General features: G+C 35.2%; 3 protein-coding genes across 7 annotated transcripts; 1 reads left to right on the plus strand and 2 right to left on the minus strand.

The window, feature by feature from the left end:
* Window positions 1–4,860: 4,860 nt before the first annotated feature.
* Window positions 4,861–53,063, minus strand: LOC106095223 (arginyl-tRNA--protein transferase 1). Of its 4 annotated transcripts, none has more exons than XM_013262494.2 (10): window positions 52,929–53,063; window positions 10,816–10,942; window positions 10,385–10,749; window positions 10,129–10,310; window positions 9,569–9,718; window positions 9,299–9,480; window positions 9,066–9,229; window positions 8,848–8,999; window positions 5,711–5,746; window positions 4,861–5,065 (listed from the first exon to the last, which is right to left on the minus strand). In XM_013262494.2, the coding sequence occupies exons 1-10, from the start codon at window positions 52,933–52,935 to the stop codon at window positions 4,973–4,975; spliced, it is 1,458 nt and encodes a 485-aa protein (XP_013117948.2). In that variant the 5' UTR covers window positions 52,936–53,063; the 3' UTR covers window positions 4,861–4,972. The 4 variants fall into 4 exon arrangements, with proteins under 4 accessions (XP_013117948.2, XP_013117928.2, XP_013117921.2 ...); XM_013262474.2 differs by lacking the exons at window positions 9,569–9,718; window positions 52,929–53,063 and adding exons at window positions 9,757–9,903; window positions 14,483–14,662; XM_013262467.2 differs by lacking the exon at window positions 52,929–53,063 and adding an exon at window positions 14,483–14,661.
* On the plus strand, window positions 16,362–30,736 carry LOC106095206 (putative sodium-dependent multivitamin transporter). 2 transcript variants are annotated; one of them, XM_013262451.2, is made up of 3 exons: window positions 16,362–16,496; window positions 23,851–25,062; window positions 29,265–30,736. In XM_013262451.2, exons 2-3 carry the CDS (start codon window positions 24,087–24,089, stop codon window positions 30,077–30,079), a joined length of 1,791 nt encoding a protein of 596 aa, XP_013117905.1. In that variant the 5' UTR covers window positions 16,362–16,496; window positions 23,851–24,086; the 3' UTR covers window positions 30,080–30,736. The 2 variants fall into 2 exon arrangements, with proteins under 2 accessions (XP_013117905.1, XP_013117911.1); XM_013262457.2 differs by lacking the exon at window positions 16,362–16,496 and adding an exon at window positions 16,600–17,463.
* A 1,857-nt stretch (window positions 53,064–54,920) lies between the features above and the next one.
* On the minus strand, window positions 54,921–56,009 carry LOC106094606 (small ribosomal subunit protein uS13). The gene is made up of 3 exons (XM_013261837.2): window positions 55,927–56,009; window positions 55,471–55,656; window positions 54,921–55,389 (listed from the first exon to the last, which is right to left on the minus strand). Exons 1-3 carry the CDS (start codon window positions 55,927–55,929, stop codon window positions 55,120–55,122), a joined length of 459 nt encoding a protein of 152 aa, XP_013117291.1. The 5' UTR covers window positions 55,930–56,009; the 3' UTR covers window positions 54,921–55,119.
* Window positions 56,010–72,089: the final 16,080 nt, after the last annotated feature.

The raw sequence follows: 72,089 nt of genomic DNA on the forward strand, positions 1-72,089 counted from the left end.
GATATTTTTTTTGAGGACGTTGAGATTTGATTTTTCACTGATAGCTCTAAGGTGGATAAGGGATTAGGGGTCTTTCTAACTACTTGATAGGGGTATGTAGTTGGACAAGTGTATGATGTTTCAGGTAGACATGTGTTCCTTTACGACAGGCGTAGTCGAAATCCTAAAAAGTAATCTGTCACCCCCAGAACTAGCCATTTATATGGCAGTAGGACTTGAGACTTCAAGAACGGTGTGATGTGTGATTTTTGTGCGGTTTATGGGCTGGTACCGTCCGTCTGTCCGTCCGTCTATCTGTTGAAAGCACGCTAACTATCTAAGGAGTAAGGCTAGGCGCTTGAAATTTTGCACAAATGCTTTTTATTAGTGTAGGTCGGTTGGAATTGTAAATGGGCCAAATCGGTCCAAGATTTGGTATAGCTGCCATCAAACCCGATCTTGGGTCTTGATTTCTTTAGCCTCTAGAGAGCGCAATTCTTGTCTGATTTGACTGAAAATTTCCCCGTGGTGTTTAGGTATCCATTTCCAACAACTGTGCTAAGTATGGTTCAAATCGGTTCATAACCTGATATAGCTGCCATATAAACCTACCTTGGGTCTTAACTTCTTCAGTTTTAGAGGACGCAATTCTTATCCGATTTGGCTGTAATTTTGCACGTGGTGTTTTGGTGTCACTTCCAACCAGTATGCTAAGTACGATTTAAATCGGTACATAACTTGATATAGCTGCTATATAAACCGATCTGGAATCTTGACTTCTTAAGCCTCTAGAGATCCGGATCGGACTACAACTTGATATAGATCCAATAGATAACAGTTCTTATTCATTATTCTTTGTTTGCCTAAAAAGAGATGCCGCGCAAAGAACTCAACAAATGCTAACCATGGTGGAGGGTATATAAGATTCGGCCCGGTCGAACTTGGCACGCTCTTACTTGTTTATAGTTGCTCTGTTGCTTCTATTTTTGGTTTTTTGCTCAAATTGTTAATTTTTTTGTTTATTACAAATGTGTTGATACTTGTAGGGCTCACCATGGTTAAAATCCCCACAAAATCAAACATATTGTTGATTTAAAAAAAAGGAGGCAAACCCAGATGCAGAAAGGGGTTGTGCGAGTGCAAAAAAAAAACAACTCCGAGTACTTCCGAAGAATAGTTGGTAGTGTGAAAAGATTTAAGAGCAAAGAAAAAATTAAACTGGCGGATAATAAAAGAAAAAAAGGAATCACAGGCCACCGGCCACTGCCAGGAGTGTCTACGTTTTTCCATTGTATGGACGGCAGCTGGTTTAATGCAAATTAACTTGGATATAAGTGCAGTAGGCGAGCTCTTAATTGTTGAAAAAATATTGAATTTGGGGCAGCTAAAGAAAACCATTGAGAAGAGCAGCAAATGGCGACATAAAATGATCTTTTACAAGTTAAAATAAATAATAAGGGCAACAGTCCTTTAAATTTAAAATAAAATTTTTATTCATGGTATTTCACAACGTCTTTGTGGTGGTTTAATTATAAGTTTACACATTTTCTTGCTGCGGGACTGCCATCCAGGCATCCAGGGTTGCCAGTATTTTTCCGTCCCTTATCCCCAAATTTCGAATCCTTTGTCCCAATCCCCAATTTCAAGTGCATATATCTTCAATAAAAATCCTCAACCAATTTTGAAAAAAAATTAATTCTTCTTTGGACAAAAAAACACATGCATTGGGAAAATTACAGCTACTAGACAGGGTTGTCGAGTGTGGTTAGTGTGATATTTGTATCATATAGGCTTTTTCGCAATAAATTGATATTTGTATCATATAGGCTTTTTCGCAATAAATTCGGTACAACATCCCAAGTACGGCCCTTAAAGCCTTCACGTCTAATATGTCTGATGAGTAATTGTAACCAAATTCATCAACAAATTACAAATTACCCATTGTAGTTGGTGTGTGAACCAAACAAGAATTGAAAAATTTAATGATCTTCGCCCTAATATGCAAAAAACTTGAAAATCAAAAAATGAAAAATTTTTTTTACTGACGGCCAAACCGACTAAAGATGTGTGTCATGGATATACAATTTTTAAATTATGAAATATGGATGTAAGATTTTAGCACTATACTTTCAATTCAAGTCAAGTGTACTGGAGAGATAACCATTGCCAAGTGGGACATGTCGATAACAAGTGCTTCGTACTTTATTGTATAAAAACAGCGACATTGGTGCAATTGCTGAGTTTTCTTTTTATGTTTAGCAGGGTACTCTGGTTTTAGTGGTGAAAAACTTAACATATTTACTGCAAATTTTCTGCATCAACACATTCCTGTCATCATTTTACACCAGGATTAAGATTATTTACGCACTCCACTTTTAAGTCATTAGCCTTTTTTTCAAACATTTTTCACTTACAATTTACAAACCAAATATTGAACAGAAAACTTCTTCTATCAAATCCCCAAGTCAAAAATTTAGTCTCGATTTTCGAAAATAAATCCCCAATTCGGGGAGAAATCCCCAATACTGGCAACACTGTCGACATTCGAAGAGGATTGAAATAACAGAGAAATTTTTGTGCTCTCAAAATATAACAGCAAATATCATGCTTATAGGTGCCGCTAATTATTTTATGTTTCTTCAAAGCAAGTAGCTCTGCCAAAAAAATTAAAAAAAAATAAAATTTACAGCTGCGAGCTACCGGGCGAGTTCACAGGTTGCGGATAGTGGAATGCTCCATACAGAGTAGATGCAACGGCAGTCGCGGACAATCAGCGGTATCGAGCAGAGTCTTGGTAAAAGGCCGGGTGGCACCGGCTCTTGTACAAATACCGGTTATTGGAGCCTTTAAATAACCAATGGCCACCCTGCTCTCGCGGCGATCGCTCGTTTAGACCGGAACGAGCTCGCTAACCTACAGGAGCTTAACGAGGATCGCCTCATCTACATGAAATGTAGCTACAACAACAACAACCAATCAGTCTATGTGCGGAGTTCAAATTCTTTATCTAGTTTATATAATTTATCTATGTCAATTGACAAAAGCTGTCATACATAATACAAATTTTTATTTTGGTTGCGTTGTCAGACAACCACTCAACTGAACGTTGGTTGCCATCCATGAGAGAAATTATTGTAAAAAATTTTAGTCCAATCGAATGAAAATTGCCGCCCTTTATAGACGCAATGTTTCTTAAAGGAGACATTCAGTGTCGAATCGGATATTTTTGTTCAATTTTGCAAAATAAATTAACTTTGCCGATAGTATCGATAGGAAAAATATCAATCAATATTCAGAAAGAATAAAATATCCATAGTGCGATTGATAATTTACCATCTCTACCAAATATAAGGTTGATTAATTGATTTTTCGAGACCTTTCAAATAATCGAACAATTGAAAATGAGATATTTTCTAATAAAGAAATAATCGAATAATTTAGATCGGTTACTCGATTAAACGATTTTATGTTAAAAAACATATGAATTGTTTCATTTGTCTGAATTTTCGATAATTTGTTCCCTACTTGTGGCACTGAGTTCTATGAGCAAAATAATAGCGACATGTCGTTTCATCAGGACAAATTTCTCACAATTTTAAATGCAAATGTAACTAAATCTTCACGAAATGGGCCAAATCAACTCTGCTTCAACACTGCTGTCTTTGTTGTGTGTTGTTTTTTGACTTTTATTTTAGTTCTGACAAAGAAAAAGAGTCCGTCGGATTTCGCAATAATTTAATAGGCATTTTCGCTGTGAATGAAGTCAGTTGTTGTTGTTGTAACCACATTTTCATGTGGAGGTGGCGATCCTTGTCAAGCTCCAAAGGACCGATCACCTCGGGAACAGGTTGGCCATTGGACTCGCCGGGTAGCTCGCAGCTAAGCTTCTCCTGACGGCAATGAGCACCACGTAGAACCGAACTCAATGTTCCAGCTTGTGTGGTGCTCACAGCTATCCCGTGCCGAGATATGATTAAAGTCAGTACAAGGGATTATGAAGTCAGTACTAGGCTTAAGTTCAAGAAGATCAAATAAACCGGATCCGTGTGCCCTATTTACAAATTAATTAATTAATTAATTATTATATTATAATTAATTGAAAAATAACATTTCAAAAATATCCCATTTTATTAGACATAATATAAATCGATTAATCGGTTAATCGACAACCCCTTTTGCTCTTGTTCGATTAATCGTTGAACTTAAACTTTCAAATAAACGTTTAACCGAATAGTCCAAAAATACAAATATATGTACAATCCCATGACAGCCGATTATATTTACCGGATTGACCCCATAAAGTCCTTCCCTAATCGTCAAGGGCTGCCGCCTCAGTGTACAACACACTGCTAGAACAATAACAACAAATAAATGCACACCCTACCAAATATTTAGCAAACATTAAAAAAATATATTTCATCCTTGATCAACTACAGAAAATACCACGGTGTATTAAATTGATTAGAAATGATGTAAGAAAGTTTTGTTACAGACTGCTCTTCTATCTTACTTATCTAATTGAGTGTTTACTTGAAACAGGACAAATTTATCCAAACGATGTGAAATGCCTTTTGGTGTTTATTTCTCTTTCGAGATGAGCTAAATGATGGAAGATTTTTGTTGCAATCGAAAAAGAAGATATAACACACTAAACACTGTGAGATCCTATGATACTAAACAAATTCGACAACTTGTCACACTAGCTGTTCTTTACCAATGCAGTGCTTGCGTTGTAGCGATGGTTGTTTTATCCATACAACTACAATGATACCATACATCTAATGGCACGAATACATACTTTGTTTCATTTATTATATTAACAATATATTTATATTTAAATTAAATTTATTTTGAAGCAAACTATTAATTATATGTTTTAACAATAAATAAACAATGTCTTATTTTCAAAACAATAATAAGTGTTATTATATCCAGTGTATGCTTAATATTTGCAAAGATATTTCGACATTTTGACTTTTTTTCTATTTAAAAATTACATTTTTAAATAGAGCATACGATGTGCTAAAGGTTTGCCAACCAATTTTCCATATTCTACAATTGCAGCATGATCATCAGACCCAGCAATCTGTAAAAAGTGATAAATGGTAATATTTAAGCAGATGTTGTTGGGTGTGACACCAAACAATACAATTAACAACCATATATTTTACATATATTACAATTATTATAAATAGAACCAACTATTTGAGGAAAGCTTGACAGCTAAATGCCCCACATTCCAATTAAAATAATGTTTATAATTTATTATAAGCCGTATGTATATTAGCTATAGTGGTTAACAGTTAAAAGTTCTTGACTTTCTTTTCGCCTAAAATTAGGCTACATTTTTACATTTTCCAAACCAAAAGAGTTTAATGAAAAATTGTTGTGGGTGTACGAAAATTAGTACAGTAAAATGAATTTTAAATAAAGGATACGAGTTAAGCAGATGGATTTCAAAGAGTCTGTTATAGGTTTGATGATCAAAAAGGTTAATACAAATTTTTGTGGGAGTATGAAAATTAGTAGAACGAAATGATTTTTAAGTAAGAAAAACTTTGAAATAATTAAGCAAAGTGTGCATAGAATTTTTTAATATCCTTAAAAATGGCCTCTCATTTACTACTCCATTGCCTTTACCATACAAATTAATTCAATATGAGGGGGTTTTCACTTTTTAATTGGTTCTTTATATAACATATTTACAGTCTATATACTTCTACTACATTACCTTGTTCCTTATAGCAGCCACCAAGTTCATAGACCTCTGTGTATTATTTTGTTATTTTTGTGCAAGGTAATTAAGGGTGAATTGAATGAAAAATAAGTGTTGTGTGGAGTTAATTTGCCAAACAGTGCATTATTTTCTTTTTTGTAACACATAACCATTTAAATTTAAATCAAGCAATAACTATGAGAAAAATTTGGAAGCTGCTTTGGAGCCGTGAGCACGCATTTGGGTCGTAGACCATGGATGTACCAACAAGAATCGGTACCGTCACATTACACGTGTAAAGACAAGACAAGAGGAAATTGATGTCGGCCTTATAATCTAGGTCACAACTACCAACCGGCGCCATCTAACGTTGCACAGTGGGATGGAATCGAAAAAAAAACAGTAACAAATTTAAAGTTTAGTTACGGTGCAACTTAAGATCGATTCCTTTCCACTGTGCTTTGTTTGACGCCATCTAAATGTTGTTTACATCAGAAGTTCCAATCTTGACTGTTGTCCCATACGCCGATAACGCGAGTCGCTAATGTCACTCATATTGCAAAGCACACCCCTGCACGGGATAACTATGAGCACTAGGGAGGGTCTATTTTTTGTTCATTGTTATCACGAGAAGCTTAGCTGCGATGACATACGATAGATTTTTGCTTCGCGTGCAATCCTTAAATGTTACATGTTTAGCGTGCATTTACTGGGCAAGTTGTGGCTGTTGGGTCGCAGTAGAAATGGCCGGGCGCGTCCACGGGTTGCGGATAGTGGAATGATCCATACGTAGTTGCTGCAATTGCAGTCGCGGACAATCAGCGGTATGGGGCGGAGTGTCTCAGTGAGAGGCCGGGTGGCGCCGGCTCTTGCATAAATACTGAGTGCCTATGATGCTCGATATGACAAGGGGAGTTGTTGGCGCCTTTAAATAACCAATGGCCATGATGTTCGCACGGCGATCGGTCCTTTGGACCGGAACGATGTTGCTCATCTATAGGAGCTAGATGAGGATCGCCACCTCCACATATAGACATGTGGCTACAACAACACACACAGGAAAATCTCAGATATGAAACCATGGGTCTAAAATCGAAATCGATATTCCGGTTTTTTAACGACAAAGTCCATTTATCGAAGAGTATCTTTATTTCGGAGCTATGTATATCGAAATCTTAACGGATTTTAACGAAATTTGGTAGGGTGCAAGAGGTAAGCATGTCCGCCTATGACGCTGAACGCTTGGGTTCGAATCCTGGCGGGATCATCACAAAAAAATTTCAACGGTGGTTATCTCCTCCTAATGCTGGCGACATTTGTGAGGTACTATGCCATGTAAAAACATCTCCCCAAAGAGGTGTCGCACTGCGGCACGCCCTTCGGACTCGGCTATAAAAAGGAGGCTCCATATCATTAAGCATAAAAGTTGAATTGGACAGCACTCATTGATATGTGAGAAGTTTGCCCCTGTTCCTTAATGGACAAGTTTGTTTGTGATGTTTTTTTGTTATGGTACAAAACTTTATCGTAACAAATTTCGTGCAAATCGGTAAAAAAAAATTTGTTCACTACATTCTTATATATGTAAAAATGCCAATATGGCAATATATCTTAATCTGAAAGAATTTTTAAGAAATCCCTAGTTTTCCCTTAGACTAAAAAAATGATTTATTTGAAAGAAATAAAAATTTCAATCGCATTTTACATTTAAAATTTTTTTAGATTGTATGAAAATAATGATTAAACCAATTAATTTTAATTGAATCGTAATAAAAAAAAAATCGGATTCAAATAAAACAAGTAAAATCTTTGTACGTTCGGCCGGCTGGAATCTTATATACCCTCAACCATGGATCGCATTTGTCAAGTTCTGTGATATGGATCGTGCTTGACATGCCGTACAAGTCATAGAAAAATACCACCTCCAAAATTTCAGCCAAATCGAGTAAAAATTGCGCCCTCCCGTAGCTCAGAGTGTCCAATTGGGAGATCGGTTTATATGGTAGTTATATCAGGATATCAACCGATTTAGATAATATTGGGCACAGTTGTTGGAAGTGATACCAACACGACATTTGCAAAATTTCAGCCAAATTGGGTAAGAATTTCGCCGTCTAGTACTCAAGAAGTCATATCAGGAGATCGATTAATATGGTGGCTATATCGTTATAGACTGATTTGGACCATCTTTGGCACAGTTATTGTATTTTTTGCAAAATTTCAAGCGCCTAGCTTTACTCCTTCGAACAGACGTACGGACGGACAGGGCTAGATCGACTTAAAACATCATGAAGTTCAAGAATATATATACTTTATGGGGTCTTAGACGCATTTTTCTAGGTGTTACCAATGGAATGTCGAAATCAGTATGCCCCTATCCTATGGTGGAGGTGACATAAAAATTATTGAACCAATTAATTTTTCAATTGAAAATGAAAAAAAAATTTCAATCACGATTGTTATTGAAAAAAATACGGATTCAACTAAAAAAATGTTTGATTCAATCAATTTTTTAATTGAAAAAGATTTTATTCCAATTACATTTTTAATTGAAAAAAAGTTTCGTAATATTTTAGTTTTGTACAACTCACTCATGGCGAAAATAACAAAACGGCTACGGAGCTCTTCTTAACTCCGGCAAAGAACATGCACTGCGACTTGAACCAATCTCCCCAAGCGAATAAAACTTCAAATAATTCAACCGCGTCAAGTCGGTACATAGACACAGATGACATAGGATAGATCTTTGCTTCGCGTGCGATCCTTGCGTATTACATGTTTAGCGTGCAGTTACTGAGCAAGTTGTGGCTGTTGGATCGGAGGAGAAACGGTCGTTTTTCTGATATTTCGATTTACTAAAAATTTACTCTATTGGAATATATTAGCCAACAACATTAAATTGCATTAGTTCATAACTTTAAAAAACTAATCGCCAATAATAAAAAAATGTTACACATTTTTGTGTAATGAACTAAAAGGACTACTAAAAAGCATTGTTAAGGTGTGTATGATAAGATTAATTTACAATATATTCTATATATATGATTTTATGGAATATTTTAATGTTTTAATGGTGGTATAAAGTCGTGCACATACACTCCCAGGCTAGCAACATATGAATGGCACTAAAAAAAATCAGCAATGCAACATACCTGTCTATATTGACGATACTTGACATAAGAACTTTGGTCTATCATCAGCAAAACCAAATCCATATCGCTTTCCTCAAACTCATTTTCATCTCTGGCAAGAGGATCATCATTGAAACGTTGATATTTATTCGCATCGAGTTTCAATCGAATTTCTACAAACAAATAATTCCGGTTATAATAAAAGATATTAAATTATTTCATAAAGTTATTAACAATACCATCTGATAGTGGATGCCAGGTATAGGCTTCGGGACATAATAAATACGATGCAGATAATTTGCCTTTATAACGCATTTTGGGACAGGAATGTATATAGAATCCCATGTAGTAATACTTAAGAGCAGGCACTTTGCTGGCAAGATCTTGGACCAATTCAATTTCTCTGAAAGAAAAACCAAAAATTATCTCATAATTTTTATACAAAATAATTGAATGCGTATAAGCAACTCACCTTAAAGAGCTATAAGTGCCCAATGAGAGGAAACTATAGTCTGGATCATAAAAGAAATAAACCGAACTAACGCAATAGGGTAAAATATCAATGACCGCCACAGCAATCAACTGATCGTCTAAATAGTATTGTTGATGAAATGAGCCATAACCCAAAGGAGGGCCATCCGAAGGTTTCGTAAGCTATAAGAAAAATTTGTTATTATCCAAAATGAATGGGAATGCCTTAAGGGAATTTATGGAAAAATAAAAAAAAAACCAATTATTCCACCTTCAAGGGTGATCTTTGCAAGAAATCCAAATATTCCTGTTCTGCATTGGGGGGATCCTTGTGTATCAGCGTTTGATATTTCTTATATAGAGCATATGTCATAGGTAGAGTTTTGAAAAACTCTTTACTTTTCACATGTATAAGTTCAAACTGTAAGTAGAGATAAGAAGGGGAAATGTAAAAATTACCTTCAAAGGAGAATTGTAACAAAAGCGTTGCAACTTTTTTGGTTCTAAGCGTTCTGGGTTATCATTGTGAATTGTTAGTTGATATTTACGGTATAAAGCAAAGGCCGTATCCGTGTACATGTTTTTATTGGAAGGTACTAGAACAATCTGCAAAAAGTTGGAAATGGGGCATTTTAAAAGCTAATAATCAAAATAAATATTTTTGAATTATTATAAATAGCCGTACTACAGCCCTCCATAACTGTACTCTGTATATAGGCTTTTAAATATTAATATAAAATATGTATTACAAATTTAAACAGTTCACTGTAGTACTTTGCTCAAAATAGTTGCAAGCCAATGCTTTTTTTATGTGTAATTAACTAGACTTACATTTAACTTATGCTTATCATCGGGCTTCGCGTCATTGAGAAATTCTTTTAAAGATTTCTCCTGACTCTTTGAAGGTTTATTCTCAATAACAGCAGGTAAACCCTTGGCTGCCTGTTTGGCAAGTCGGCGTTCCAAACGCATTTGTTTGGCTTTCTTGCAGGGAGGATTAGCACCATCGGTGGCTGAAAGGAAGGAAATAACATAAGTTTACTTTCAAATTTGATCTATAATGTGGGGCCATCAAAGAAGTACTTACAATTTTTGCTGTTATCAGGGGTTTCATTATTTTGTGTGCTGTTTTTGTCAATCTCCATAGCATTAGTCTTTGGCTTTTGGACACCTGGTTGTTTTTCGTTCGATTTGCCTTTTTCATTAGCTTTGGCAAAAGCTTCCAGATTAATGTTTTTTAAAGGTACATTGGGTGCCTCTACTACATCCCTTATACCACAGCCTTCGTTGTTCATTTCAACCTCCATATTTTCACCATCAGGCTTTTCACTTGTCATTGATGAGTTAAGTTCTTCATCATTTTTGCCTCGCTTGCCATCACGTAAAAATCGGTTCATGCGTTTGATTATTTTTTTATGTGATTTGGATAATTTGAAATTTAATGCATCACATCTGAAAACATAAAAATGCAACATTTTTAATGGTTTAATTTATTAAAATTTAAAATTTTTTACTCACTTTATGGTGTAGTGTGGGCAACAAGTTTTAGTATTGTCCTGTTTGTAGCAATAATGACCACTGCGCCGCCAGCCACGATCTATCAGGTCTTGATAATCTTTCGGAGTCATGGTGTAGGCATGCATACCTTAAATCGGAAAACAGAGGTGGCAAAATAAATTTAAATTATAAAATACGAACGAAGCTTAAGTCACTCTAGTCCCATAGAGAAGGCAGTACTCTATAGTTATCTATAATTCTCAGCATTGGCCGACAATCCCACATTGGAACGCCGTCTTACTGGGAAGAAATTCCGCGATATATGTCAAAAAATGCATCAGTCGCTCGTTTTATACACGCCGGTTGAAAATTCCATGTGAGAATGCCCAATTTCGTGGCGTAGCCCGCGGAACTCGTGATTTTTTGACTTAAAGGTCAACTAACATAAGCGGAGTTTATCGCTAAGCACTAGAGCTGGTGAACTATCGATAATCGTAACATTCGATATTTTCGATAGTTGTAATAATAAATACCGATAGCATCGATACAATCGTTAATTTCCCATCACCTATATTTCAAAGTAAAATGAGAAGTAAAAATGCGCAAATAAAACCAAGGTTTATAAAGTCAGTTGGAAGTCATGAGAGAAATCATTGTACAATATGTTAGCCTAATCGAATGAAAATTGAGTCCTCTATAGGTGCAATGTATCTTAAAATATACAATCAGTGTCGGATTGCTTCCTTTGGAAAAAAATCGGAAAAATATCAATCGGTATTTAGTAAAAAAATTTAATTATGGATAGTGCCATCGATATTTTGCCAGCACTACTAAGCACTTGGAAGTACTGTAACTTAGGTGCTGATTGTTTTTGTAGCCACATATTGCATGTAAAGGTAGCGATCCTCGTCAAGCTTCATAGGTGAGCAAGATTCTTTCGCGACTGCAGTTGCAGCTACTACACATACTTACGAAGTATTCCAATATACGCAAACTGTGGATGCGCCTGCTAGCACTCATCTGAGTTTCCCATGATAATGGTGGGCATTAGGAACATTCCCATAAGTAAGCTTTTTGAAAATCTGCCCAGGAACATTCCATTAAGTAACCTCTTTGGTAACCACTGCTGAAATTTTTTTCTGATGTTCTTGCCACCCAGGCGTTCAGCGTCATAGGCGAAAATACTAACCTCTGCACTACGGTGGCCTCCATGTGGTGCTCAGAGTTAACCCGTACCTGTCAAGTCACTCTCGAAGCCCGTTAGAAGGGATTGTAGGAGCTCATTAACTTTTTTTTTTGTAAAATTTCAGTCACCAGCCTCATAGGAGCCCTATATAGTTATAATACTAATTAATAGAATCAGCAATACAGACTTTAAATGCTAAAAAAATAGATCATGAAACAAAAAACAAGTAAAAAGGCATTAAGTTCGGCCGGACCAAACTTTGGATACCCACCACCAAGGATAAATTAATCATCCTCTTTTATAACAACTCCACTGCCGTATCCATAGTTATACGCAAATGGGGGCTGGTCTGGGTCATATTTGATTCAGAACACAAGAACTCTTATACAAGTCACAGTTTAAGCAAAATCGGGCAACCAATCCGTTTTTAATGGGATAAAGACTAAATTGGAAGATCGGTCTACATGGCGGCTATATTTAATTATATGTTAGTCGGATAACGGGAGGCTTAATACAAACCTCTGTATCAAATTCCAGCGAAATCGGGTAATAAATGCAGCTATTATCGGTTTAAGATCCTTAATCGGCAGATTGGTCTATAGGGCATATAAAGGGTGATTTTTTTGAGGTTAGGATTTTCATGCATTAGTATTTGACAGATCACGTGGGATTTCAGACATGGTGTCAAAGAGAAAGATGCTCAGTATGCTTTGACATTTCATCATGAATAGACTTACTAACGAGCAACGCTTGCAAATCATTGAATTTTATTACCAAAATCAGTGTTCGGTTCGAAATGTGTTCAAATTTTGACAAATTTTGTTCAGCGATGAGGCTCATTTCTGGTTGAATGGCTACGTAAATAAGCAAAATTGCCGCATTTGGAGTGAAGAGCAACCAGAAGCCGTTCAAGAACTGCCAATGCATCCCGAAAAATGCACTGTTTGGTGTGGTTTGTACGCTGGTGGAATCATTGGACCGTATTTTTTCAAAGATGCTGTTGGACGCAACGTTACGGTGAATGAACACATTTCGAACCAAACACTGATTTTGGTAATAAAATTCAATGATTTGCAAGCGTTGCTCGTTAGTAAGTCTATTCATGATGAAATGTCAAAGCATACTGAGCATCTTTCTCTTTGACACCATGTCTGAAATCCCACGTGATCTGTCAAATACTAATGCATGAAAATCCTAACCTCAAAAAAATCACCCTTTATATCTGAATAAAGACCGATCTGAACCTCATTTGAGTCGGATATCGGGCAGATTTAATCAACTCACTATTTCAAATTGCAGCGAAATCGGAAAACGCAAATGCGGCGTTAATGGGCTTAAGACCCTAAATCGGCAGATCGGTCTATATGGCAGCTATATCTAAATATTGTCCGACCTAAGCCATATTTGGTTAAGATATCGGGAGGCTTCAAGCAATTCACTGTTTCATATCTTAGCGAAATTGGATAATAATTGCTGCTTTTATGGGCTTAATAACCTCAATCGGGAGATTGGTCTATATGGCAGATATATCTAAATATTATCGGATCTGGACCATATGACGGAAAGCTTAAAACTACTGCAATGCTTCAATTTTCATCGAAATAGACTAATAAAAGCAGCTTTTATGGGCTCAAGACCCTTAATCGCAGGTCGCTCCATATGGCAGCTATATCTGAATAAAGACCGATTTGAATCATATTTATGTCGAATATCAGGAGGCTTTAATCAACTCACTATTTCAAATTTCAGCGATATCGGATAAAAACGAACGGTGAAAAACGAACATAGTGCCAGTCCTAAGGCAGAATAAGTCTCCCAAAAGAAGTACTACACAGTACTTGTTCTGAATACTTATCGTTTTATTTATTTTAAAATTTGTTTAATGGGAATTTGTGGCAGTTTTTCTCATAAAATTTAAGATTTTGCAATAAAAGACCAACTTTACACACAAACGCAAATAAAGAAATAATTGCATGAATTGAACTAAAAAAAGACATTGGCTGCTGGGGCATCGCTTAAGCACAAAGAATCCCAAGCTTTAATTTTGTAAAAAAAAAGTTGAAACAAAAATTGAAGGCCAGTCATTAACATCAATTTTTTCCCCGTAAACAAATGCAATGCCTGTCCGTCCATCTGGATCCGTGAAAGGTTGGCGCACCTGTTTGTTGAACTACAAAAATATAAAACTCCAACAACAACAATGAATATATAATTTCTCAAAAAACTCATTCTAAGTTTTGCATAAATAATTGTGTATTTGTTGTTGAGTCTTTATTGCAATGGAAGCGATGAAAAAAAAAAACAATTAACTAGTGAATCACTTTCATTACATGCCATAACTTTTGGAATTTCGCTGTGAAATAGAAAATGGCATTTTTCTCTGCCATCTTTCCATGTCGCTTTGGATTGCCCCTTTCTAAACTACAGCAGGTTATCCTGCTTTTCATTCAGCTATCACATTTCTTTTGTTTGGCTAAAGCCGATTTGTTGAAAAATACTTACCACAGCCCATGGAACACTGCACTCCCTTGCAATAGCCGCATTTTGATTTCTGTGGCCCATAATAATCCACAATGGTGAAGTCCATTTTTTTCCGGTGGCGTCTATTCCTTGATGTATATTCTACCTCCTGCTATTTGTCGAGACTGAAGTTCTTGATATCTGCCAAATTCAATGAACATCACCACTATGTAGTGAACATAGCCACAGCAAGAAAAACAGCTGTTAAGTCAAGAACAAACACAATGCAAAGAAGATTGAAATAACAGAGACATTTTTGTGCTCTCAAAATTAGACCGCAAATGTCATGCTTATAGGTGGCAGTAATTGTTTTTTCTCTCAAGCAAGCAGCTATGCCCAAAAAATTAAACATACCAAATTTCCATAAAAAAGAAAAGAAAGAAAGATGCACATATTGGAAGCTGGGACTGCTAAAATCCTATATACGTGCATTACGCCATATCATTTACAGGTAGTGGCAGTTGCCCAACAAAAAATATTGAGTGAACTGCACGTCTTTGAAAGCAGAATTCTGCTTGCGGCATGTTCTTAGATTTGATTTAAATTTACTCCAAGTGTAAAAATGTTAACCTTCTATTACAGAATCCTGATGTAGACCTAAGGTGGAGTTACATACCTCACGCAGCACTTATGCGTACTTACGCGTGCATGTCAGGAAAAAAAAGTTTAAATGGTTGGTTTGTATTGTGTGAGTTACACAACAAGTGCACGCACACATCTGACAGTATAAGTTAACCAACTCTCAACTTTGAACGCGTTTCAGTGTGCAAAACATATGTTTACTGTTAAAAAATTGTTTTGCAGTCCGCAAATTAGAGAAATTATTTTATTAAATTCTTTTTAAACCACATCATTGCCAATTTCCAATGACATTAACTTTAGAAATGACATAAATAAGCTGATTTTTAGAAATTCGTGCGCAGCAAAAGGCGCATGGTATCTAACTCAATCGAAAGAACGCTTGTGGGCGCATTAGATTGCTCTAGTGCGCATGAGTGCTGCGCGTGGTATGTAACTCCAGCTTTAAACCGCATACAATAGGTTAGGTTAGGTTTTTATTTGTTCTTATTTTGGGTTTTAATACCACTGGGAGCACCCCCAAATGGACATGTAGGCCGATAGGGACAATATGGGATTCAAATAAAAGTTACTTGAAAAACTATGCCCCAAACGGTGAGCTAAATACGCATATAAATATTTTTCAAATTTGGACCATGTCAGAAGGGAGCCGCAAATATTTGAGAGTGTAGCAAAGCACGCCGGGTCAGCTAGTTATATATTAAATAAAAATACTGGTATCCAATAAGAAAGTTCTATATTATCACGAACCATGACTTAATGCAACATAAACTTCGCGCTTGCATTCTGGTTCAACTTCCTCGACTCCATTTCTTCTTGTTATATACTTTTTCTCTTGTCATTGAACATGTCGAGATCTTCATGGGTTGTATGATCTTCACCTACGTTTTATCTTCGCGGTAGTATTGAACGATGTCACCATCACCTTCATTGTCCTCTTTTTGCTTCTTCCAGTAACTATTTTTCATGAAGTTGGTCCAACTGTTCGAATTTCATGTCCAACTTGCGGATAAGACATCTTATCCATTCTTCATACAATGCCTTTATTACTCATCGTATTCTACATTTTTTATTTCTTTCCTTCAGTGTAGTCTTAATCAAACCCCTTCGAACCTCAGTTATTTGAAAAAGTCAAATTGAAAAGCTTTAATACTACAAAACAGCCTTTTGTTGTTGTGTGTGTGAGACTGATTTCGTTTCCCGCTCTTATTCATTAATGGGTGAGCGTTGAGTTGATAAGGCAAAAGCTTGTTTCTTATTCTAAATCGCCAAGCAGGCAAGCAAGTAAAACATATTTTTTGGTCAATAGGTTTCGTTCGTTGGTCGTTGCGGTCACAAAACTCAGTCACAAGCACGCGAGGAAAATATTTTTTTTTGTTTTATTCTTTAGCCGAACGGCAGAACGCAAAAATTTAATGTAAGGGCTGCAAAAATAATAACAGTGTTAAAGTGTCTCTTTTTGACAGAAAAAAAATTTTAAATCAAAAATAGAGAGAGAAACAAAATAAAAAAAGGCCATCATGTGGCAGCATGTGCAAAGAGAAAATATCGAACCATACATTTATTTCTTAGTTGTCATTGAGAGTTATGTATTAATTTTGCGTGCTGCAATATTAAATCGAAAATAATTACTGGAATATAAAAATCGAATGATTGAGTAGATTAATGATGGAAACTTTCCGTTCGTGAGAACTTTTTACTTGAAAAATAATATGCAATTTTGTTAACTCGTACTTTTGTTTATAAATACATATCTACTCGGTTAATGTTCTATAGGTACGCGGCGTTGAAAAAATTCAAAAGCGCCTGCGCCGTATTTTTCGTTTCGGTAGAGCCAAAGTGAACAAACATTCTAAACAAATGCAATTGTGTAATGACAACAAAACAAAAACTAAACCACCATTGACAGTTAACACGTGATAACAGCGCGAAAACAGAGATACCCCTTGTAACGGCTTTACAACTACAACAAAGATCCTCGAAATGTTTTCCCGAAAGTTAAACGTGTGGCCATCGTTAACATCACAATGCAGGGGAAATTCAATTAATAAAGCAATGCAATAATCTAACGATAATCAATTAAAAAGTGTAGAAATTGCGCAGATTATAATCATGTAGTAATTTATTCAAGTCATTGGAAAATATTTAAAATTCAAGTGTTCAGTGATAGCACAAAGCAATATTTCAAACCCAATATGGGTTATTAAAAGTTGAAGCTCTATAAAGCGCAGTGAAATAGTTTAGATTTTAACATGTGCTGTTTTAAAACATTTAAACTTTTTATAGTTACTTTCATAATCTTTTTTTTTTGCAAACAATTTTTAACACGGAAGCTCTTTTTGCTTCAATTCTGTTTACAAGCTAAGATGAATCTAAATAAACCGGTATACATTTGAAATTGCTTATCATGCATCAATCACCACAAACACAAATATTAATTTCGGAAAAATACATTTCTAACACACACATATGTCTCCCTAAACACACACAGCAACCGAAAAATAAACAAAAATATAACAAAACATCATAAACCTTTCCACATGTGGGAAAAGAGAAAGTAGACGAAGCCGGTGGTATGGTGCTTTCAAACTATGAATTTAACTATAGTTTTGTTATAGCCAAAGTGAAAAATATTAATCAATATCTATTTCTATCTATATTTAATGTATTATTTATGTAAAACAGTGAGAATTGATGATGCTTTCTTCATACAATTAAAAAGTTGTGTGGAAAAATTGCTTACTAAAAGCAAAACAAAATCTAATAAAACAAATTAAAACAACAAATAATAATAATGTGACAAATTATTTTAAAAACTAATAAAAAAAAATATCATCATATACAGAAAAACTTCCATAAAAACATTAACAGTGTTTAAATAAATAACGTTAAAATTTGATATGAAGATATTAGATCTGTTCGTGTACTATTCCAGTAAAAATTTGCAGTAGAGTAATAGCCATTTTACTCTCGTTAAACAATGTGCAAGCATAAGAACGTGAACGACTTCTAGTGAAAATTTGCACAAACACAGCTGATTTTTATTTTGGTTGGTTTTTTATTTGCTTGCTTGGAAAGCATATTTTTTAAATAAAAAATCCTGGCGATTCTTTTGATAAGGACTTTTGATCCTTAGATAAACGTCAATTTGCGTGATCGTGATTGAATTAAAATTCCTCGTGCGTGAGCTTGAATCACGACTCACATTGCTAATCACAATTCATGAGAAAATCACGAAACACGATATATCAACAATATAAACAGGGTATTACTGTTATTTTCCCCCAAATTATCACCGACGTTTGCAAAACAAAAAATTATCATAAAAAAGTCATGCGTGAGCGATCCGGAATAATTTGTTTGTCTCGTGTTTTGCGTGAGCGAAAAATCACTCACGGGCACATTTCTAATCTACAACTAAACATAGCCCAGTTTGCGCCCAAAATGGCATGCGTTAATAATAAGTGTATCTGCGAAAGTTGGAATAGTTTTATTCCTTCGAAAGATCATAAATCCTACCATGTATGCTAATTTCGCCATCCTTGAAATAATGGTCTAAGATCCCATAAAATACATACTCATATGTAAATTATTAATCGTCATGACATTTTAAGAAGTTTTAGCCAACTATTGGCAACAAGATGACGCACAAAATAGAGTAATTTTCAACATATTTGTTGTTGTAAATATAAAGTGTTTTAAAGTTAAGCGTTTTGTGTTGTAATTTTACACAACAATTAATTATTATTTTTCGCACTTTTGACCCTAAATTTGTAATTTACCAATACAAATGCATGGTTGTTTTGTAAATTACCCATTTAGGGACAAAAGTGCATAAAACAAAAATTAATTGTTCTGTAAAACTGCAACACAAAATGTTTAACTTCAAAACACTTTCTGTATTAAAAATTTACAACAACAAACATCTCTTTTTCGTGCGATATCTTGTTGCAAATAGTTTAGAGTGTACCTTAAGTGTGCTTACGATGACCTATCTTCAAAACTATCTCGCGAAACCTATTGCTCAATATCTCTAAAAGGGCAAAACAATCGTTTTGTTTGTTTGCAATACCAAATATAGGCCATATTTCGGTATATTGGCATTACTGTTTGTGCACGTTCTTTGAAAATACCTCACACTCAATGACGTTGCGGCTTTTTACCACTTGTGTCAAACTCACACGTAACTTTTCTCCGACTTTGCCTCGCTCTCTTTCTCTCCCTGGCGCTCATCATCTTTCTCTATTATTTTGAACATTGAACTTGAACTTTTTTACGTATGTTCTGTTAAACATTTGCTTTTTCATTAGAGATATGGAAACAAAAATTTCTACATTTCTTTTATGATTAAGTAACGATGTAAAAGAGGACAAAAAAAAAAATAAAATAGATTATTGAAGGGTTATTTGCTTTCAGAGTATCTTTCTTTTTCTGGGGGCAATTAAAAGAACAGAATTCCAAGTTTAATTGAAAAACAGGTTTGAAATAATTACATTTGCGTAATTAAAAATTTTTTAAGCTTTTGGGATAGCTGTTTTTTGGCTTGGGATTAGTCATTTCATTGTTTACAAGACAATTTTATTATTTTGGGTAGAAAATCAAAATAACAAATTTAAAAATAATTTTGTTTTATTGTAGAAATTTTAATTAGTATGTAAGAAAAGGGAGTACAAATTAGACCAACTTTAGTTTTTCGCATAAACATCAGGAAATCACATGAAAATAAAAGCCCAAGCAGTGGTTCCTATGCTAATTATTAAAATTGAAGTTCTATGTAAAAAATCTAAAGTATAGTACATTTATGTATACTTTCACTTCACGTATTTATAATATTTATCAACCAAAATTTACTAAGAAATGTTAAGGATCTGTAAAATATCAACCAAAATTTTGCTAAGAAATGATAAGGGTCTGCAAAATGTTGCACCCAAATTTTTGTATCCACTTTCCTTTAAAATTGCCATTTTTGTGTAATTTTGTTTTTTTATTTGGAAGAGTAGGTGTAGGAGTATTAAAACAAATGTAGTTTTGCCCGCGTTCTCTAAAATTTGCACAAATTTAATTACCAGCAATCGAGTGCCAGAGATAGACAGGGAGAGAGATAGCAATTTTAACAGTTTAATCAGCTGTAGGTTTAATTTAAGATTTTCTTTTTAGTTAAACATTCGCAAAAATTTTATGTGACAACACTGCTATTTGAAAGCTAGATTTCCTTAAAGAGTTATTTGCAAAAATGCAAACATTCTTCTGTCTACCAATCTTATTTTATAAACAACAAACATTTGTTATTCGTTTATGCCTATTTGTATTAGAACTCATTGAAATGCTCGCAAAGTCATTGAAATTGTTGTTACTCTCCTTTATATGCCACCATAACCGCCAACAAGACTAAACCGCCTAAACAGAATGAGCGCGTTGAAAAATGGAACTTTGCGGAGTTGCAGCAAAATTGCATTTTTCAAAAAAATGAACACGCAAAAGTTAAACAATTTTTAACTTTGACGACCTACTACACTACTTCACGTGTGGCAACACAAAATGACGCTCGCTGTCAGGCGTCAAAGTTGAAAGTTTTTTAACTTTTCCGTGTTGAAAATTTGTACAGAGTTGTAGTTTTGCAACGCGACTCTCAAAACTAAACTTCAACGTGCTCGTCATGTTTTGGACATAAGCTAAGTATTCTGTTCAGCTGTTCTGTAAAGAATTTTGTGTGCGTGTGTGTATACGTGTGCGTACATGAGCAGAGAATATGCGAGAAAGAAGCTGACAACAAACCTGGCCGGCTGCTAACAGCTGTTCGCGTGAGACCACCTTTTTAAATCCGCCTTGGTTCCAATGGTTCGTTTTTCTTTATTAATTTGAGAAAAATAATAGAGAAAACAATAAGTGCAGATAGTAGAGCTTGCAAAATATCGATGGCACTATCGATATTTATTTTTTTGACTGAATATCAATTGATATTTTCCCGATGGATACTATCGAAAAAGTTATTTTTTGCAAAGTTAAACAAAAATAAGCGATTCGACATTAAATGTATCCTTTTAGATACATTGCATTTACAGAGTACGCATGTTTCATATGATTAGGCTAACATTTTTTACTACGATTTCTCTCATGACTTGCAACCGAGTTTATTAATCTTGGTTTTATTTGGTATTGATATTGCTTCTATATAAATCATCTCCTGATTTTACTTCTTATTTTCGTTTGAAATATAGGTGATGGGAAATTAACGATAGTATCGATACTATCGATATTTATTAGTAAAAATATCGATAATATCGAATGTTGCAATTATCGATATTTCGAAAGCAGAAAATAATGCCAACCCTTAATTGGCAAGGTGGTGGAGTTCCTGTGCTTAACAGAAATCGACATACATATGACAAATTTTACAAAAATTTTGCAAATTGTTATGATTTCATACTGCGTGCAAATGTTTCATTTCCATTGTCTTTAGGTCGAGTTGAAGTCATTTAAAAACTTCTAAAGTAAAATTAAATTTTTAAAATTTTAAATTAAAATTTAATCTTTCTAAGACGTTACATTTAAAAATATTAAAAAATTACAAAATATTCCATTACAGTACATTTACAAATCGATAAATACGAGAAAATTGCCAAAAATCAAGACCTTTAAATGTTAATTTTTGCCTATTTGAATTAATAGCGTACTAACTGGATACCCTATTCCTCATGGCTTTTTGTATAATCTATCAAGGGACAATAACAACATAAAGTTCAGGGCATATGTGCCGTCGAACTTTTGTTTCGTTAGTGATCTTTGTTGGAATCAATGTTTTCTCTGTGAAGTAGCAACTTATCTCTACTATAGACTCTATTATGCTTTTATTACAATATGCACAAGGCAAACTGTTGACCATAGTTTTGTATCGCCACTTTAAATGCAAAACAATGCTATCCACAAACAATATTGCCGTTGTGCGACCAAAGGGGCAATAAATAGAAAATTAAAATATATTTTTTATAAAATTTTTTCCAAAATTTTAGTACAATTTCTATTGAAAAAATTTTAACAAATTTAATTCCATAGAAAGTTTTGTTTTTTGTTATTGTTTTTGTCTTATTTCACTTCGATTTTCACAGTGAAATTCCATATAAAACAAGTAAGAGCGTGCTAAGTTCGACCGGGCCGAATCCTATATACCCGCCACCTTGGTCGCATCCGTCGTGTTCTTTTCTCAGTATCTCTTTTTAGGCAAACAAAGAATAATGAATAAGGACGGAGGAGGAGCTATATAAAGTCATAGTCCGATTCGGGGCTCAAGAAGTAAAATCGGGAGATCGGTTTATACAAAATTTGTGTCAAATCGGATGAGAATTGCGCTCCCTAGAGGCTCAAGATCCCAGATCGGTTTATATGGCAGCTATATCAGTTTATGGACTGCTTTGGATCACACTTAGCACAGTTGTTGGAAATGATATCAAAACACTATGTGCAAAATTTCAGTCAAATCGGATACGAGTTGCGCCTTCTTAAAGCTCAAGAAGTCAAGACCCAAGATCGGTTTATATGGCAGCTACGTCAGGTTATGAACCGATTTGAACCATACTTAGCACAGTTGTTGGAAGTGATATCAAAACACTATGTGCAAAATTTTAGTCACATCGGACGAGAATTGCGCCCTCTAGAGGCTCAAGAAGTCAAGACCCAATATCGGTGTATATGGCAGCTTTAGCAAAACATGGACCGATTTGACAATCCCAACCGATCTACAATAATAAGAGGTATTTGTGCAAAATTTCAAGCGGCTAGCTTTACTCCTTAAAAAATTTGCGTGCTTTCGACAGACAGACGAACGGACCGACGGACACACATGGCTATTTCGACTTAAAATGTCACGACGATCAAGAATATATACTTTTGTTTCGTTAGTGGGGGTCTTAGACGCATATTTCGAGATGTTACAAACAAAATGATAAAATTAGAATGCCCCCGCCCTATGGTGGAGGGTATAAAAAGTGTGAAAACAATTTCATTTGTAGTATTAAGTTCTTTATTGAGTGGAAATTTGGCATTCATTAAAAGCGTGGTCGAAACGTTTTTCAACTTGGGCTAACATGATAAAAAAAAGGAATTTTCGTCGCATTCGCATAGCATTTTCTTTTAAATAAATAACAATTGTTAGCAAAAATAGCTCTTTCATTTTTATTTTCATGATATCGCTACGCAAACAAAACAATTTACCAAATTAGTGCTGGTGGGAAAACATATTTTTCAATTTTCTTTTACAAAAAAATTCTAAAATTTTTTTGTTTAAGAAAATTTATTTTTTTAAGTATTTTTTAATTTTCTTTTACAGAAAAATTTCTAAATTTTTTTCTTTTATAAAATTTATTCAAAAATATGTTGCCAAAATTTCTATAGAAAATTTTAAAATTTTTATTTGTTCAAAAATTGTTGTCGACTTTTTATTTATATAGAACACTAGCTGGCCCGGTGTGCTGCGCTACACCCTTAAGTGTTTGCGGCCCACTTTTGACATGGTGCAAAATTGAAAAAAAATTATATTCACATTTAACTCTCAAATATCATTCATTAGAATAGCATATTGTCCCGTTTGATATACATGATCATTTGGCGCATAATTTTGAGTTGGGGCGACCCCCCGGGAAGAGACTCAAATTTTTATATAAGATTCGTATTCTACTCTCAAATACCTTTCGTTTGAGTTCTGTGATCGCTCTTAATAAGGACTATAGAAATCTTGCCAGTAACTTCAATGTATGTTTTGACTTTTTTCTTTCCAGCCCTCAAAATCCATGACGACATCATTTTTAAATGCACACCAATGACCAAATGTTCCTGTATCAATAATGCCGTCGTATATAGAGTGACCATGAAACGATTTTAATTTAAGATTTTCCTCATTGCCTTTATCTTCACCATCATATCCATCTCCACTACAGTACAACTGTAAAGGCGGAAACGCCATAATTTCTATAACTTTAGACACTTGAATTATTCCTCTCACCCACCCAACACCATGAGTAATTTTGATGCCTGGGATTATGCGGTGCTAATCACCATATTGATAATATCGGCCATGATTGGCATATACTATCGCTTGTCCGGAGGCAAACAAAGAACCACCAAAGAATATCTGATGGCGGATCAAAGTATGTCGGCGCTGCCGGTGTCATTCAGTCTAATGGCCAGTTTTATGTCGGCCGTAACGCTTTTGGGTGTCTCAAACGAGAGCTATGTATACGGCTGCATGTTTGCAGTGATTAATATTTCCTACGTCATAAGTACACCCATAGCTGCTTATCTTTTTCTACCGGTTTTCTATCGCATGAGGACCACCAGTGTCTATGAATATCTGGAGAGGCGTTTTGGTCACAGCATGCGTATGGCTGCCTCAGTGGCCTATTCCATACAGATGATTTTATATATGGGTATTGTGCTGTATGCCCCAGCCCTAGCATTGGAAGCAGTTACTGGTATAAGCAAGGTTGCAGCTATTCTGGCTATAGGTGTTGTATGCACCTTTTATTCTACGGTGGGTGGTATGAAAGCCGTACTCATTACAGATGTCTTTCAATCCATACTAATGTTTGCTGCCATTTATGCGGTGATTATTGTATCGGCCATTAAGGCAGGTGGTCTTAAGGAGATATGGTCTGTGGCTGCTGAAAATGAGCGTTTAAATTTTGATGATTTCTCAGTGGATCCCACAGTACGTCACACATGGTGGAGTCTGATAATAGGAGGCATGGTTACTTATCTCTCTCTGTATGGAGTAAATCAAACTCAAGTGCAGCGTTTACTTAGTGTAAAGGATTTAAAAAGTGCCCAGACGGCATTATGGTGGAATCTACCTATATTGTGCTGTTTAAGTTTTAGTACCTTGTTTAGTGGTTTGGCCTTGTATTACTACTATCTGAAATGTGATCCACTTTTGGGAGGACGTATCAAGTCCAGAGATCAGCTGATGCCTTTATTTGCTGTTGATACAATGGGTGAGTACAAGATAGGGAAATGGAGTAAAGGGATGTCAAATAATACACTCAAAAAATAGGCTAGTAAATAAGATTTTGAAAAGCAAAATATGTATGTATAATGATTGGTTGTTTTGTGTTTTCTTTTTTAAACAAAAATGAATGGAAAAGTGTTAAAAATAGTTCTAACTATTATAAGATTTGTTAAGTCAAAAATGCTACATGAGGCAATTAACTCACAAATATGTCGTTCCTGTTTTTGATTAAAACCCCCATTTACAATGCTCATTAAATCCGGATTTAAGGCTCTCGTCAGCTAAATTTTGTAAAGGGAAAACAGAGGATCGAGTCATTAAATTCGGATTTAAAGTGCAGTGTAAACGGTGTTTAATGGTTTTGCCATTGTCATTATGTGGAGTGGAATTAATTCATCATGAGGCTTCTCCGGTTAAGTTTGACTTACATCTAAAGCTTACGGCCTAAAGCTTGACGTGTTTGTCCAAGTAAATGCTGCGACTAATTTTTATGATTCTCCCACTCTTTACCTATTCTACCCATGCTCTGCTTTTTAAAATATGAGAGCAATGCGAATATCGAGTGATGAGTTTTACACTCACAAAGGCTTATTTGAATTCTGGAACAAGTGGTGAATTTCCAAACAGCTGATTACGTCGACAATTATAAAGAATAGTATAATATTTTTTATGCAGGATGCACTAATAAGGGGAGGTCATGCGAATAGCTGAGTACCATTTTTTTTTATTTTTGTTTTGATTTTGCAATATATCTAAATATCAAATGCTTGTGATTGCTTGTTATTGTTTTCTAAGATCTTAAAACGATGTTTTATTTGATCCGATATTGCACACATAAGCTACAAAACAGTGTTATAAAGAGGAAAATAGAACTTTAAAACACATTTGAAGAAGATAAGTTGGTAAACAACGTTTATTCCTTAAATCATTTTGACATTTGCAATTCCGGCATTTGCCAATCAAGGTAGATTCGTTGGGAGTATATTTTTGTTGTCGTCCTTATGACGCTACCTCTTAATTCTATCATTGGTTTAATGCCATGGTATAATTAAGAGATAGCGTCATTAGCACGACAACAAAAATCTACCCCCTACGATACTACCTTGAGTGGCAAATGCCGAGAATTGAAATCTCAAAGTCGAACATGGTAAACACGCTTTCACGATATATTCGATATAAGTACGTCCTACCAATGTAGGGCTCTTGAAGTCTCCATGCTGATATCCCGGCACGGGATAACTTATGAGCATCATGCAGGCCGGAACTTTGAGCCCCAATCTGTGTGATGTTTTTCGTTATCACGAAAAGCTTAGCTGGGAGCTACCGTCCACAGGTTGCGAATAGTGAAATGCTCCATTCGGAGTAGCTGCAATTGCGGTATCGAGCGGACAGTCTCAATGAGAGGCCGGGAGGCACCGGCTCTTGCAGAAATACTCAGTATCTACAATATGATGCTCGATACGACAAGGCGAGTTATTGGCGCCTTTAAATAACCAATGGCCACTATGTTCCAGCGGCAATCGGTCGTATAGACCGGAACGAGCTTGCTCGCCCATAAGAGCTTGACGAGGATCGCCACCTCCACATGCATATGATTGAATAATGACGCAACGTCATTAGCAATTCGTGAGCACCACAGTTGTTGGTGTGTTCCTTTTCCGTTGCAAGAAATATTCGATCATTAAGCTCGTATCGAAAGAGAAATAAACAAAAATTATAACGTTTTGCATAATTGGTGTTAAATTTGGAGTTTTTTCAGTCCAAATCAGCAATTTAAGCACATTATCAATTAAACCTTTTTAGCGGTTAATGATCAATGTAATATCTTATATTTTTTTAAGTTTATTGGTGCTTGTTTGGAAAAAATATTTACTCATATTTTATTATTTTTAATAAATATAACAGCTCCAAGTTATTTTCAAAATAATATTCTAATTTAAATACTTTTATGCCTTGTAGTTGTTTTGTTATTTTTTTTTTTTCTATTATTATTATGTGTGAAAAATGTTTATTCTCAACACATCTATTGCAATGAAGGTGACGATAAGAAATAAATATGTAGTCTATTTTTTTGCACCTTGATGGTGGGAAGGTAGCGCATTTTAGTCTGTGGGCTGCATTTCTGGTGTATGTAAAATAGTGTAATTAGTTCGGTTTTTGAAAAATGGGATTTCGGGTTTTGAGCTCAATACACTAATCGGTTTCTTGAAAATGTCTAATTTTCGGGTTTTTGATAAATGGTTTCAATGCTATATTTCTTACCATATTTTGTGATAATTATCACTTATTTCATTGAAATTTTGTCTTTTGAAAGTATTTCTTTGAGGTTTGACGTCCATAGGAAAAGTCTTAAAAAAATTTATCGAAATTCTATTTTTAGGGTAAATTCTATCAACATTTTGTTTATAAAGAAATATTTATCGAATTTTTATCTTTATAGAAAATCTAACTAAAATTTGTTCTTTGGAAAATTTTTATCTTAATTTTGCCTTAAAAAATTGTATCAATTATTTTTTTGATTGAGAAGTTGTGAAAAATATTTTGTATCTGAAAAAATTGGAATTATCAAATTTTTATCTTTATAAAATATAGATTGAAATTTGTTCTTTGGAAAATTTTTACTTTTTTTTGTTTATATTATCATCATCTTAATTTTGTTGTTTTTAATAAAACTCTCTTTTTAATGCGACCTTTACTTTTTGCCGCCGGTGGGGTTTGAACATTGAACTCGTTCGCTAGTCAGATGCGCTACCAACTCAGCCAAACACATGTTTATAATGTGCGCGGCTAAAGGTAAACAAATACAATTGATCTATCTTTAGAACAAACAGCATCGTCTGTAGCTCCCGTCGGTACTCCTTATTTTTTAGCTTGCTCTTGGAAAGTAATTATGAATTTGAATCTCCTTTTACTCTCTGTGTTTGACTTGCACACACGCCCAACATATTGTTCATGTGTTCAGTATTGAGCCCATAAAAGGAGCATTTTTTATCCGATTTGGATGAAATTTGGAACAGTGACTTTTGGTAGACTCCCATACCTTTTTGTTGAATATGCATATAGTTGCCATATACACCGATCTCCCGAATTGTATTGAGCCAATAAAAGGAGCATTTTTCATCCAATTTCGATGAAATTTGAAACAGTGAGTGAAACGTTAGGCGCCAGGGTCCTTTATGGGCAACATTTGCTTTTCCTTTTGAATCTCATAATGAATTTTTAGCAAAAAGAGTTTAGCAAAAAAAAAAAAAAAACTTTGGACGAGAAACAATGAAAAACCTTAAATTGGCGAAATGTGAAAATGTAAATAATAATATTTTTAAATTTTACATTCTGTAACCATATTACATTTAGAAAAAAAACCTCCCATATATCACATATTACCAATTGTTGACATCAACAATCACGTATTGATCAAATTTAAAAAAATTACAACATATCTCACGTTTTCAGTTATTTGTACCGCAAGATATACATATACATATATAGCCCAAGATATAATTATATTGGATTGCCCAAAAAGTAATTGCGGATTTTTCATATAGTCGGCGTTGACAAATTTTTTCACAGCTTGTGACTCTGTAATTGCATTCTTTCTTCTGTCAGTTATCAGCTGTTACTTTTAGCTTGCTTTAGAAAAAAAAAGAGTAAAAAAAGTATATTTGATTAAAGTTCATTCTAAGTTTTATTAAAAATGCATTTATTCTTTTAAAAAATCCGCAATTACTTTTTGGGCAACCTAATATATCTTATCCGAGATATATTTAGATCTGACCATATACATTTTTTTACTCGACTCAAGTTTTGTGAATATGGCCGTTGATATTTGATAATTTGACTTTATTTCTAAATCAAATATAGGTTTAAATTTTAATATTGGTTCCATTAGAGCGATCAACTTAATCTTCAATATGAGAGAAATATGTTGCTCTGTTCGTATAGGTATAGCTGTTTGTTATGCAGCAAGTACTCCTTAGAGACTAAAAAGAACTCTTTATGTAAATTCTCTTTTTAAAATTAGAGGTATGGATACTATGTTGAACTGTCATAATTTTATTAAATATAATTTAAAGAATATATGTTTTAAGGAATGTATTAGTGCTACTGTTTTTGTGAGTGTTTCATTGAAGATACGTAGCTTCTGTTTTTCTCCTTCTAAGTTAGCATTTTTATTCCCTCTTTTTTCAGGTGAATATCCAGGATTATGCGGCCTATTCGTTTCCGGCATTTTTTCGGCCAGTCTCTCTACTGTTTCATCATCGGTTAGTTCTTTATCGGCGGTAACCCTGGAGGATTATCTGAAACCACTCTACAAGAAAATTTTCAACAAAACAATGACTGATTCCAGTACAACACTACCATCTAAAATTATAGCCTGCATTTATGGCGTTGTGTGCATAGCTCTGGCATTTAGTGTGGGTTCCATGGGTAGCGGTGTTTTACAAGCATCCCTCACCATATTCGGTGTGGTTGGGGGTCCCTTGTTGGCTGTCTTCACACTGGGTGTGGGCACCACCAAGGCCAACCAACGAGGGGTTCTAATAGGCCTGCTGCTGGGCTTGATGTTTTCATTTTGGATAGGTTTTGGAGGTCCTAAGCCCCCTCCAAAACCTTTGCCCTTGGCCAATGAAGGCTGCAACTCCACCCTAGTGGCACCATCTTTAAGTCTAATGCAGGAAATGTTTAATGAAACATTAGCTGCCACCACACCAGTCAATAGTCCAGCGGAACAGGAATATTTCTGGCTGTATCGTCTTTCCTATCTGTGGTTCTCAGTTTTGGGCTTCATCATAACTTTAACCGTAGGCTATGCCAGCAGTTGGCTGCTGGAACATTTCCAATTGGCTGATAATTCTCAAATATATTTAGACACCTCACTGAAACAGATCGACTATGATCTGTTTGCTCCACCCTTGTCACGTAGACTGCGCGAGCGTGATGCCAACGATGAGCTCAGCAAATTAAACTATTGTGAAAACACCATGGTCATGGTACTGGGATAACCAAACACCCGGCTGCCATTTGCCATAATTATGTACATAATGTTGTATGTTAGTTGTTAGTGTTGGGCGGGAAACTAGAAACTATTTGTAATATTGTTTATTATTATAGTTACTATTATTAATATTTTATAGAAAAAATCTTAAGGACCATAACTAAAACAATAAGAACCACCTTTTCCCATTTATGTACAATTTAAGAATTTATTTATGAAACGCTTTTTTATTTAAATTTAATTTTTAAGTTCAAATCAAAGGTTATCATCCTAATTATCATCGAGTAATTTAGCTGCGCATATATTCACGTATGTACATACATAAGTATAACAAATATTTTCTTTTTTTATTGTGTTTTTTGTTTTGATTTTTTTAAAGTATTCATTGTTTTTTATTTAGATGAGCTTTAAAAGCTTGAATTCTGCCTTAAATCGAAATACAAAAGATATGAAGTCTTTATTTTGGAAAAAAATATATATAAACATATATACACACACATTTTTTTTTTGCATTTTTATTTAATGGTGTTTTCTTTTTAATTGTATTTAAAATCTTTATTTTTTTAATTTTTTATTAATGAGAGTTGCTAACGTTGAGGTTTCTGAGCTTTAAAACGATGCTAAATTTGAATTGTAATTTAAGAATTTGGAAAAAATTTAAAAAAAAAATCGGCCGGGCCGAATCTTATATACCCTCCGCCATGGATCAAATTTGTAGAGTTCTTTTCCCGGAATCTCTCTTTTGCTGTTTCAGGCTATAGACCGATTCAGACCATATTTGACACGTATGTTGAAGGCCATAAGTGAAACCGTTGTACAAACCGTTCAGCCAAATCGAATAATAACTGCACCCTCTAGAAGCTCAAGAAGTCAAGATCCCAGATCTGTTTATGTTACAGCTATATCAGGTTATGGACCGATTTGAACCATACTTAGTACAGTTGTTGGAAGTCATAACAAAACATGCCAAATTTTAGCCAAATCGGATAGGAATTGCGCCTTCTAGAGGCTCAAGAAGTAAAATAGGGAGATCGGTTTAGATGGGAGCTGTATCAGGCTATAGACCGATTTGGACTGCATTTGACACGTACGTTGGAGGTTATGGGAGAAGCCGTTGTTCAAAATTTCAGCCAAATTGGATAATAATTACTGTTCAAGAAGTCAATATCCCAGATCGGGTTATATGACAACTATATCAGTTTATGAACCGATTTAAACCATACTTTGCACAGTTGTTGGAACTGTGCAAAGTATGGTTTAAACATGGTTTATGGAACATAACAAAACACGTCATGCTACATTTCAGTCAAATCGGATAGTAATTGCGCCCTCTAGAGGCTCAAGAAGTCATGATCCAAGATCGGTTTATATGGCAGCTATATCAAAACATGGACCGATATAGCCCATTTACAATCCCAACCGACCTACAATAATAAGAAGTATTTGTGCAAAATTTCAAGCGGCTAGCTTTACTCCTTCGAAATTTAGCATGCTTTCGACAAACAGACGGACATGGCTAAGTCGACATAAAATGTCATGTCGATCAAGAATATATATATTGGGTTGCCTAAAAAGTAATTGCGGATTTTTCGTAATTGACAAATTTGACAAATTTGTTCACAGCTTGTGACTCTGTAATTGCATTCTTTCTTCTGTCAGTTATCAGCTGTTACTTTTAGCTTGCTTTAGAAAAAAAGTGTAAAAAAAAGTATATTTGATTAAAGTTCATTCTAAGTTTTATTAAAAATGCATTTACTTTCTTTTAAAAAATCCGCAATTACTTTTTGGGCAACCCAATACTTAATGGGGTCTTAGACGAATATTTCGAGGAGTTACAAACAGAATGACGAAATTAGTATACCCCCATCCTATGGTGGAGGGTATAAAAACGAAATGAAGTTTGCGAGTAATCCCTTTAAGAAAAATGTTAAAAGTAATATTGCTAAAGACTCTATTGCTGTACATATAAAGAGAATATCCAAGAGCCGGTAGTGGTAGAAAGTGACCCTTTTGGGTGACCATCCTTACTACACTTTTTAAACGTCTATACATTTGTTTTCTATTTTAACCTTCTCCTCAGGGCCGCCAGATTTGCCGATTGTTCATCATTTTGCTGATTTAGACCTTTAAAAATAGATAGATTAGCCAATTTTTGTTTGGAAAATACCGAATTTTTTTAAAATATCTAAAATTTGTTTGTCTGTTTTTTATAACCACCACCGAAGGATGAGGCATATTTCTTTAATCATTCCGTTTTCAATACATCGAAATATCTGTTTTAACCCTATATTGTCGATCACAGTAAAATTCAAAGGAAACTTACTCATGACCGTCCGTCTGTGTGTAATGCGTAATCCCATGGAATTGCTTGAGATTTTTTTCTTGTGTACGTAAACTGTACACTAGTGTAAGTATTTTTGCCCATCACTAATCTATACGCTCAAATACTCACTTTTTTTCTCTAGTAGGAGAGATACTAGAGAATAATTATTATAACGGTAAACGAATAATCGTTTGCGGCTATCAAAACACTTTTGCCATTAAAGAGGTTTTGGTTATACAACAAAAGAAAGATCCTTTTACCGAAGCTGCTACAGGTTTTACAATAAACAAAGTTAGTGATATTCAATAATGCTACGTGTATGACTAACGTTTGATATGTTGAAGCGAAACGTTACATAGTTGCAATAAAATACAAAACTTCGCAATAATAAGTATTTTATTAACCGTAAAAATGTACCAAACATTTTATTTTTAGCGTGTAGAAAATTTTTCATTCAACTAACCTAAGATGCTTACTATTTGATGGCAAATGTTAATTCGCCAATTTTTTTTATTCTATAAAGATTTTCTTGGAAAATGATTCATAAATTCAAAAAGCAAATTTTTAACATTTTTTAAAACAATATTTCTCTGTCCTCAAATCTACGGTCAAAGCCTCAAGAACTTATAAATTCTAAGAAATCAACGCTGCTTGCTTTTGGTATTGTAACCATCTATCATTTGTTGTCCTTCGGGCCTGGTCCTGAAAACTTAGCTTACATGTCGCTAGAGGCATACCCACAGATTCCAGTATCCCTGGAATGTGTAGGGTAGTTTCTAGTCTCGCAAGCTCATCCGCTTTACAATTCCCTGGGATATCTCTGTGACCCGGCATCTAGAACAGGTGAATTTTGAAGTCGAGGGCGGTTTTTATGTTCAGAAATGCGTTCTCCAGGGATTTAACGGCTGTCTGAGAAGATGTTAATGCCAATCGTCGTAATGACATTATATCTTAGGCATTCCACCACTTCCTTAATTGCAAGGATCACTGTTTGATACACACTGCAGTGGTCGGGTAACCTTTTCAATATGACCAGTTGTAGATCTCTAGAGTACACCCAAAAGCCCCCCTGGTCGTTTAGTTTGTAACTTCTGTTACCAGGGTTCCAATCGGTTCTATCAGGAATAGTGGTATAGTAATTTTTATCAAAAAGCGGCTCAGACAGGGTGTAATCCACACTGCTTGGAACATCGGATATTGTATCAAGGATAACATAGTCCAATTATTCCCTGTTCTTCTCCCTTGTCGACAACTGCCATCACCAAACCGTCCCTAGCGACATTAGCAAAGGTTCTCGGACCCATCTTACTGTTGTTCATCCTAGTTCTAGGCATGGGATGCCCTCCAGGTGACCTCAGCCTTTTGGCTGACTGCGGTGCCGTTTCCGAATCCAGGCGTGTAGTCTTTGAGGTAGCCTGTGCAACGAATTCCCGAGCCCAATTTAGGGAGCCTTTCTCCCTATTAGTGAGAGTCTTAGGATCATTCGCACCAAGCCTCTCAATAAACCTGAGAGCGATGCGTCTACTATTATTCTAACCTTTTAAAGAGTGTGTTTCCTACCTTTTAAAGAGCGTGTTGGTTTGCCGGGGAAGGCAGATGGCCTAGGCAAATGATATACATGCAAATAAAGAATAGGTTCGGCCTTGTCCTTGAGACAGGGGCTTTTGACGAAGACCAGTAGTCTGTCGGCTGGTGGAGCCTGGAACAGCCACTCCACCAGTCAAGGTTTCAGTAGCAGACAACATGCTACGGCCTGATGCCACCACCGCAGCTGTTGGGTCTTTGGAGTCAATTCTAAGCCTACTCCCGGGCTCTAGATCTGCCGCTCCACTGGAAACAGACGCAGATCAACAACCGCCTAATGCATACCTCTATCGCAGCTATCCTTGAGTGACTTAAATTTTTCTTCCAAAAATAATGACCTATTACAAGTTACAGGAAAATTATTGCGAAGTGAAATAACAATACGTCCGCTCCACTCAACGGTTCAAACAAGAATAAAAGCATAAGTGAAATCGAATTTTCACACCAACGTTCTAATTATGTATAAAATCACTTGAGTTGAGTAAGATCAATGCTCAGTGGTACTCTTTAAAAGTCGGAGACAATTATTAGCGAAATGTTGAAATATGGTTTTGTGAATTTTACTGATGAGGCGAATTTTTCCTATTTCGGTCAGTTTCCCATAAAAATAACTTTTTCACTTATCCATTTTCAGTTTAATTTAAAAAGGGAAATGGCGGCTTAAAAACTTTTCAGTTTGGCGATAAGCAACTTTTTTTTATCAAATTTCACACTAATTATGAAACAAGAAAGTAGCTTATCATTACTTAATTTATTATAAATGTTATATGGTTAAAGTTGGTTATGTAATTTTATATGGTCCATTAAGTATTATACAATTAAACAGGATTAGACTGAGAGTTGAGATATAAACTTCATTTTCTTAAAACCTTGTTAAGTTTTTGCATTTGAATAATTTGAATTCTAATTCTTTTATTCTATTTAAAAAATAATAAAAACATAAAATCTAAATTAAATTAAAAAAATTACAAATCAGTTGTATTAAAACCAAATTAAAAAAAAAACAAACATATGCTCGTATGGCAAAATATAAAAAGCAAAAACTATATAAATGTTATATTTGCTGCGTCAAAGTCTTCCATTGTAATTATAGATTTTAGTTAAAGCAAATTATTCGCATACCCATATGCATACATGTGTATGTATGTTTGTCTGCATGCATATTCGTTTTTGTGTGTGCGTTTAAAGATTTGCCTTTGAAAATTAAGCAACATTGTTGCAAAATTTATCTTTTTGTTCAAAGTCGAAATATACAATATATGCAAAAATAGAATTTAAAATATATGTGCAAAATGTATAATCATCAAAACCATCTATATATATAAAATACATACTCTATATGTGAATAGGAAAATGTAATTGAAAGCGTAAAATCTCATAAAAATTAACTGCGTACAAAAATAATTTGTGCATACGGAACAATTTTGCTAAATTTTGTGTGCAAGACAATATAAAAAATTTGAATTTAAAATTAAACACACATTCACATGTGTGTGTGTGTGTGTGTGTGGCTTTTGGTGTAAAGGAAATACAACCAGTAGTTGGTATAGTTAATGGTATGTACATGGCAAAAAAACATACTTAACATTTTCATCTAAATTATTTTCAAAATATTTTTCTATTAAAAAAATTATTTAAAATTTGACCGAAATCTTATTTTTATGCTTTAGATTTTCTTATTAATTTTTTAAGGGCAAAATTTGTTGTATTAATTTTATTTCCTTGGACATTTTTTCAAAAATTTTTTACTAAAAAATATTCTAATTTTAGTAAGTTTTTTTTTGTAAATTTCGGTCGAAAATTTAAGAAAATGTTTTCTATAGAAAAATATAACACAATTGTTTTTCTATTCAGTATTAATTTTAATTGTATTTATTAAATTTTTAATGAATTATTTTACTCTCCAGGATGGGGGTATACTAATTTCGTTATTCCGTTTGTAGCACCTCGAAATATGCATCTAAGACCTCATAAAGTATATATATTTTTGATCGTCATGACATTTTAAGTCGATCTAGCCAAGTCTGTCCGTCCGTCTGTCTGTCGGTCCGCCCGCCTGTCCATCCGTCCGTTTGTCTGTCCGTCTGTCAAAAGTGAGCGTGGAATAAAGCTAGACGCTCGAAATTTTGCACGAATATATTTTATTAGTATTGATAGGTTGGGATTTTAAATGGGCCAAATCGGTCCATGTTTTGATATAGCTGCCATATAAACCGATCTTGGGTCTTGACTTCTTGAGCATCTGGAGGTCGCAACACCTCGATATATGCGTCTAAGACCCCATAAAGTATATATATTTTGGATCGTCATGACATTTTAAGTCGATCTAGCCATGTCCGTCCGTCCGTCTGTCTGTCCGTTCGTCCGTCCGTCTGTATGTCTGTCCATCCGTCCGTCCGTCCGTCTGTCGAAAGCACGCTCTTTCGAAGGAGTAAAGCTAGACGCTTGCAATTTTGCACAAATATATCTTATTAGTGTACATAGGTTGGGATTGTAAATAAGCCAAATCGGTCCATGTTTCGGTATAGCTGCAATATAAAACGATCTTGGGTCTTGACTTCTTGAGCCACTAGAGGGCGAAATTCATATCCGATTAGGGTGAAATTTTTCATGAGGTATTTTTTTATGACTTTCAACCACTGTGCTAAGTATGGTTCAAATCGGCCCATAACCTAATATAGCTGCCATATAAACCGATCTTGGATCTTGACTTCTTGACCCACAGGAGGGCGCAATTCTTATTCGATTTTGCTGAAATATTGTACAACGGCTTCTCCAAGGACCTTCAAAATACATGTCCAATATGGTCTTAAACGATCTATAACCTGGTACAGCTCCCATATAAACCCATCTCCCGATTACGCTTCTTTTGCCCCTACAAGGCGCAATTCTTATCCGTACGGACTGAAATATTACCCAATGACTTCTACTATGGTCTGTAACATTCAATTCACTTATGGTCCGAATCGGACCATAACTTGTTTTTAAAATATTAGTTAATTTTTTTCAATTATTTGAACAAAATTTAATTTTTTTTTGTTTATTGGCCTTTATAAATTTCTTACAATAATTTAAAAATTTCCTTATGCAATTTTTTTTCCAACGCAAACATACCAATAACCAACATTTTTTTCTCTGCAAGAGAATGCATACATCTCCGAAGCAACAAAATTAGATCCAAAGAAATATACATATGTACATATATACAAATTACACTAAAATCTTGTTGGCCTTTTATTGCACATATATGTACATAGATGTGTATAAAACCATTAAGACGTTCTATATCTTTATTTGCAAGTGTAATAAAAGCATAAGATTATAAATGTCTTAGCAAAAAAAAAAACCAAATCCTAGATGAACTTATATTTGTATATAAATAAAAAAAATTTACAATGTTTATAAGATTTAAATGATGTGTTTTATTATTTTTTTATAACTGACCCCTCTAACATCTGTTGGGGAAAAAATGCTACTTCTACTGAAGCAGTAGCAAGATGTCATCAGGTAAGTTATGATATGGCACAAATATAGTACCATAGATAAGCATGAATATATGACATGACGACAGGGTGTGAATCATTTTTTGGCGGTTTCTGATAACAAAGCGATCATTTGAGAGCGTGGGAGGCAAAGTATTTATTATTTAGCGCCTTAAAATGTGGACTTTTGGTACCACTTATTGCCTGCTGGCAATGCATTTTGCGATGTGTTGATTTATCAAATGTTAATACGTATGGCTTTGTAGCTTGCTTCGTAGAAATTTTCACAGACTATTTTTCATAATTCTATTAAATTTACCGCGTTAATGAAATGAAGCACATATTTGAATTGTTAAGACGCAGGCACAGATGAAATCATCTAATTGAAACTTTCAAATTATATGCATATGTACCTATAACCAAATTCTAATTTGCTTTTAAAGGTCATTATTTTAGAATTAGGTATAAATCAGTAATCCAAAAATATAATGCAAAACAATAAAATTTGCATCATGTATTCAAAATTTTTATTGGAATCGTTAACTTGATCTTTGTCATTTACTTTTAATACCTTCTGCCATTGAAATATTGTTTTAAGACCCCATAAAGAGCATATATTCTTGATCGCCATGCCATTATAAGTTCCGTGCGCAGTTCCATGCTACTTCTTCCATCGAACGCATCCCCAGGTGGTGGATGGGGGAAAGCTCATCAGATATGATGGGAACCGCAGAAATAACATATGTTGGGTGAACACACAAGTTAGCAGAAGCAGGGGTGTCCCGCTTGCACGGATACGAATACGATCATGATGGGTTCGTGCAATAGGGTCGTCAGCGGATGAGCAAAAAGAAATGACCAACGATGGCCTCATTGATCTTCAGAAGATTCATCAATTACAGAAACATCAACAAGAAATAATGGAATTGACAACACCCCAATGATGACGTATGGATTCAGAACACGGTTTAGGATTGGAACATGGAACGACAGAACTCTCTCAGAGGCATCGAAACTTTACCAAGTCCAGAACGAGATGTCAAACTAATACAACCTAGACATCCTCGATTTAAGGAAAGTACGATGGCTGAAATCCGGAACAATGGATCTTCAAGGTGGCTACCACTTCATTTTTTCTGGCAATGAATTCCATTGAATAAATGGGATCGGTCTTTTACAGTCGCCAAAAGCAAAGCGAGCTTTTCGAACACAATGTTACATCTGATCTGATCTTGAAACGCTAATCTACGTTCGGCTAGAGAAACAAATGTTCTGTCATAACCAATTTAACTATGTAAGTAATGTTATATCTGAACGCATCATGACGGCAATATTCAAAATTCCGCAAAATATCCATTGTACAATGCTACGCGCCAACCGAATCCAATGATGACGAAACAAAGAATCAATTCTATTCCCAACTCGACTCAGTGACAAAAAGAGACATTAAACTGGTTATGGGAGATTCTAATGCCAAGGTGAGCAATAACAAAAATTATCTACAATCAATCATGGGAATACAAGGACTTGGCGATACCAGGAATGACAATGGCGACAGATTGGTTGATTTCTGCGCAAAAACCGGCTCTTTGTTGGAAGCACAAATTTCCCCCATAAACATGTACACAAATATACTTTGGAATCACCAGATGGAAACACTTTTAATCAAATCGACCACGTACTTATCATTTGAAAACTTGACGAGGAGCCGACATCGTTAGTGACCACATGCTTTTAGTGGCCATTCTACGTCTAAGCCCAGCCGTCGTGAGGAGGACTCAATCAAAAAGCACAAAGTTCAACATCTTAAACCTAAAAGACCGCCAAACAACGCGCGAATAGGCAATATTAACGGAGAAGCTGCAAAATAACACCCACACATGGGCCGACATAACGGAGACGGCCATATCTAACATTGGCATTGCTCGACGATTCCAAAAACCATGGATAAGCAACGAAACAATAGAGGAAATAAAACGCCGGAAACGTCTACACAACGCTCTGCTACGGGCAAAATCAAGTGTAACTGAAATCGCGGCCAGGACTGAATATTGCGCTTCCACCGCGCTGGTCAAGCGCCTAGTTCGCAGAGCAAGGCGAAAAAGCAACTAATATTGGAAACATGCTTGGTGTCTAACTCCCTGTGCCTAATCACCGTCTACAGAACTAAATACACACCTACATCTTTTATTCATCGACTTCGAGCGGAACAAACTTCCACAGGATTCGTCTTGGGGACACAACTCCTCACCCCAATAATCAGGAAGGCATGGAATACAAACGGCATCCCCACGGAATCAAAGGAGGGGATCATGGTCACAATCCTAAAGGGGGATTACATTGCACTTGACAGCATTTTGAGGAAGAAACAAACAGGTTTTCGGCCGGGACGTTCTTGTGCCTACTACATTAACTCGCTGTGCCTAATCATTGAACAGTCTACAGAACTAAATACACACCTTCATCTTTTATTCATCGACTTCGAGCGTAACAAACTTCCACAAGATTCGTCTTGGGGACAGAACTCCTCACGACGCACAGTGGGATGGGAAGAAAATAAGTGGAAATAAGTCTGCCATTTTTAAAAGGATAAAGATATCTTCATGATATTTCACATGGTTATAGCAGAAGTGGTAAAAGATAGTCCATTTTATCAACTTTCCAAATTAGTTTAAATTGGTTCAGAAATGCCTTCACGCCTTTGTCAAATTTCTTGGACACTATAAAAGATATCCCGCACATCAAAGCATGTTTTTGAAAATCGGACCATAAATGCGCTTTTGGCAGCCCGAACAAAATTTTGTAGGGCCGAGGAGACCAACTTTGAAGGCCCACTATTAGAAGATATCTTTATCCACTGAAAAATGGCACACTTATTTTCACTTATTTACTCCAGTGGAGTACTCCAGAGTACTCCAACATACACTTGGCCATTGTATACTTTATAAACAACCTTAAAGAAAATTACTGACGATCAGTGTAATTCACCCTTTTGGTGTCACTCATTAGGTTACACGTTTTAAGTTGACCATTAGATAAGATATGTAAGTAGTTTTTATGGAAATATCTTATTGCCTTGCATAATTGCTATCATAAAATAATATTCCATGGCCTTAGTTAGTCATAACAAGTGAAAAGGCGTTATGGTGAGCTAAGTCCAATTTTATTTCCCTTCACTATACGCAAAAGTTATGTACAAATACAGCTGGAAGCGCACAAGTGAAATTTGATGGAAAAAACCACATATTTTTGGTGTTTTTTAATGGAATAAAATTCGCTTAAGTGAATAATTGCTTAAACGAAAATATCGCTTAACTGAAAAACTTTATATGCCACTAATTTAGCTTTTATTTTTATGTGAAACTAAAAAAAGTGAATTTAATTCCATTGAAAAACTTCAAAAATATTTGGTTTTTTCCATCAAATTTCACTTGTGCGCTTTCAGTTGTATTTGTACATAATTGAAAAAGTTATGGGAAAACTTTCTGAAAATGGAAAAAATGCTTGTTATTAAAAACATTTGCAAAAACATATTCTTCATTTCTCTAATAATTTCGTATAATTTTTGTAGAGTAGCACTTAGAATTGTTATTTTTCAACTCAAGTTATCTCATTCATAATTAGTACAGTAAAGCGAACACTATTTTACCTAGACTCTTTTCTTTTCCAAAGTTACGTCACCGATATGTGATACAATACTATAATTTAAAAGGTCTCAGTTCAACCAATATAAAAACCGAGTGAGATTCTGCTTTGTGTAAGTCTGGGCCTTCGTTTGCAAATGCAAATTTGCCAATGAACATTCCATTAGGGAACGGGGGCAAACTTACCACACATCAATGAGTGCTGCCCTATTCAATTGATTTGCAAAGGTAGTTGTCCTCTCACTAAATCCACGTTGAAGTTCTCTAGGAATAGGTGGGAGCGGCAGATCTTTTGTTTTCGGCTATAAACTTAAAAACTTTCCTTATCGTAAAGGTAAAACTTGAAACGGAAGGCGCTCGTTAGAATAGGAGAAGCCTACCTGTTGATTCTTAAAGTTTGGTATGTTCGCGAGAAAAATTTCATATGTCCAATCAAAAATTCGATGGAATCGATTCTCCCATCTCTTTGAATTGGTTGATTTTAAAATCTTAAATATATTTTTGTCCAAATTTAAATTTCTAAGAAAACTCAATTTTTGAAAAAAAATTTCCAAGCTTGGACAATTGAATTTTTAATTTGAAAATTCTTAATATAAATACAATCATGGAAAAAGTATAGTAAGAAGGGCCATCGTTGTCGGAAACAATACACTGCATACATGCGTCATAAGCATGAAGTAGGCATGAAGCGGTTTTAAATAAGCGGTTTTAAAAACCAAACAAATGGGTCTCCTAGCAGAAGCGGAAAGTAAGAAGGGACAACACTTTGTCATGCACACAAAAACACACAAAATTTGTGTCTCTCATAGGTAAACCACAAAACAAATGTTGACAAAGTCAGTAAATGGCATGAACATTCCATTAAGGAACAGGGCCCATGAACATTCTACTAAGGAACAGGGGCAACTTCTCGCATATCAATGAGTGCTGTTCGATTCAAGAAATTTTTGAATGAGATAATGACCAGTACGAAAATGGATATGCGGATCTCAGTGTATAATATATAATAAGAATATAACCATAATGAGCTATAAATCAGATTTTTGTATTTAGAACATCAGGTTTTGTTAGCTGAAACACCAGTAATGTATGTTTTCCCTTTTAGCAAACATTTTTAATGTTTTGAATAACAAATTTCGTTGAGTGTACCTTTTGATTTCCCCCAAAAATTTTTGTTCAATCATAACAAATACATTAAGGAAACTAGACATATACATGGAAATTAACACCATGTCTTTTCAATTCGTTTCAATTTCGTTAATTGATGTATGGTGGTTGCACATTTCCCAACATCAATAAATATTTTATCAACAAATTTATTTATTTAATTGTTTTAATTGAAATCCAAATTAAAATTGCTCGCAGATTGCATACAAACGTGCTGCCTATACATACTTTCATTGAAAGTTTCTATCATTTTTGTCGCAAGTTACATTAGAAAATTTTTAGTTTAATTGCTGAATTAGGCATAGCAACATCAATTTAAAGCAAAAAGATAGGCGTTAGACAAGACCACTTCAAGTGATGTTGAAATTGATATATTCAATGAATCTCAAGATACTGAATGGTTTATAGGTCGATTATGGATTGCAACCTAACTTCAGTTGAGTTGCCAACGGGCACACTTGTTATAGAAATGTCATTTCTGCATTGAATTGCAAACTTTTTTAAGGTTTAATTAGTAGTTGAACCTTCAAAACACTGATATAGAATGAAACTGACAAAAATTTTTAACTTTATACTATTTTTTAATTCATGGTTTTATTTTCTGGCTACTCAACCCCTTAGATTGCGTTGCACAATTGGACGGAGACTTATTCGTCCATAATTGTCATTTACTGTCTTAACTCCTCTTTTATGCACAACAAAGGCATGCACAAAACCATCCATTTCTGCTTTCAAGACACACTAACAACAACCGAGTGCTTCAAGACTGAACTCTTCGTTAAAAAATACAACATTGTATGCGACAATTGAGAATTGAGTTAAACAGATAGCAAGACACGAAGACAACGAGATGAGTGAATGCATAAATAGAGATTTATTCAGATTTCAGTGAGTGCACGTTGTACATTCCATGTATTCGGGTCAAGGCTGCCAGTTAAATTTGGTAGAAAATCAGCACTTTTCAGAGAAAAAATTATAATTTTCGGCACTTCTTCTCAAAAAATTTAATATTTATTTTAACAATACAAAAAAACATTTGTTTGAAATTTTAGGTTTAGTGGAAACTACTAAGGTTTGGCTGCAGTTGGGTATGAACACACCATAATTAAAATATTTAAACCCTGTTAAAAAAATACACCGTATGTGATCTCCAAGCATGACCATATTAACTACGGATATCCAATACAGCCCAATCTTCCAATCTTTTTTGCGAAATTTTGACTTTGACTTCTCGAGCACCTAGAGGCGTCAATTTTCACCTGATTTGGCTGACATAAAGACTTCTGCCATGACGTCTTGCCAAGTATCATCCGAATCGGTCTACATACTTATATAGGCCCCACCAATTCCCCAATATGACAACTTGATAACATAGCAGCCGCAACCAATTCCTGATTTGATTGTTGTAAAATAATTCAAATACGAAGTACGTTAATAAAGGCATATTTTTGGCGGAAACCATGGTGGTACATACCCAAGATTCTGAGCTTTGCATGTTTTTACTTGTTTGGCCCAATATTGGCAGGACGTTATACCCTCAGGTGTTGGGCTTTAAGGTATCTTTGTCGACGGTTACTGTTGATCTATTTATTTTAGATATATGCTACAAAATAAACAAATAGTAGGCGCCACAAAAGGCTTGAAGGCCAGACAAATATTTTCAAAGTCATTTCCTAATCTAATTCTTTTCCCCAAACTTTGCACATTAGAAAAATGTTTTGAAGAAAACACTAACATACATACAACTGTCATGTGCTGCTAGTTTAATTATTTTTAATTCTTTATCAGCAAGTATTATATATCTATGATGATGACTAAACATTGCAATAGGTGACTGACTTTAACTATTGGCCAAAAATAAAACCATAATGAAAAATAAATTTTGCTGACTGTGAACATGTGGTACTTTAATTAATGGCCAACTAAGCATATGGGGTAAATTGTGTTAGCTTTATTCGCATTACTGCCCATGGGGAGAGGGTATTTGATTTCAGTTTGAATTTCACTATAACGAAAAACTTGAACGTTGGTTTCCCATTCTGTCGCAGACGCTATATTAATTGCATTGCAAAAACAGAACGGCAGGGGTTAGGACCTACTTGAAGGTGATTGTAAGTTCGTTTTTCTAAAAGTACATAAACAAGAAATTTAAAAAAATAAGGTTCCTTCATTAAGCGGCCTTTGCAGAAACAATTGCAAAAAATTATTAATTTTCCTCTATTATCGTTTTTTGATAGGAGAATTATTAACTTTACTGAACTATTTATGAACTTCTTTATTTATATCAATTGATGATAGCCACTCGCAGGGCAACCTACCGACCTAGAACTATGAAATATCAATGAAATGTTATGGTACGAGTACGGGCAATGGTCTTTCCTTGGTATATAAAGACTTATCACTAGCCCATTTTTTAACTCGATTTTACTAGCTTTGAGAAGCATACTAGGGTTATATGTAGCTCTCCTAAATGAGAGCAATAACAACATTGTTACAAAAGAAAATAAATAACAAAGTTAAAGAAAACAAAAACCATATACTCTACCTCAAATCCTTATCAAGGTATTTTCCATTGATGCATAATCTGGAGGGAATCCGTGTATTTATATCAGTGCCTACATACAGTGCGCGAAATAAATATAGGTTTACCCAAAAAAGTCAAGAAAAAAGCTCTAATTGTTTTTTTACTTAAAACTCAAAATTATTTAAAAAATTATAGAAATTTGATGCGAAATAAATATAGGTTCATTGATGAAATGTTACAAAGGTCTGAACAAATTTTTAAAATTAATAATTGATTTTATCTCCGTTGTATTTGTAAACATCGAAAATATGATTTTTTATCGAGTAGACCAAGTTTTGCAAAACTTGTGGGAATTTTGGCCTATGCGGCTTTAATGACATGTTTTAGTGCGGAAGTACATAAGTTCTCCTTCCCATTGATGAAAACCATTTATTCTAAGATACCCCATAGGACCTTGATGAGACTTATATCTGGACTACATGCGGGCCAATTAAAAACTTCAATATTTTTGGAAGAAAGCTACTATTTTGTGGCAGGCGAGTTATGGATTGCGGTATTATCTTGGTGAAAAATTATGTATGGGCCCATTAATGTTTCATCATTTTCCAACAATGATAATTTCATTTTTCCATACATCCCAGAATTCAAGCCAGGAGAAGGAAAAAGCTTCCCAAATCGTGACGTATCGCTACCAAAATGTCTGCTTATTCCTATTGGTTTTTATTTGTGTAAACCCCGCCAGGAATATTAAAAACATCGGGTCCATCAAAATCGAACGTTTTTCTCTTTTGTAAACAAAACCTTTTTTAAATTTTTATACAAAATCAGTATGTTTTTGAGTATCTAAAAACTGCTTTTTATCTTTATGAATGCTAATTTATGCAGGAAAAGCCAATCTTTTCGTAAAAAAGGTGATCAGAAGACTTTAAAACTTGTTTAAAGCATCTGGTAGTGACAGGGAGGGTAGACGGGTTATTTATTTGTGATGCAAAAACACATTTTCTCTGCAATTTTGACGTTGTAAAAGTTTCGAGGCTCACCCAGCTCTCCATCTTGGACTCTAATTTAAACCCAAGTTTCAAAACTTTGCAAAAACATTTACGTATCTTCCTATTTTTATACCCACCACCGAAGGATGGGGGTATAATTATTTTGTCATTCCGTTTGTAACACATCGAAATATCCATTTCCGACCCAATAAAGTATATATATTCTTGATCAGCGTAAAAATTAAAGACAATCTAGCCATGTCCGTCCGTCTGTCTGTTGAAATCACGCTACAGTCTTTAAAAATAGATATATTGAGCTGAAACTTTGCACAGATTCTTTTTTTGTCCATAAGCAGGTTATGTTCGAAGATAGTCTATATTGGACTATATCTTGATATAGCCCCCATATAGACCGATCCACCGATTTGGGGTCTTAGGCGCATAAAAGCTATATTTATAAACCGGTTTTTGCTGAAATTTGGGACAGTGAGTTGTGTTAGGCCTTCTTCAATTTGGTCCAGATCGGTCCAGATTTGGTTATAGCTGCCATATAGACCGATCTCTCGATTTAAGATCTTGGGCCATTGAAAGGCGCATCTATTGTCCGATTTTGCCGAAATTTGGGACAGTGAGTTGTGTTAAGCCCTTCAACATTCTTCTTCAATTTGGCTCAGATCGGTCCAGATTTGGAAATAGCTGACCTATTTAAGGTCTTGGCCCCATTAGCCTGATCATGCCCTTCGAGCCTGATCATAAAAACTTAGCTCACAGATTCCTGTTTCCTTGGAATGTGTAAGGTAGTTCCTTGTCTCGCATGCTCGCCCGCCTTACAATTCCCTGTGATATCTCTGTGGTCCGGCACCCAGAACAGCTGAATTTTGAACTGTTCAGCCATCTCCTTTAAAGATCTGCGACAGTCGAAGGCGGCTTTTGTGTTCAGAAATACGTTCTCCAGGGATTTATGCTAATCGTCGTTATGACATCATATCATAGCCATTCCACCACTTCCTAAATTTCAAGGATCTCCGCGTGATACACACTGCAGTGGTCCGGTGACCTTTTCGATATGACGAGTTCTAGATCTTTATAGTACAACAATATATTGTTATTCAACAAAGACAATAACATATTGCTAATGGCTATATTCTAAAGTAGAGGAGACAGTACACGTCCTTGAGGTGTTGATCTGCTAACCCATCTTTTTAGATCCACAGATCCCAAGCCTGCCGTAATGCATCTTTTAATAAGTAAGTTATTAAAAAACTTTCCTACGGTAGAATTAATGCCTAAAAACTCATTCCTTCATGATTGACGTCGGTTTTACATTATTGAAAGCACCTTCAATGTCAAAAAATGCTACCATTGTATTTTGGAGAAGTTTTATATGGCATAGTACCTCACAAATGTTGCCAGTATTAGGAGGGGAAAACCACCGCTGAAATTTTTTTCTGATGGTTTCGCCAGGATTCGAAACTCCGGGAGTTCAGCGTCATAGGCGGACATGCTAACCTCTGCGCTACGGTGGCCTCCTAACCTGACAGACTAATAGGACAATAATCTTTCGCCTTGTTGTTGTTGTAGCCACATGTCTATAAGTGGAGGTGGCGATCCTCATCTCTTATAAGAGAGCAAATTCGTTCCGGTCCAAAGGACCGATCGCTGCGGGATCATGGTGGTCATTGATTATTTAAATGCGCCAATAACTTGCCCTGTCATATCGAGCTTCATAGGCACTCAGTATTTATGCAAGAGCCGGTGCCACCTGGCCTCTCACTAAGACTCTCCACTCGATACCGCTGATTGTCCACGACTACAATTGCAGCTACTCTGTATGGAGCATTCCACTATCCGCAACCTGTGGACGCGCCCGGTAGCTGGCAGCTAAGCTTCTCGTAATAACAATGAACACCACACAGATCGGAGCTCAAAGATCCAGCCTGTATGGTACTCATAGAAATCCCGAACCAGACCTTTCGCCTTCCTGTGGTAAGGTTTCCCTGTTTTCGGAATGAAAATAACTTTTGTATCCCTTCATCCGACAGGTATATATGACATGCTGATACAAGCAGAGTATATCTCCCTTGGTCAACGAACCAGTCTATCAGACACAGCCTATTATTCAACCAGCGATACATCAACACGGCCTGGCGACTTAAAGGAGTCGAAACTTCTCATCGCCCAAAGGATTTTCGACTCAGACGTAAAAACCTCCGACGAATAAATTTCCCCAACACCCTTCCTAATAAAGGGTTTCCATGTATTTGGGCATTTCTAAGAAACCAAATTAGGTAAGAAAACATGTTTTCCAATTATTACATCTATTGATGGTCAACAAAATAAAAACAATGTGTTTTTTGTCTATGTTCGTAGAAATTTGCATGCCCAATCTCTAAAATGAACTGAGCCAATATTATTTCGCTCCCGTTTTCCATAAATTAGAAATATTTAAGTTTTTTTTTATTGAAAAACGTAAATATTAAAGGTAAACGTTTTGTAAATAACTAAAATAATAAAAATATTAAATCAATTCCTTAAATTTTTACTTTTTTTCTTAATGTGTTTGGGTGAACCTATATTTATTTCGCGCACTGTGTATTCCAAAGTGTTTGCGTTTTTGTGTTTATAACATAATACGGCGCCAAAAACAATCACTCGAACATGGCGTATTCCACTTGGTGAACAGAGGTCAATGTCTGTTGGTTATCACAACGTACGTAATAATAGTTAAATTCAAAGGTAGAACAGAGTTTCAAGAGTTCGAAAATCAGAAGAGACTTTGTATGGCTTTTTTTAACTAAGGCACAATGTTGTCCTTTTCCCAATTTCATTTTCCTTATATTCAACATTTTGACTTTGACTGAAAGATTTTTATTTTTTACGCGCAGCTAAATATCTATTGTACTACCATTTCATCTTCCCGGCAAGGGATAACTATGAGCATCCCACAGGCTGGAACTTTAAACTTCAATCTGTGTAGTGTTTTTCGTTATCACGAGAAGCTTAGCTGGGAGCTACAAGGAGGGTCCACAGGTTGCGAATAGAGGAATGCTCCATACGGAGTTGCTGCAACTGCTGTCGCGGACAATCAGCGGTATCGAGTGGAGAGTCTCAGTGAGTGGCCGGGTGGCACTGGCTCTTGCTTAAATACTCAGTGCCTATGATGCTCGATACGACAAGGCGCAACCTGTTGACGCGCCCGGTAGCTCTCGGCTGAGCTTCTCGTGATAACTACATATGACCACCACATATATCGGAGCTCAAAGTTCCAGCCTGTGCGGTGTTAATATTTAAGCCAGCATCTTACTGTTCACAAAATCTATCCTCGTAAGATGGTCAGACTAGGAGGTAACTTTTGTACAGATCCATAGCACCACTTATAAATATCAAGGCCACTATCAAGCGACAGAAATGGCATTTGCCTTTGTCCTAAGCCCAATCTACAACCAACGTACTTTTTGTGGAAAAGAAAGCCGCGAAAACCTTTTTTCATTCCCCAGTTTAAGTTTTAGCTAACTGTTCGATAGCTTCAAGGCCACCCCTTGCAGCTTCCTTAATCGAAAACATTGATTGACACACACTAATCCTATGGTTTGAATTTGTCCATTGCTTGTCTAATTCAGGCACTATCCTCAGTCCTCTTGGCATTTACACTTAAACCACACTCCATAGGCCTGAAGGTAAGTGACTTCGATCAATTTATATGAAAGCTATATCAAGTTATGTGTCTCAAACTTGTCCTTGTTGTTGTTGTAGCAGTGAGATGTGATCTATCTTTGTCTCTTCATGGAGGTGGTCCACGTGAGAACTGAGGAGACAGCCCGCCGCCGTTCGAAGAGCGGCATTCTGACAGATCTGAATGTTATTCCACTGCGTGCCACAGAACTGACGAGACTGCTGCACAACTTACCACAGACCGGCCAATTGCTTTGTACATGGTCAACAAGGCTTCTTTGTCGGCACCCCAAGTGCTGCCGGCAAGAGACTTGAGGACCTTGTTTCTACTTTTGACCCTATCACAAATTGCTGCTGCACGTGAGGAGAATTTGAAAGAGGTATCAAATGTGACACCAAATATTATGGGAAACTTTATAGTAGGAATTGTTACTCCTTCATCGATCATCATTGACTAATGCATGTATGTAGTGAACAATGAGGCTGAAGATTTGGCGGCAGATCTCTTCAGATCTCTTGCAGCGAAATTAGAAGCAATAGACGTTTAACCTATCACAGATGTCATCATTGGGTGGGGGCCTGATGCCATGATCGTACGCATATGAAACGAACTCGATGCCGTCTGGAGGAGGTAAAATGGAGGATAGGTAGAGGTTACACAATGCCGAATATATCACCCGCTCTACAATTGACTGGCGACTGAACAGATAATTCGCCACCCAGGGTTTCAGGCCTGGCTGGAGGGACCTAGTAGTGATGTCCTCAAATAGTTTTCATAGTTGACCGTATCGAATGCGTTCGATAGGTCCAGTGCCACGAAGACCGTCCGATCACATGGGCTGGGCTGATTGAAGCCATGACAAATGTTTGAGGTGAATGCATGCAAAGCAATTATTGCGCTATGCCATCTTCGAAATCCATGCTGATGCTCGGGGAATGGAAATTTTCTCACGAGGATCGGGAGGAGTAGTCTCTCAAGCGTCTTGGCTACTGGTGCGAGAAGGGAGATCGGTCTGTACGACTCCCCCTTACTCGGGTCCTTTCCAGGCTTCAGTAGCGGCATCACTTTGCCCAACTTCCAGACATCGGGTACTATTAGAGTGTCTGAAGACATACTGGGGAGAGTTGTAAGGTACTAAAATCCAGGTAGATCAAGATTCTTTAGCATCAGTGTAGAGATCCCATCGGGGCCCAACGCCTTGGATGACTTAGCGCCACGGATGGCATTCGTAACTTCGTCCACGGTAAGTTGTGATTACTATCCTTCGACTCGGAGACCACGAATACTACGAATGGCTTCCCTCCGAGCCCTGTCACTCTCGGGATGCACAATAAATTGACTGTTAAACAACCTGGCACATCTCTTCGTATCAGTCACAGTTACGTTGCCAAAAGTTTCCTGAGGTCCTGTTATACCGTCTGCCGGGATTCGAGAGTGACTTAACAGTAAACCACAGCTTGCAAAAACTGGTGTAAGTTTCATTGTTCCAGTCCTTGTTCTGGTGAGATACTGGCCTAATGGTTGAAGTTTAAGCTCAATGAAAGTGACCTGCTTTATTTATAGTCGAGTCCGATCGGAGTGCCACACCTTTTAGGGGAAAAGTTTTACACAGCATTAGTAAGGGAATAACCACAGCCGAAAACTTTTTCGGATGCTCTCGCAAGGCTTTGTAAACTTATGTTCAGTGAGTGTTATGTCGGACATGCTAAGCTCTGTGGCATGGTTGTCCCCGATGACACACATGAAGAGAAAACGTGAAAAGGCAAACACTTGAAAGTTTAGCTGTACGCAATTTTATACTTCATCAATTGTAAACGCATACCAATCCCAAGGTTAATCCAATTTTTGTTTTGCTAAAATAACAATATTCGAAAAATAACTTGCACAATAACAATATCTGTTGTTTTGTTATCTATTAATATTTGATCTTTCTGTTATTTGCTATCGTTTTTAGTGATGGTAATGGTAATGGCTTTTCCAGAAGTACAATTCAAATGATTTATGCTGGTACTCTCTGGTGTTAATAAATGTGTGAGAAACTACTTCAGATTTTTAAATTTGTGAAAAAATTAAGATTTATGTCGGCAATGTCTAATGAGGTGATAAGAAATTGGCAAAAAAAATGCTAAATTTAGCCGGCCGAATTTTGGATTCTTTTAACACTTTAGAGAAATTAGCTCAGTTTATATCCGAATTATTTAAAAAAAAGAAGAAAGAAAATCGGCAAATAAACAAGGCTTCTAAGGACCCATGAATACAAATTAGAGGGTTGTTTTAGAGGGACTGTATCTACAATATAGTTAAACTTCGTAAATTTTAGCTTTTTCAAGGGTCAAATTGGAGAATGTGACTATTTCCAATATTAACTTATACCGTCCAATTGCTAACCCTACGGCCTACATCAATAGGAAAAAATATGGACATTAAGGTGTCGCAGATCGATATATTGATGAGTTACAAACGGAATATTCAAATTTTTTCCACATATCAATAAGTGATTTCCGATTCAAGTTTAAGGCGTGCCGCAGTGGGACACCTCTTTGGGGAGAAGTTTTTACATGGCTGGCATACCATTCTTTCAAATGGCATAGTTCCTCCCAAATGTCGCCAGCATTAGTAGGGGATAACCACCGCTGAAAATGTTTTCTGATGTTCACGCCAGTAACACATGCGTTCAGCCTTATAGGCGGACATGCTAATCTCTGTGCTACGGTGGGCTTAATCTCAAGTCAAGCTCCTATAAGTGAGCGAATTCGTTCCGTTCCATAGGACCGATCGCTACGGAACCTGATGGCCATTAATTGTTTAAAGGCGCCAATAACTCACCTTGTCACCACGTTTTGTCGGCAGTCTATTTTCTAAACAGACTCACTTAGACTACTGTAGACCATTGCATACCAGACATGGTAGCAACAGACAATGGCTCTAGTGGGAATCGACCCATGAGCCGCACTGATAATCAGAGCACACTACCAACTCGGCCGCTGGGGCACCGATCCTCAGGTTTTTTGACGCCAGATTTTGCGTTAACAAAAGAATGCCAAAATTATACCGCTTAAATAGGCGTACCTGTCTCAGAAATCTGGTTTCGTTTTAATCGAGCTAAGGGGGATTGGCTATTTTAGGGTAGTAGTTCATCCAGTAATTTATTGGTGCCTCGGTCCCTGATCCAAAAATTAACACAAGGAAATTCTAAAATCCGAGAATCTTTTTGTATAAACCGGTCGCACCAAGGTCCGACATAAACAGAACTGCAATACTCTCACTGTAGTTAAAAAGGACACTGCCAAACCACGTTTGATACGTAAAGTTGGCCATAGACGCAGACAAACTAAAAACTAAACATGGAAAAGTTAAAGACACTTACTGGAGATAACTTTTCGTAATACACAGCCAAAATTATATATCGTACATACATATGGGTGTACATATAAGGTTCACAATTTTAAGAGTAATTTCACTATACTCACTCGGCATTTATTTGGTTTAACCAATGCCTAAGCATCATCTTGGTCCATGCAAGTTACATTTAAATTTATAAATTCCACAACACTTAAATTCCTCACTTTGTACATTATTCCATTGTTTTGATGCTTGTCTAGCGAAATACAATTAATTTATTCAAACGTCACAAAACATATGTTTACCTTCTTCTTACAGCAGCTCTATTCTCATGCGAATGCAATTGTGGCCTGTCAAAATGAATTCCGTTATATTTCTAAGCGGTATTGCCATATGAGCTGCCAAAAAAGTGTATACAACGAATAACTCTATCAATTTTCAATGATCGTTCCCCAAGCGGTCGGGGGAATCGTTCCCCAAGCCATTTGATTTCTCTGACGAGATAAATTTCCCAATTGAGCAATTCGTAAACTTCCATAATGTGGACCATTTAAAGCAAAATTAATTGCTGATTTCATCTAGTAGGACACTCCTTCATTAATTATAATGAAATTTTTGGTAATGTTTCAAAAATTTCGTCGTGGGTTTTCAACTGTGAGTTACTAATACAGTACCAACCTATAAAATTTAACCAAAACTGCTGTCCACGATATGTATTGTCATCGGTATTTTCAAAGATAGTTGATAGTTGTACATATCGTGTGATACATACGAACAATTTAATGAAAAAAATAGATTTCTTATGAATATAGAAAGTAGCAGCACACATGTAACGCCCATATCGTGTGATATTATCTTATATTTGAACTTTGCTTCAGCTCGTATGAAAAATTATTAGGTTTTATGGCATTAAATCTCTTTAGTATGTTTGGTGCCTAAAAGTATGCTTTATATGTATACTTGCTAGTAGGAGTTTGATGAGGATCCCTACCTGCGAAACGTTGGCTGAAAATCGGCGGAAAGTAGTACTCTGTTTATAGTGAGTTAAATGACAGAGAAAACTATTTTATTGGCAACACTTGAAACTGTTGCCGGCATCATTTTAGTTTGTTTAATTTGGTTTTAATTGTTCGTATTCATTTATTTGAGAAAAAATATATAAAATAGAAAAAACAATAAGTGCAGATAAAGAAACGTGTTTTGGCATGGAAACAAAAACATTTGATTGCTGTCAAATTTCGCCCGCGGAACAATTACAAGTTTCAGCGGCGATTTCGAAAACAGAATAGAATATCAACCCTTATGTGGAATTAAACTATGAGTAATTAAAGCCCCTCAAAGTGAGAGGCTGTTTTCAGTGTTCATCTACTTACTAAATTGTAAAAACCTATGCAATTTAATAAAGAAATGGAAATTGCTACAGCAAATTTGGGTTGAAGTTATCTAAATCACCATTTTATGGATTGACAAACATCGACCAAGGACGTCAGATGTTGATTTTCACTAGATGTTTAATTTAGATAATGCCACATGTCAGGCAGTTCTGAACAGCATTCATGACCAAATAAATATATGATAATAAACCTTTCTGAACTCCTGTATTGATGTATTTTGGGCTGGGATAAATACCAAACTGTTGGCTGGAAATGTGAATTTATCACCCCGGCTCAGCAAAGTATTCGAGCAAAATAAGCAAATACCACTAAAGGCGTCTTGTGCAAAATCAAAACCGAAAAAATCGCTTGCGTATGGTACACTTTTTTGCCTTTTTGATTTATTGATCAAATAGATTAGAAATCAGGCGTTTGGAGCTATAGGCCAGCAAGGCTGTTGAAATTGTAGTCAAACACTTTACTAACAAAAAATTCAAAATGAAGACTTGTTGTTAAAGGTGGTCTGAACCTTTTCATTGCTCGATTGCTCTTTCTATAGAAATCACTCTAAAGGATTTGGCCCGATTTGATTTTCACTTCTATGTTCTCACTGGTCCATGGATTGATTCACTAATAATGCGATGCCATAAAAATAAGACACACATTACTTTTGTTTTGTATGAAATAAAAATACTTCATTTAATAATTCAGCACTGTTTTTTCCATTAATTAAAAAAAAAACAAAGATCACTTTTTTTCTCATCAAGAACACACTCTTATTAGGTGCCGGAATTGAAAATTCCAAAAATTGTTTTTTGGATTTTCATGTTTCACATTGTACAAAACAATATTTGAAGATGAAAAGATGTTGTGGTTGGTAGAGTTGGTATAAATAAAACACAGACTGCAACATACGATGTACTAGTACCCGAAAAGGATAGTATGTTTACTTCTTCTTGGATACACCGACAGTGCGACCACGACGACCGGTAGTCTTGGTGTGTTGACCACGTACACGGAGACCCCAGTAGTGACGGAGACCACGGTGGGAGCGGATCTTCTTCAAGCGTTCCAAATCGTCACGCAATTTGGAATCCAACATGGAAGAGGTCAATTGGATGTATTTGCCATCAATGATATCCTTTTGTCTATTCAAGAACCAGTTGGGAACTTTGTAATGCAATGGGTTGGCGATGATGGTTACCACCTTTTCAACCTGTAAAACAAAAATCAATGTAAACAAATTGTTAGCTGATAACAGGCAATTGCAATGGCTTCGGTTATTTTGCGAACTTACCTCTTCTTCGGTGCATTCACCGGCACGTTTGGTCAAATCAATATCGGCCTTCTTCAACACAATGTTGGAGTAACGGCGACCCACACCCTTGATGGCGGTCATGGCAATACCAACTTTGCGTTTACCATCAATGTTGGTATTCATGATACGCAGAATGTGTTGAAACTTTTCTGGGATAACGAGCGACTAAAAAAGATAAACAAATACAAGTCTAATTATATTGATGAAATCACTTAATGCACTTTAATTTCCCTGCATTTGCAACACCAACAACAAAACAATACGTCTTCGTTTGCCATTGGGGTTTTCCTCAAAATTTTGCTTAAAGGTTTTAAATTTTACTAGAAATTTCCTACTTTATATTTGCCTCATATTTGTGGAAATTGCATTTTCTAAGGATTTTTTGTTTTGTTGTTGGATGTTTTGCATATTTCACGATTTTTTTCACGCACGTACCATTTTGCCCTTTTGGTAGCGACCGATTTTAAGCCGAAAAAGACAGAAAAACGGATGTTCACCAAACGTCAAAGTTTGACAGTTTCATTATTCATGAGAGACATCTGGATGTGAGTTTCACACAGGAGATGTGTTTAGTTCAAGCTATGTTTAGTAGTCAGTAATCATGGAGAAGGAAATTGTTTTCCTCCTGAATTTCTATCTTTTGTTAATACTTGTTTTAGCTTGTATCCTTGTGTATTATAGAACGCTTTCAAACTTAAAGAAAAATAATATTTATCGAACGACATAGATGAACCGTGATATCACTTTGCGACATCTGTATGTAATTCAGTATGCAGGTATGTAATGCTGTGTTAAGTAGTCATAGGTTGACGAATATGGGCCCTTTGCACGTATGTATGAAGTCACTTGTGCATGTTGCATTAACATCCAGTGATATTTATTCTGTGTGTTTTTGAGTATCGCGTTAGAAAATGCAACTCTGCAAACAAATCCCACAAAAGCAACGCTCAAAAGTAAAACAACTTTTGACTATGATGCCTTAAAACACCACATCAAATAAGTCGGTCAGTCAGTCGTCAAAGTTGCATTTTTTTTAAACTTTTGCGCGTTGCTTTTGTGGCATTTGTTTGCAGAGTTGCATTTTTCAACGGTACTATACCATATAAATGCCCTTAGACGTGTCGCCCTGTTCACGCCGTTTGGACTCTGCTATAAAGAGGAGGTCCTAATTTTTGGACAAGGTGGCAAGACAAATTTAACAGGTAGGAGCAGTTGGCCAACAACAAAAAAATCGAGTGCACTTTCTGTCAATATCAGTGATTAGTGCAAAGCTGATTTTGAGTATATTACTGGTTGGCGCCATTTTTCTTTGCTTGTGTGTACTGTGGTTTTTAACTATAAAGCACACACACACACAACCGAATGTTATGAAATCTCGTTGACAGATAGTGTACTCCACGAGAATAAAATTGTACTCAGCTCTTTGCTGTACACCACCTAGGTAAGCTTGTCTTGCAAAGTGGATTAATAAAGGTGGTCTCACGCTGACAGCTGAGATGTTAGTTCTGTGTTTACATTCACAGCAAATCACCCCATTTTTTGTTCTCGTTCTCTTTGTGTTTCTCTTTCTGACATTTTACCTGTACGAGGTTGTTGTACAAATGAGACCCCCTTTATATGTTTCTCCTTTATCATTTACAAAGTCATACAATACATAAAGATACAGTATTTCAGTTGCGCCTTTGGATACCAGATGTCGCTAGTAAAAATAGGCCATATCTTCAGTTATATTTAAATTACAAGTAGTGGTGACAGGTGTCGTTGGTCAAAATAGACCCAATCTGTTTTGGCGATTTTCTTTAGGTATAATTTTTCATATGTGAGCCTTTAAATAAATATATTTATAGATTAAATTAACCCGCACATTCATTGGGTTATTATATGTGTACTTTTTCTAGATTATGTTAAAGTGGTTCCATCCCAACGAATACAATGCCATCTATGCGTTCAAAATGATTCCTAATCGACTTTACCAAATGACGTATCTCATTATATTCTAGGTCTTTGTCATTGAGTTTAAACTTGAATCGAGCAGCAGTCTTCGCCATGTAGGAAGTTTGCTTAATGTTCTTTAATGGAATATCCATGGGCAAATTTGCAAAAAAATTTACAGCTATAAATTATTACTTTTAAATATTTACACTATTGAGCCCTTTGCTGTGGGTTTAAATTTTTACGATAAATAGAACGGAAGCGGAATTATGTATATCCATAACAACCACAATTATTTGCTTTATATATTATGCTTTGTTGAACGACAAATACGCAATATAAATTGGATGAATACCAAAATTTTTTGTGTTGGGTGACATGAATAGCAAACCAGAATTAGAAGCGTGTTTAATGTGTTTATCTTAGCAAAGACACGAACACAAGAGGAAAATAAAAGACGGAAAAAAATAAAAAAATGGAAAGCTATGATACGGAAGTTGAAATTAAACATACGAAAATGGGTTGTGTAATGGACAACGGAACCTGTCACGAGATAAGTTTGTGTGAAGTGAAGTTATCTAACCTATTTCTACAGAAAATTTTGGCAAAAATATTCTTTCTTTAAAAGTATTGCCGACATTTTGTTTCTTTCTGTAAAAAATTTGGTCAAAATTTCATTTCTAAAGAAAATTTTTTCAAAATTTTATTTCCACAAAAAAATTCCAAAAGATCTTTATATCTATAGAAAATTTTGTCAAATTGTTTTTCCAACAAATGGATATTGTCCGTTGTTTTGCCATAGAAACTTTACTCAAAATTATTATTATCTTATTTCGTCCTTTCCAAATGTTCTGAACGGTAAGGCCAATAAGGCTTTTAACTTTAAAAGCTTTGTTTGACCTTAATTATGAATAAAAATGCGCTCATTTAATCTAATTTGCCCTTTTTATTTGCTTACATAATCATTCTAACCTATTCACCACAACAATCCTTTCATTACCTTACTTGTGTACCCTCTTTCTAACTATTCTCTAGTTCGCGTCTTTTCTTCGTTCGGTACGGATGTAATGTGTGGTGCTCTATTTTCGCATCGAAATAATTGTGTCAAATGATCAGAAAGTGTTACAAAATTGTGAAAAAATTAAATTTACCACCAATTCTAAAAGAAAATGTAAAAATATTAGAAAAATGTGCCGTTAATATTGTTTAAATTAGTGTGTAAATATGTGAAAATTTGCATTGCCATTTAGTGTTGTTGGGCTTTTTGTTAGTGTGGTGTATTAACGAAGCACAAGTGGATCATGGTGAAATACGAAAAGGTAAACAAAATTAACTCATGTGGGGTTGGGGATGGGGTAGGTAATAAATTGTTTGACATGTTGGTTTGTTTAGTGGGAGAGGTATGTAGCGGTAATATGTTATTGACCGTTCAATAGTGGTTTCCGAAAATAAAGAAGTTTAACAGTGGAATATTGCGGAATATCGGAAGATATAAATAGAACGAGGTTAGCAAATATAACATTTTTTAATTTATAGTTAGAGCGTGGTTCTTTCAAAAAAATCTGTTCGCTAAAAAATTTTGCCAACATTTTTTTTTTAGAAAATTTGGTCTCAATTTTCTTTTTAAATTTTTCGAAGAGTTTGTCTTTGACAAATTTTGCAATTTTCTTTTCTATAGAAAATGTTGTAGAAAATGCTTGTCAAAATTTTAGTTTTGGTCCTAAATAAATTTTTGTCAACATTTTATTTGCAAAAAAAAAAATTACTCTGAATGAAATTTTTGTCAAAACTTTATTTCTAAAGAAAATTTGATAAAAATTTTATTTCTAAAAAAATGTGGTCTAAAGCAAATAATTACAAAATTTAATTTCAATCGAACATTTTATCAAAATTTTACTATTATTGAAAAATTATATTTCTATAGAAAATTTTGTAAAAACTGTATTTCTATAGAAAATTTTGTGAAAATTGTTTTTCAATGGAAAACTTCGTAAAAATGTTATTTCTATAGAAAATTTTGTCAACATTTAATTTCTATAGAAAATTATGTCAAATTTTTTTTGTTATGGAAACTTTGTTAAAATTTTACCCCTTTCTAGACTTTTTGAATCTCCATTTTCACATAAGCCTTTCATTTTAATTATGAATAAAAATACACCCATGTTTCCTAATTTGTCTCTTTTATTTGCTTACATAATCATTCTAACCTATTCACCACATCAACCCTTTCATTACCTTACTTGTGTGCCCTCTTTCTAACTTTTCTCTAGTTCGCGTCTTTTCTTCGTTCGGTACGGTTGTTATGTGTGGTGCTCTATTTTCGCATCGATATAATTGTGTCAAATGATCGGAAAGTGTTACAAAATTGTGAAAAAATGTAAATTTACCACCAATTCTAAAAGAAAATGTAAAAATATTAGAAAAATGTGCCGTTCATATTGTTTAAATTAGTGTATAAATATGTGGAAATTTGCATTGCCATTTAGTGTTGTTGGGCTTTTTGTTAGTGTGGTGCATTAACGAAGCACAAGTGGATCATGGTGAAATACGAAAAGGTAAACAAAATTAACTCATGTGGGGTTGGGGATGGGGTAGGTAATAAATTGTTTGACATGTTGGTTTGTTTAGTGGGAGAGGTATGTAGTGGTAATATGTTATTGACCGTTCAACAGTGGTTTCCGAAAATAAAGAAGTTTAACAGTGGAATATTGCGGAATATCGGAAGATGTAAATAGAACGATGTTAGCAAATATAACATTTTTAATTTATAGTTAGAGCGTGGTTCTATCAAAAAAATCTGTTCACTAAAAAATGTTGCCAACATTTTTTTAGAAAATTTGTTCTCAATTTTCTTTTTAAATTTTGCGAAGAGTTTGTCTTTGACAAATTTTGCAATTTTCTTTTCTATAGAAAATGTTGTAGAAAAATGCTTGTCAAAATTTTAGTTTTGGTCCTAAATAAATTTTTGTCAACATTTTATTTGCAAAAAAAAAAAAAATACTCTGAATGAAATTTTTGTCAAAACTTTATTTCTAAAGAAAATTTGATCAAAATTTTATTTCTAAAGAAAATGTGGTCTAAAGGAAATAATTACAAAATTTAATTTCAATCGAACATTTTATCAAAATTTTACTATTATTGAAAAATTATATTTCAATAGAAAATTTTGTAAAAACTGTATTTCTATAGAAAATTTTGTGAAAATTGTTTTTCAATGGAAAACTTCGTAAAAATGTTATTTCTATAGAAAATTTTGTCAACATTTAATTTCTATAGAAAATTTTGTCAAAAATTTTTTTTATGGAAACTGTTAAAATTTTACCCCTTTCTAGACTTTTGAATCTCCATTTTCACATAAGCTTTTTATTTTAATTATGAATAAAAATATACCCATGTTTCCTAATTTGTCTCTTTTATTTGCTTACATAATCATTCTAACCTATTCACCACATCAATCCTTTCATTACCTTACTTGTGTGCCCTCTTTCTAACTTTTCTCTAGTTCGCGTCTTTTCTTCGTTCGGTACGGTTGTATTGTGTGGTGCTCCATTTTCGCATCGATATAATTGTGTCAAAGATCGGAAAGTGTTACAAAATTGTGAAAAAAATGTAAATTTACCATCAATTCTAAAAGAAAATTTAAAAATATTAAAAAAATGTGCCGTTCATATGTTTAAATTAGTGTGTAAATATGTGAAAATTTGCATTGCCATTTAGTGTTGTTGGGCTTTTTGTTAATGTGGTGTATTACCGAAGTGCAAGTGGATCGTGGTGAACTACGAAAAGGTAAACAAACACATTTGCCGTTGGGGATGGGGTGGGTAATAAATTGTTTACCATGTTAGTTTGTTGAGTGGGAGAGGTATGTAGTGGTAATATGTTAGTGACCGTTTAACAGTGGTTTAGGAAATATAAAATAGGTTAATGGTGGAATATTGCGCAATATCGAAAGACATAAATGGAGCAATCTAATGACAGCCGGTTGTACGAACCAGATTGACCCGCTGAAATTCTTCACCGGCAAGGGCTGCCGCTTCAGTCTTCAGAACACTGCTACAACAACAGCAACAATATAAATAGAGCGAGGTTTGCAAAAATATTCTTTTTTATGCTATGCATAGAGCTTGCTTCTCTCAAAAAAACCTGTTCCTTAACCATCAGTTTTTAAAATAAGTACTTATTTTATAATAAATAGGGTCGCTATCAAGTGATTAATTTTTAATGTTATAAATAAATTTTCCAACATTTTTTTCTTAGAAAATGTGGTTTTATTTTTAAATTTTGCGAAAAGTTTGTCTTTGGTTAATTTTTTAAAAATTTTTTTCTATAGAAAATGTTGCAGGAAAATAATGTTTTTCAACATTTTATTTCTAACGAAATTTCGGATCCTAAATAAATTTGTTGTCAATTTTTTTTTGCAAAGAAAATTTTATTCCGAAAGTAATTTTTGTAATTGTTTTATTTCTAAAGAAAATTTTAACAAAATTTTCTTTCAAAAGAAAATTTTGCCCAACTTTCATTTTAATCGAAATTTTTTCAAAATTTGATTATTAACGAAAAAAATTATTTCTATCGAACATTTTGTGAAAATTCTATTTCAAAAGAGAACTTTTTCGAAGTGCTATTTCTATAGACAATTTTGTAAACATTTTATTTTTATGCAAAACTTGTTAAAATTTTACCCCGTTCTTACCTTTTAAATCTCCTTTTTCACTAAGTGTATAATCTTAGTTATGAATGAAATACACCCATGTTTTCTAATTTGTCTTTTTTATTTGATTACTTAATCATTCTAAACTATTCACCTCAACAATCCTTTTATTACCTTACTAATGTACCCTCTTTCTAACTTTTCTCTAGTTCGCGTCTTTTCTTCGTTCGGTACGGTTGTAATGTGCAATGCTCTATTTTCGCATCGAAATTATTGTGTCAAATGATAGAAAAGTGTTACAAAATTGTGAAAAAATGTAAATATACCACCAATTCTAAAAGAAAATGTTAAAATATTAGAAAAATGTTGCGTTTATATTGTTAAAAATAGTGTGTAAATATGTGAAAATTTTCATTGCTATTTAGTGTTGTTGGGCTTTTTGTTAGTGTGGTGTATATTACCAATGCGCAAGTGGATCATGGTGAACTACGAAAAGGTAAACAAACTCATGTGCTGTTGGGGATGGGGTGGGTAATAAATTGTTTGACATGTTGGTTTGTTTAGTGGGAGAGGTATGTAGTGGTAATTTGTTAGTTACCGTTCAACAGTGGTTTACGAAATATAAAATGTGTTAATAGTGGAATATTGTGGAATATCGAAGAACTAAAATAGAGCGAGGTTAGCAAAAATAATCTAAAGGTTAGAGCTTGGTTCTTAAAAAAATCTAATCATTAACCAAAAACAAAAAATAAAAAATATTTTATTAGAACTAGTGTCGCTATCGAGTGATTAATTGTAATTTCCTTAAGAATTTTGCCTAATTTTTTTTAAACTTGATCTCTTTTACTTTCTTTTTAAATTTTGTGAAATGTTTGTCTTTGGTAAATAATGCAAATTTTTTTTCCATAGAAAAATGTTTTTTTTTTCGCTGGAAAAAAATTTTTCTGAACATTTTATTCATAACGAAATGTTGGTTCCTATTTTTTCCCATCCTAATGTGCGCCGTTTGGTTGTTTGTTTGAGGTATTGTAATTACGAACATTGTTTTTCATCTAAAGTAAAATTTGAGAACTTGTCACTTTGCAAGTTTCCCATGATTGAGATTCTTCCAATGCTGATTGCTTGAGAGCAGACTGAGCTTTACGCAGTGAAAAAAAAACTCTTTTTTAGCTACAAGTTAATGATAAACTAACCAATTAGTATTGCTATTCCCACTCTTTATTGTGCCATTCAAAGCATGAGAGCAGAGCAAATACCGAGTTGTGAGTTTCACACTCACACCGGCTTGTTTAAATTGTGGAGCGACTGCTGTTTAAATTTTTTAATTTTCTTAAAACCATTTTCTAACTAAGCTTTTACTTTAAATTAGCCACTAAAGCTCTTTAAAATTAATGACCATTATAAAACAAGATATTTTCATTTCAATTTTCTTAAAGTTTTGATGCACTTAAGTTTATGCCAAATGATCCCAAGTTCAATTGACCAATAGAATTATCCACAAATAAGACACAGCAATTATGAAACTTAAACTTGTTCTACATAGAAAGTTAAAGAAAAAGTTCTAACAATTTTTTTTGTATTTAAATTTCTTTTGTTTTTAGTTTCATGGTAAGCGCTCGAGTTTCCGTAGTCCGAATCTTGATAAACTTTTTCAAATCAAATGTAATGGCATGTAGTTCCGAACAATTTACTTGGCCAACAAGCAGCCCTATCTTCAACACTACATAAAACAAAGGAAGTGGGAGGAAAGAAGAAGATAGTCAGTCGCTCGACTTAAACAAAGGTTGGAGAACTTTGCACCTCTTAAGCCCAATGGTGAAGTGCCAATTATCTGATCTTTTTTATTCAAATATATGAAAGTAGTTTCACACTTCAGCGGTAAGTACTTGTATTTGCAGCCCATTTTGCAATTTGGCCCATAAGATTTTGGGGAAGACTACTATATAAAAGGATGTAAACAGAACAGGGTGTTCTTAGTTTAACTTTATTTTTGTTCATACCAAAAAACAAGGACAATGTTACAAAATGGAAAAATGTTGTCTTAATGGAAAAAGTGATGGAATGCCAAAGATTTCCCGAAGCAAAGAAGAAAAAATTATCTGCAAAAGTGCATCATCCAGATTTTTGGTACTTTTTCTTGCGAGTTTTAGAGAATGCTCATGCTTTCTGTTAGCAGATAAAGTTTTTAATAAAACCATGTCCAAATTTGTTTCCTAGTAAATTATATACAAGGAAGGAGACAAAGAATGAATCTATGGGAAACAATGTTAAGTTTTACGGCCAAAGAAGAAATCCCGCTAAAGAGGAAGTTTTTTGAACAACAAAAACTGAGAAGTTGGAAAATCTTCTAAAGAAAGATGACAAAAAGCAAGCCTTTTTCATTTGGTACAAACAAAAGGAGTGCGGCAAGGGGGCGGGAAGACATGTCATGGACACTCTAATTCATTTTAAAGATTTTTGGAGAAAAAAATTTCACCAATTCATGAGATAAAAAACTTCTTACAAAAGAATTTTATGAAGAAATTTCTTGTATTTGCAAATTCTTATGCTATTTCTATATTTCTTAGTTATATTTAAGAATTTTATAGCAGAAGTTTTTAAACAGTCAACAGTAAGCAATTATGCATTAGTTTAAACCTTTTGCAACTTCGTACTTAATTTTATTGCCTTCTGCTCTCCTGCACTGTGTCCTCAATGATTTCATTATACAATAAATAAATGTTTTCCACTACCACTCAGGTCCTAATTGATTTTGCAATTAAACAAAAGGATTATGTTGCAGCTTCCCCACATTCGCATACACTATGTGTATTACACAAGGCCCACTCAAATAGCCCAATAGGCCCATTTATTTAAAAGCACGGTAACAGCTAAAAGTTGAACTATGATAGTGTCAAACATTTGCACTAACATGACATTTGCATGCTGTAATTGACCATTTGTTTTAGTGTGTGATTGTGTGCGTACGTGGGTGCATGATATACATAGGAAATGTCCTTACCCTGTAGGAAGCATGGGATTAAGTGTATCCCGGTCGACACTTTTGTCTACTACGCATGTGTCAACTAATAGTCTATAATCTTTACTTTTCGCTTAACGAAAAAGAAATATTGTTTGACTGGTGGCAGACTATGCATGAGTCAAAAAACTTGAAAATGCATCATTTTATTATACCCATCTACCAGCATAGGATGGGGGTATACTAATCTAGTCGCTTCGTTTGTATATTTATTCTTGATCGTCTTGACTTTCTAAGTCAATCTAGCCATGTCCGTCGGTCCCTCTGTCTGTTGAAATCACGATAGCTATCGAACGAATAAAGATATCCGTTTGAAATTTTGTGCAGCCAGTTTTGACTTCTTGAGCCCCTAAAGGCGTCTATTTTTTCCGATTTGGTTCAAGGACTTCGTTTTGGACTTTCAATACCCATGTCGAGTATGATCTGAATCTGTCTATAATCTAAAATAGCCCCCATATAAACCGATTCCCAGTTTCGACTTCTTGAGCCCCTAGAAGCCTCAATTTCATCCCATTTGGATGAAATTTGGGGCAAGGACTGCTTTTTGAACTTTCAACATGTGTGCCGAATATTATTAGGCCTCTGATACAGCCCCATAAAAACCGATCCCCAGTTTTGATTTCGTGAGCCCTCAATTTTTTTTTGGTTGAAATTTTGCCCAAAGACTACTTTTTGGATTTCATATATCCATGTCGAGTATGGTGCCGCGTATGATCCGAATCAGTCTACAATCTAAAATAGCCCCCATATAAACCAATTCTCAGTTTCGATTTCTTGACTCCCTAGAGGCCACAATTTGGCTAAAGGATTTTTGTTCTGACTTCCGACATTCGTGTTGATCCGAGTGGGTCTATAATCTAATGTAGCCCCCATGTAAGCCGTTCCCCGGATTTGAACTCAAATTTCATCCCATTTGGATGAAAATTGGGGCAATGACTTCTTTTTGAACTTCCAACCTGTGTGCCGAATATTATTAGACCTATGATACAGCCCCCATAAAAACCGATCCCCAGTTTTGATTTCTTGAGCTCCTATAGGCCTCAATTATTTTGGCTGACGTTTTGGCTAGTCTACCTTTTGGACTTCCAATATCCATGTCGAGTATGGTTCGATTCGGTCTATAAACTGATATAGCCCTCATATAAACCGGTCCCCAGATTTGACTCTTTGAGCCCCTAGATGCCTCAATTTGCATCTGATTTGGCTAAAATTTGGCGCAAAAACTTCTGTTATGACAGTATCCTTGTATGTATCCAATTATGATTCGAATCGGACTATATACTGATAAAGGCCCTTAAATACCTATACCCCGATATAGATTCTTGAGACCATAGAAACCGCTATCAATTCCGATTTGATTGTTACAAAATAATTCAAATACAAACTGAGTTAATAAGCGTACATTTTTAGCGGAATCCATGGTGGTGGGTATCTAAGATTCGGCCCGGCCAAACTTGGTTGTTCTTTAATCGTTTTCTCAATTATTTTATTGAAAATATTTTTGAGGTTCAAAAAACTGTTCATAAAAACACGTGAATTTAGCAAGTGAGGCCAATTATCCATATATCACTATTGATTTCTCAGATAAAACCATTGGCTTGGGTACAATTTGAATCAGTATAGATTTACTATCGACTTTTCCTACAGGGCGCTTCACTCACCCACAACATCACACTTTCGCACACAATTACACCCTTTATCAATTGCACAATTTATCAAATGTCTGCGTGGAGTGCCGTAATGGCCAACAGCCACCAAATATTAGCTCTAAACCTTGATAATGCCGCAAACAAAACGAATCCTTAATTAAGGGAATCATCCATTAAGAAGGATTTGATGAGAACACTAACATGGCTACTTACGTAAATGCACAAATCTACATACACACACTTACACGTAATCACATAACAAAGTTGCACTTAATTAATGAAATGATTTCGTTTCGTTTCAAGCTACAGGGTTGGGTTAAAGATACGAGCTTAACAATTCTATATGGTATACAAGCTGACATGGTGTGCTTCGCTGCATGGGTGGTATGGATAAAACATAAAATGATTAGTACCGTTTGGTATCAGCCTTATTACAGAAATGGTATTGATTTTAATACCAATATGTTGTTAGTTTTAGCACCAGACCGTTATTGGTTTTAGTACCAAACATTTATTGATTATTCCACCCCCTAATGAACAAAAAAATACTTGAAAATAATTTTAAATCGATTATTTATGTTAATAATTACAAAAAGCAATGTTACACCGTGCCTAACCTCAATTCTTTGTATTCGGCAATTGATTCCACATACTTTGATTCTCAGAAGTGGTTTGCATATGAATACACCAATACATCATCGTTTTCCACACAAGAGACTATCATGTTTTTGATGTAGAATGTCCTTAGAATTTGTACAAATTCCATTTTCACCACTTTTGAGTATTTTAACAGGTTTTTACGCACTCAAATTGTATTAAAACATTTTATTTATTTGTTTAACAAATATTTTATAATGGCGAAAATATTTTAAATACAAAGCTCAACAACACTTCTGGCGTGATGCAAATGTGACGCCGTCAATTCTTAATAGCTTCCTTTGTCTGGTATTGAATTTATACCAAATGGTATTGAAAATCTTTGCCAATGAAGCGAACCAAATAATACCAGGCGGTATTGGCAAAGTACCATTATTTTTCTATCAGTGTACATGTGATTTGGGACATTTATTTTGGGGTTGGACGATCCCCCGAAATTAACACAAATTTTTATATAAGTTTAGTATTCTACTCTCAAATACTTTTCGTTTGAGTCCCAGATAGTCCTGTTTGGTGTACATGTCCTTTCGGGGCCTAATTTTGGGGTGGGACGAGCCGACTGGGAATAAATCCCAATTTTTAAACTAAGTTTCGTATTCTACTCTCAAGTTCCTTTTGTTTGAATCCCATATTATCCCTATCAGCCTAATTTTCAGTTAAGGGTGTTTTGATGGGCTGGCCCCGCTGGAACTTGACCCCTAAGTTGTATATATTGGGTTGCCCAAAAAGTAATTGCGGATATCTTGATATAGACTCCATATAGACCGATCTTCCAATTTAAGGTCTTAGGCCGATGGAAGCAAAATCTATTATCCGATTTAACTGAAATTTGGCATAGGGAGTTGTCTGAGAACCATAGACATCCGTATTGAAAATGGTCCATACCTTGATGTAGCCCCCATAGTGACCAATCGATTTGAGATCTAAGGCCAACAAATTAAAAAAAAAATTAAAATTTTGTATACGAATATTCCACTAAGGAATAGGGGCAAACTTCTCGCATATTAATGAGTGCAGTTCAATTTAAGATTTTTGAGCTCAATGGATAAGGGGCCTCCTTTTTATAGCCGAGTCCGAACGGCATGCCGCTGTGCGACACCTCTTTGGAGAGAGGTTTTTACAAGGCATAGTACCTCACAAATGTTGCCAGCGTCTCGCCAGGATTCGAGCCCAAGCTTTCAGTGTCATAGGCGGACATGCTAACCTCTGCGCTACGGTGGTCTCCCAAAGGCCAAAAAAGTTACATTTATTTTCCGATTTAACTGATATTTGGCATAGTGAGTTGTCCCCAGAACTCTCTATCGGATATGAGCAAGATCGGATAATACATTGATATAGCCCCCATATAGACCGATCTCGCGATTTGAGGTCTACGGCCCATAGAAACCACATTTATTATCCGATTAAGCTGTAATTTGTTATAGGGAGTTGTCTTAGGTCTATGGTCCATAGAAGCCGCATTTATTATTAGACTTAGTTGAAGCTTGGCACCGTTAGTTATCTTAGGACCCTCGACATCTATGTTGAATGTGATCCAAATCGGACAATATCTTGATATAGCTCCTATATAGACCGATATCGCGATTAAAGGTCTAAGGTTCATAATAGCCGTATTTATTTCCGATTTAAAATTTGGCAGTTAGTTGTCTTGGGACCCTCAACATCCGTATTCAAATCGTTCTATATTTGAATATAACTTTATATGGTAGCTCGATCAGCCGATTTTAGTTCTTGGGCTTATAAAAGGCACATGTATTACCCGATTTTTCTGAAATTTGGCACTGTGAGCTGTGTTAAGCACTTTTTGGTGGCTTATGGGTTAGGTTAGAGTTGGATGTAGCTATCTTCGATTTAAGGTCTTTAATACCCGATTTTGCTTAAATATGGTACGCTGATAGTCGCATTATATTTGGATATAACGGACGGCTGCATAAAATTTTTGTATATTCGCATATTTATCGTCCAATTTTTATCGTTCGTCTGTCGTTCTTGTTGTTCAATCAATCTTGTTAATGCTTCGTATTCTTTTTCTGAGCTTGTTGGCTCAATTTGAGCCGCATGAGACAATGAAAACGTCGGAGGTGCCATTGAAGTACAAATTTTCGCGGCAGTCGTCTCGGCTTCGTTCATTGTAACTGAAAACGTTACTTTGGATTAATTTTTGAAAACTAAAAATTTCTTAAAAATATTGTATGATATGGTTAGTTAAAAGTAGTTTCTGTTAAGTCTTTGTGCTTTCTGTTACTATAGAAAAATGGATACCAAAGGTTTTCAACTTTTGTGGCCAATTTTATGCAAACATTTTTATAAATTTCCCACAGATAGTCCATGGTTGTGTACCTTAGACATTATTTGCTTTGCTAGTAATTAAGCTCTGCAGCTAGGATTAGAGATAAAAGTACAAACATTTCACGAGGAAGTGAAATAAATCATGCAACATGTAGCGTTCCATGGCTGAAATCCACACGCAATGGCAGGAAGCACTTCGCAGCAACATATTTGAAGATGCAGCTTGCAAAACGCTCTAGCTGAAGTAGCTCATGATGGAAATGCTCCCACAAGAAGGCTGTCAAGGGCAGCGAGGAGTATAATCATGATGTTGTTGGAGATGGTGATTGCTCCACTGATATGCTGCTTTTTGTTTAGGTGGTTTTTAAGAGAATCGTGATGTTGTTAGCTGCTACGGGCAGACAGACAAACGGACGGATGAAGGAACACTTTTTGGCTTTTTGCGCCTGAAAGCCCTTATCCGTTTGCTATAATCTTCAAACAGAAAGCTAAGCAACAAAACTTAAAAAAAAGAAGATTCTATAATACTAGAAAACAAAAACGCACCTCCAGAACAGACCAGAGCAGTTTCAACAACTTGAAGCCATTCAGACGGGCTATCAAACATTTAATTAACAACAAAGCGAGCGAACTGCCAGCACATATACAAGTACTGCGTGATGCTTTCAAAGATGTGGGTTGGCTGCAGGCAAAAATCACAAAAACTAAACTCATAAATTGTTTTAAATAACTAAAAAACTTAATTAATAATTTATATCCTGCTGTGTGTAGGTCTTTAGATTTTCAAATTATATCTCCAGCAAATTTTTATCACATTCGAAAAAAACCAAAAGAAACCTTACAACACAGTCTCATACCATGGAAGAAATAAGACAGTATTAAAGTCTTGAACATTGAGGAGTATAGGGTGGATAGGTATCAGAAAATTTGTTGTCTTTACATAACCTCACCAGTGTTGCCATATCAAAAAAGTTTGCCTCTTTTTATATAATTTCCTCAATAATGGATTTCAAAAAATGTTTAACCTAATATTTGTAAAAAATTTTATACAATTTTTTTCGTATTTACTTTTTGATTTTCATGAATAAGAGATTTTCTCAGAAATTATCTATAATGTTAAAACATTTTGCTATTTATATTTAATTTCATTTAATATGATTTTCAAAATTTTTCCAACCATTTTATACCCACAAGCGAGGGTATACAAACCTAGTCATTCCGTTTGTAAGGCCTCAAAATATTGATCGGCGACTCCATAAAGTATATATTTTCTTGATCGTTTGGCCATTTTGGGTTGATCCAGCTATCCCTCGGACGGACGGACGAACATGGTCTATAATCTGATATAGCTCCCATATTAACCCATCTCCCAATTTTAAATCTTGAGCCCCTGGAAGCCGCAATTTCTGTCCGATTGGGCTAAAATTTTGCACGTGGTGTCCTGTTACGACTTTCAACACCTGTGCCAAGTACGGTCCAAATCGGTCTTAAAACTGATGTAGCTCCCAGCGGTATGAAATAGGACCCCAAACGGAAAATGAAGGAAGGCCCAAACTTGAATACATGAATCAAAAACCAACAATATTTGGGACTTTATTTCATTTTAAAATTTAGGGCTCAGTTTCATATGAAAAAGGATCCCAAATTTGGGAATGAAAAAAAAATCCCAAAACTAATTTTTGGGGCTTTATGTCGTTTCAGTAGTCAATCGCCTACTTTTTGGAGCATTATATCGTTTTAACATTGGGACTTTTTTTAATATGAAATAATACCCAAAATTTTGGGGTCTTATTTCATATTAGTTTGGGTTGTTTTTTCATTTCGTTGCGGCACTATTTAATTTTTACTTTTGGGGTCTTATTTCATTATGCAGTAAAGCCCCATTTTTGGGTTTTTATTTCATTTTCATTTTGGGGTTTTATTGCATTGGGGTCTTATTTCATACCGCCGTACCTACCATATAAACCGATCTCGATTATCCTTGTTCGGTTCCTAGAAGCTTAAATTTTTCGCCTGGTAGGGCAGAAATTTGGTACGTAGAAAAAATTCAGAATTTTTGGTTTTCAAAGTTGGAATTTTTTTCGATATTGTAACCCATCCCCTAAAATGGCAACACTGCTACCAAAGTCAGCCATCATGTCTTTAATCACACACATCCTGTGCTGGCAGTACAGGTATGTCCATCATATAACATAACATCAACTTACAGTGCAGTGCATGTAAGCTTCATATGGCTATTATCCTTCCAATCTAACTAGTCAATGTGAATGACATGCCTTATGAGCTTTAGATACAAAAACCCAGATGCATGGGTCGGTCGCACGGGTCTATGCTCCACATTCACTCTCGTTCATTCATTTCTTTAGCTGGTATGGCTCGCTTATGGGTCCAGTGCAAGTGT

This window comes from Stomoxys calcitrans, chromosome 5 (genome assembly GCF_963082655.1).
Source record: "Stomoxys calcitrans chromosome 5, idStoCalc2.1, whole genome shotgun sequence".
NCBI classification, from domain to species: domain Eukaryota; kingdom Metazoa; phylum Arthropoda; class Insecta; order Diptera; family Muscidae; genus Stomoxys; species Stomoxys calcitrans.

What these genes read in the sequence shown, in the direction of transcription:
- LOC106095223 (XM_013262467.2), bottom strand. Translation starts at nt 14,567, where the DNA reads ATGGACTTCACCATTGTGGATTATTATGGGCCACAGAAATCAAAATGC. An exon ending in GCAGTGTTCCATGGGCTGTG is followed by an intron (nt 10,943 to 14,482) that starts GTAAGTATTTTT and finishes TTCCGATTTAAG; the next exon opens with GTATGCATGCCTACACCATG. An exon ending in ATGATAAGCATAAGTTAAAT is followed by an intron (nt 9,719 to 10,128) that starts GTAAGTCTAGTT and finishes CTCTACTTACAG; the next exon opens with TTTGAACTTATACATGTGAA.
- LOC106095206 (XM_013262451.2), top strand. Translation starts at nt 24,087, where the DNA reads ATGAGTAATTTTGATGCCTGGGATTATGCGGTGCTAATCACCATATTG. An exon ending in ATTTGCTGTTGATACAATGG is followed by an intron (nt 25,063 to 29,264) that starts GTGAGTACAAGA and finishes CTCTTTTTTCAG; the next exon opens with GTGAATATCCAGGATTATGC.
- LOC106094606 (XM_013261837.2), bottom strand. An exon ending in GTGAATGCACCGAAGAAGAG is followed by an intron (nt 55,390 to 55,470) that starts GTAAGTTCGCAA and finishes TTTGTTTTACAG; the next exon opens with GTTGAAAAGGTGGTAACCAT.